General features: G+C 49.1%; 1 protein-coding gene across 1 annotated transcript; it reads right to left on the bottom strand.

Annotated features, from left to right (window-relative positions):
• Positions 1 to 34977: 34977 nt before the first annotated feature.
• On the bottom strand, positions 34978 to 60662 carry CYGB (cytoglobin). Its single transcript, XM_024218324.2, has 3 exons — positions 60231 to 60662; positions 37319 to 37550; positions 34978 to 35142 (listed from the first exon to the last, which is right to left on the bottom strand). The coding sequence occupies exons 1-3, from the start codon at positions 60371 to 60373 to the stop codon at positions 34978 to 34980; spliced, it is 540 nt and encodes a 179-aa protein (XP_024074092.1). The 5' UTR covers positions 60374 to 60662.
• Positions 60663 to 69916: the final 9254 nt, after the last annotated feature.

Raw genomic sequence — 69916 nt, forward strand, 5'->3', positions numbered from 1 at the left:
GTGAGCATTCATGGCGCACCATACAATTTCCATACCCAGATGTGGCCCTCGGGCCAAAAAGTTTGCCCACCCCTGTTTTAGGGCTTGTCTCCACTTATAATTATTCAGGAGTAGTTATTTTGGTAAATGTCCAGATGTAGACAAACCTTTAGAGTCAGACATTTGGCCAGGCCACTTAGAGTGGTTGCAGACCCTTTCAGATAAACACTTAATAAAAAAGAAGGGGGAAAACATAGACAAAAGGATTTTGAAATCATTTAAAATTGTGCAAGGAAGTGGGATAAACTGATTATCCCAGTTCCTTGCCCCAGATTCTGTTCGTCTTCTGTTTTCAAGTGAATTCAGTGTGGACAGAGTGCCCTGAAGACTGAAATCAGCTGATTGTCCACAGAGCAAGCACAGCCCTCGGGAGTGACAGAGCAAGTCCCCCCCCCCCCACTGTCCTATCATTTACCTACCCTGGTGGGGCAGGGGTCTTTTTGAGGGAGGACAGGGGAGTTCAGGCTCCATGGCCCCCTCAGTTCTTAGCTGCCATTTTGGGCCTATGAGTGCCAGCGTTAACAGTGAATCTCTTGGCTGCCCTTGTGTGTGTCACCACATTATTCCTGCTGCAATGTTCTCTCGTAGTTTCTGAACCAGGTCGACAGCTCAGGGCACACCCTGCCCACCTTACACTAGCAGTCTTACTGGGCCTGATTTTCAGGGGTTTGGAGCACCTTCATCTCCAGCTGAGGTCAGTGGGAGCTGTCAGTGCTCAGCACCTCTGAGAATCAGATCCATTGGCCTCATCCACCTACCCTGGGACACTAGGGTCCCAAATGGGATTTTCTGGTGTAACGCGCTGGTCAAATACCCCTTGATTTCCCACAAGAGGGAAAAGCCAATCCCAACTGATGACGCCTCCAGGCTGGAGAACAGGCCCATTGGCGTCAAAGGGGTGGCTGGGAGGAGGGAGCTGGGTAAGAACTGGTTGGGAGAAAACTGCCCATTTTTGGAGCATGAAGTTGCAGTTTTTTTGACCCCAGAAGGTCAGTGTGTGATCTCTGCCTAACATGCGGATCTGTATTGTATCGTCTAGGATTACTTGGTCCTGTCTCAGTGCAGGGGGCTGGATGTGAGCACCCCTTGAGCTCCCTTCCAACCCTACGTTTCTATGAGCCTTTCCTTGCACTCCCCTCCATCTGTTGCATTTCCCTGTTGTCTCTTGGCTTTTACTTAGATTGGAAGCTCTTTTGGGCAAACACCACCTTTCAGTTTTGTGTTTGTCCAGCACCTCGCCTGGGGTCCCGGAGCCAAGACTGGGAGCTGCCACCACAGCAACAGAAGAACTCAGGGGGCTTTTGCATCCAACCAGTATTTCAGCGGGAAAGTTGATCTTCAGCCCCACGTTTCCAGAGGGACGTTTTGGAACCGTGGTCAGAACCCCAGCTGGCGCTCTGGGCTCTCATCCCGGCTCGGCCACTGCCTTGGCCCAAGCTCCTCAGCTTCTCCGTGATTCATTTTCCCCACCCATGAAAAGGGGATAACAACACCGACCAAGCGCAGTGTTTATCTACTTGCGTTTCAACCCCATTCATCCCATACTACGGCGGTTCTCAAACCTTAGCCAGCCAAGGACCTCCATTTTGATTTAAAAATTTTCACGGACCCCCAAACCCCACCGCTCAGCCACAGGCCCCGCCCCCACTCCACCCCTTCCCCCAAGGCCCCCACACCCACCCCACCTCTTCCTGCCCCCGCTCCACCCCTGCCCCTCCTCTTCCCTGCCTCTTTCCCCAAATGCGCTCTGTTCCTGCTCCTCCCCCTCCCTCCCAGTGCCTCCTGCACGCCGCTGAACAGTTGAGGGAAGGAGTGGGAGGAGTTGATCAGCGCGGCCCACAGATCCCAGTTTGAGAGACGCTGCCATTGTATCTAAGGCCTCTCTACCGAACCAAGAAAAACGTGCTGCTCAAGGAAAGCACCTGCCGCTTTTACCCTTCCCTTCAGTCACTCGCTGTCCTCAACGAGCTGGTTTTGATGTCTGACTTCTAGGTGACAGCTGGATAGATCTAAGCCAATCCAATCGCATGTGAATGCACTTCTCACTGTAATGTCTGGATGCACTCTCTATAGCTCCGTAACAACTTTGCAAGGGGATGGGTCTTGCACCAGGCCCTAAAACTGGGAAGACTCCTGTTCATCCTGATCTCCTGGGGTGGGGAATTCCACACTTGGAGAGGTCCCCTGAGAAGCCTGAGAGCTTTGCTGTGGGGACCAGCAGCCCACGTCATCCCGGGTGACGGTCGAGATGCTCAGCAAGCGTTCCTTGGCTGGAAGGCCGGCCCAGCGCACTGTTAGACATTTCTACCCACAGGTCTCTCTGGGTAACTATTATTTGTATCCTCCCACTCATTCCATGGAAAGAAAGCATTAAAAATAAAGCGGGCTGGTGGGAGCTTTTTTTGTTTTATTGCTTTCCCAAAAGATAAACATTTGCAAGAGCTCTGGGAGTATTTAGTTAAACAGGAAAAGGCCAGGGGGTTGGGAGGCAGCACGCTACCTTCGGCACGTTTTGCCGGATGATAGTTTAGATTTGCTGGGTTTTATTCCCATATAAACGATTGCCCGGTGAGAGGCTGAAGCTATAAATAGACTCCCCCGGGCCTGTTCGTAGGAGACTGCCTTGCCCCCATAGGACTGGAATCCGAAAGGCACATTCGCAGGATCAGGGGGAGGCAGCAGATAGCGCTGGCGAGGTCAGGCAAAGGGGGCTGGTTGTCTGGGAGAGGGCCTGGCCAGACTCTCTCTGACTCAGGCTGGCTAGGGGTGTATGCTCTTGGGTTGTGAGCGTGAAAGCAAGAAACCTCAACTGCTTCCCGTCAGCTCGAATGGGGAAAGAGGGGAATGTGAATGTGGTCAGCGGGCCATGGGTGGAAGTCACCGGAAACCATTCGCAGCAACGTCTCCTCTTCCAACCACCAAAGGAGCCCTTTTCTGATGTGCAGGAGTGTGTGCCTGGGGAGGAGGGTTGTGTGGGTGGCCTGGGGGCAGACAGGGGACAGGGGCATCCTAGCTGAAGTCTCAAAGCCAGCCCCATGCTCTGGCGATACTAACGGCTAGGACAGCTGAGGAGGTGGCAAGGTGAGCCTCTTGACCAGAGCAGGATCCTCTCCTTTGTTGCTCTGTATCAACCCCTCTGGCCATCATGAAAGCAGCACTCATCAGTTCTGAAGGTCCCAGGTGGAGCTGTCAAGCAATGTCTGTTGGGGGGAGGGGGGTTGTATATGTGGAAAGGGGGGGAAAGTGAGTATGGGGCTGGAAAGAGCTCAGGGGACTTCCTCCATGGGTAAAAATACCATCCCAGTGGTTCTGGGGTAGCCCATTTGTAATAGGGTGATCCCATGTGCTCACAGGACTTCACTTTAGGGCCCTAGTCAAGAAGTGTCATTGTATTGCTAAGTTATACTGTGCCAGGGCAACATTTTGATGGGATGAGATGATGCTGCGTTGCATCATGAGAACTGTCTTTTTGTTCAGTGGTTGCACAGCACCTAGCACATGGGTTCCTGGTCTCTGATGAGGGCTCTCAGGCACTACAGTAAGACAAATAAATAATAATAAATAATGGGCCAGCAGAAGGCTACGTTGTGTCAAAGCATCACAATAAGCCAGAGCATTATAGCTATGTGACAAGCGAGCTCCACGGAGATCCAGGTCACCCTGCCCAACAAATTCACAGTGGCATGGAGGAGGCATGGAGGAGGCAAAGACGTTTGAGAGGCCTTCCTCCTCCCTCTTTGTTATTGACTTGCTGTTCCCAGTGACTAATTATGCAGTACCTGAGCTTATGTGCACAAGACAATGCAGCCATCTGGCTCCTCTTCCTGGTTCCCTGGGATACCTGGACCGGGGAGAACACACATGCGTGCGCTGAGGACAGGGGCCGGCAGTTCCAGCTGCTGCGGAATAATACAAGCGAGGGCAGTTCACACCATAGAACTGTCGCTGACTTTATGACATTGTTACAGCCAAGAGAGATCCCAGCGAATAACATCTCTTCGGCTTCAGCCCCGGAGATGTTTCCTGGGTCAAGCAACCTTATGGAGATTGGAGATGTTACCTCTGTCCTGTCCTGGTGCAGGGCCAGTCTCTCAGTTGATTTATGGCTTAAGAGTGCTCCAGTCTGTGGAGATTAAGCTAACATTTATTGTTAGCACAGTAGTTGACCAAGAGACCAAACCTTGCTGCCTCCAGCTGGAGAACCAGCTGCTCAGCCAGCTCCCGCAGAGAGGGCAACCTATCACAGGACTTACAGAGTACGGGGATTGCCTCACAGCTGGGATCAGTCACCCTGTCCCCTGAGATCCTGCACAGCAATCCAGAGCAGTGCTTGGAACTGACTTGCGCTCCATCTGCCTTTGGGGTCCATAGATCTTGAGCCATTCTTGGCCAGTAACATCTGACTCTGCACTTCCTTGCCCAGGAGGGCGAGGGGCCAGTCTTCACTGCTGGATAGGAGCCTTCCATGCGTTATGTGTAAAAAACAGAAATGGGCACAAACCAGAGCCCTGGAGCCAAACTCTCTCGAACTTTGAGGCCATTCAGATTGGACTGTCTTGTTGTCTCTGCTAATAAAGGACCCTTCCTGCTGTCCCATCCACCCAAGCCTTAAAAGCTGTTTTTCCACCTGCCCGGTGCTCTCTGCTGTCCTTTGTGGAGGTGTGATGGGGTGGATGCACGTCACTGGCAGAAAAGGGGTTAAAAGCAGCCCAAGAGAGGCTGCGCCGGAGGCAGTCAATTAGAAAGGGGCTGAGAGGAGTAGCCAATCATGGCCCGGTAGGCTCATATAAGAAGGGCTGCAGGGCAGAGCAGAGTTCAGTAGCTGCCTGGAGCCTGAGGAGGGAAGATCAGGCTCCTCGTAGGAGGAAGGAGTGCCAGCACCCTGGACAGAGCAGTACTGCCAGCAGGGACCAGGGAAGCGAGAGAGAGCTCCTGGATAGCTGCTGACTGGCAGGCTGAAGCCCTAAGGTAAGGGCAAAGAAGGTGCTGGGGGCTGCAGGGAAGTGGCCCAGGGAAAGGTATGGAGAGGTTGGAGGGGACACAGCACATGGCTGCCATCTACAGGGTCCCTGGGCCAGGACCTGGAGTAATGGGCGGGTCCTGGACTCCCCCTTCCTCACCACTGAGGAAGTAGCAGACAATCGGCTGTGGTTGCCACTGAAGGAAGTGGCTGGACCGTGGACTGCAGTTCCCCCAGAAGGGGTGAGAACTGAGTGTGACACAGCTGGAGGGCTGTGTCCTGAAGAGGACGCTGCGGTCCTTGGGGCAACACGGGTCCAGGAGCAGAGGTGATGGTGGGCGAGACACCACCAGAAGAAGGTGCAGAGCTAATTCCCAAGACAGCCAGTAGGAGGCGCCACAGTGGTGAGTCCCACCCCATCATAGGGGAATTTGGAAAAGCCCTACCCAATCTATGCAGACACTGCAAGGGATTAGTTCTGGCACCAGCCCTCCACGTCAATACCAAGGACTTTGCCATTGACTCACGTTGTGTCCTCGTGCCATTTCAGCTCTCCAAGCCTCCATTTCTGCCTCTGCAAAATGAGGCTAATATGACATGATGTCTGGGGCTAGCTCTGAGGGATTAATACCCACTGGGGTATCCATCAGCTAGTGTCTGCAAAGAGCGTAGAACAGGCAGCGTGCAGAGTGTGATGATGAAATTGGTGGAGCTCTGTTCTCTTCCACCCACTCTGAATCTGGCCTGCACTAGCGAACAAGGCAAGGCTGAGAAAACGGGAGAGAGAGAGAGGGTGATGGAAAGCCCTCTGGACTTGGAGAGGTGCCCTGTGTCAATAACGTGCACTGCCCCCAGACACTTCAGCGGTTCCTTTTCCTGCTGTCTTTCCTCAAATGAAAAATCTGATTTTTGCCTGACAGATGGCTGCAGGTAAACATTGTGATCAAGGTGCTAATGAGAATGCTTTGGGGCTCTCACAGCTCTTTAGACCTCAGAGGCAGACAAGCGTGCAGAGAAAGTGTCAGCGGCCTTTCTGGAATATATAAGCGTGCAGCCGATCTGCCAAGACAATGATCAGCATGACGCCAGTGACATGACAATGTGCCGAAATCCCCAGTCAAACGGAGATTGCCGTGTATCTGGGGTGGAAGCATGTAACGAAGGCTGGCGCCCCTTGTTATGTGCCTTCCACCTCGCTGCTACAGTCTGACACATTCCAAAGGGCCTCTCTCCACCCCCCTCATGTCTGGGCTGGGGGCTCTAGTGCCTTCAGTTTTCTTGCCTTTCCTTCCCCTCCCACTCTGCACGGATCTGGGGCTCCACCCATCTGCACAGGCTTTAGAATGACTATTCAGAGGGTTGCCGTGAATATCTGGACTGAGTGTTGAAAGAGGTGGATTCAAGCTAACAGGGTCAGAAAGGAAGGATGGGCCAGTGGTGAGGTGGCAGGCTAGAACCCAGGAGACATGGGCTCGTGTCCCTGCTCTTGCTGCTTTTGCAAGTCACTCAGGCCCGGATCCTCAAAGGATGAGGCACCCAACTCCCATTAATTTCAGTGGGGGTTAGGCACCTAGAACCTTAGAGGATCTGGCCTTAGTCCCTCAGTTCCCCATCTGTACAATGGGGGTAACAGCACTACTCTACCTCACAGGGCAGTTGTGGGCATACATACAGCAAAGGTTGTGCGGTGCTCAGTACTACAGTAATGGAGGTCCGATAAGAACCATAGGTTTTGCTCTCATTCACACTGGTATAATTCTATCAGATTCCATGGAAGCCGAGAGCTGGATCTTGGCCATGTTCTGAATGTAGACTGGTGACTAAACGTAGGCTTATTATCCTAGCTTCCAGCCACAGGATTACGCTAGGTCTGTATTTAGGCTGTGTGCATTGGGTTTTGAGGAGTCATCCCCTGGACTAGTTTGCCGAGAGCATTCTATGTAATTGCTCCAGGGCGGATGGCTAGACTGGGTTTGGGATGAACCTGAAAATCTACATTTAATTCAGAGTGAATGTCACAGTAGCCATGTCTACACTGGGAAATGTGCCATGTTGGAAAACGTGTTAGCTTACACATTTTAACTAACATGATGTTAACCATGATTTTGTCCTGGATGTAGTCTGGGACAGAAGTTATTAAAATGTGTTAGATGGTTAGGGTCACTGTAGTTTTGACCACCCCTTAGCAAACCCAACTCCAAGGTTAGCACTAGGTGCTAGGTGTAGTTAACATCATGTTAGTTAACATCTTCAAACATGACACATTGTGAGCATAACCTTGGACGGGGTCAGATTTATATTGAGCTTTATAACAGTTTTGCTTTGGATAGAAGATTGCACCCTGTGCCCTTGTCTACCTGTCATGCTCTGGACCCCAACCAGTCAAAGTGTAATGCTCAGGGGTCAGGCGGATCAAAGGGCAGTCTATATCAGTGGTCAGAGTTCATGCAAGAAGTTCTGATAGCCAGGAGATCCAATCCAAGGGGAAGGCACAGCAAAGCAGCTGGTGGGGTTGGGTGGGGCAGCAAGGCCAGGTCAAGCCAGGTCCGAGTAGCAGCCAGCAGGCAATGGCTTGTTGTTCAGACAAGGCCAGAAAGAAAGCAGGAATTTTATATATGGTCACCAGCCAATCAGGGTCAAGACCATGTGGCCAATCAGGAAGAAGTTGCAGAATGCAGGAAGATGGCCTACCCAAGTGTATGACTTCTCTGATCAGTTCGTGTGGTGTGATGTGATGGCCAAGACTGCTTCCTCAACCCAGGGAATCTAGGTTTGAGATTGGGGTTCAAGACCAAGGTCCTGACTACAATGTAGTTGGAGACTTATAGTTCATCTCACCATCCCCCTCCTGACATGGATTAAAGACCTGCCCTGTAGCATCCCAGTATTGGCCAGAAGGTGGGTTAAGGTTGTATAGTACCAAATAATGAAAAAAAAACATACCATTGTAATTCATGAGTGAAGGAGCGAGGTGAAGCTTGGGGTGGCAATCAGGGGTGTTGGAACAATTTGTATGGGGTGTGTGTGTGTGTGCTGAGAGACATTGAACCAAACTGTAAACCCTGTGTATGATGGAAACCACTTCAAGTCGGGGGTGCAGCAGCCCTATGTTCCAGCGCCTATGGTGACAACTGGAGGAGAGTATGTGTGGGGAAAGTTTCTAGACATGAATAATGGGGGAAAGTACTGAGATCTGGAGCCCCTTTTGAGGTGAGGGCAGAGTCTCTGGCCCATATCAAGAGACTTCATAAATAAAGGTTGGCTGGAAGCTCTGAAGGGGCAGAGTTAAGGTTAATTTAAATAATTAGGGCTAATCAAAAACCACAGGGCAGGGGGAAGGAATAGTGAACATTTTGTCTAAAAATAAATGCCTGGTTTTTGTTGAAATTTGAAATGTCTAAATTCAGAATGTTTCCCTTTGTTCTATGGCTGGTCAAAAACAGAGGAAATAGTTAACAAAAATGGGATTGGCATTTTCCTCCCTTTTTTGGGGTCAACATTTGAAGTTTTTTTTCATCAATATTTCAATACCAGAAAAATGGTGACCTCGCTCCAGGAATAACAGGCATGAGAACGTTCTGACACTGGGGGCTCTGAATTCTCACCATTGCTTTTGCTGTGGTGTGGACTAAACATGGCTGAAGGTGGGCAGGGGTCTTGTTAAATGAGCACAGCAGAACTCAGCTGGAGCTGGAATTAAGATCTAGATCGGTTCCTTTCCTTCACCACTTTCTAGCTTCCCCTTGGCTTTAGAAGCCAATGCCCTTGAGCCAGGCATGCCTGATGTGGGTAGGCGGCTAGAGACAGCCATGATTTCATTCAGCCACATCTTTCTGTTGTTTGGCTTTGATTCCCCTCTCTCTAATCAGTGCTGTGCCCTTCTGACAGCCGATTATCCCTGGCTGTCTCTCTGGGACCAGCATGAAGGTGATGGGAGAGGGGCAGCAGCAAAACGAGAAGCTGGGTCAACAGAGGATTAATTACGTTTCTTTGCAGTGGTGTCACCTCAGCACAGAAAAATCAAGGCATTTCCCCCTTCGCCCAGCACGTCAGGAATAGCAATTAGTATGGGCTGATTAGAAACAGCACAGAATTACCAGCTTCTACCCTTTGCAATGCTCGTTTACCTGGTCTAGGCTATGGCTTAGGTGCCGGCCTGTTGTAACAGGTGACATTTATCACCATCAGCTCTCACCCTCTTAAAGGTGACTTGCCAGTCATTTTCTCACTGATAGGCACAGCGGTCTCAGAGCAGCTGGCACATCACAAAAGACATTCCATCTCGAGTGTTCTGCTCCCCCACGGACTGCCTAATGTGTCCATGTGACACTGCCCTCTATGTGATGGTATCACAGCTGTGTGTCATAGATGCTGTACTGCTAAGAGCTAATGAGAATCCCTTTGGTTTTGAAGGGGCCCATGCTCAAATGACAGAGACCAGGCTGGATTCTTAATCTCAGTGAGGACAACAGAACAGGGCAGTTTGTAGCCCCAAATCAGGATCAATAGTGGGAGGATGTTTTTGCCTACCAATTGGGGGGTAGGCTGCTGGCCCTCTCCCTAGGCCAGACACCAGGCCGAGGCTCTTTCATTCCCTTTTCTCAGGGCCCAGGTTACTAATTAAATCAAAACCACACAAAGTAACACAAAACAAAGCTATTCACCAGACCGGTACAGGGGCCTTTCCCCTGCACCCATCCCTCTACTCCACATAACCTTCCCTTCTGCAGCTCCCATCCAACTGGGCTCTCTCAGCTTCTTTTCTAGATAACACCTGACTGACCCCTTCCCAGCTGGGTCTGATAATTGCACAGGGCAGTCAGAGCCCAACTCTCCCCCTCCCCTCAGCACTTTAAGAGGCAGAGCACCCTGTTAAAAGGTGTTTAATACAAAATGGGACCTAGATCTGCCAAATTTTAGCTTCTCCCCCTCCTGGATTCCTTGATCTCCCTCCTCATATGCTTCCAAAACGCATTGCTCCCCCTCACCCCAGCCCCTCAGTGGACTCCTGGACTTCGGTGGTTTTTGTGGGTGAAGGCCACAATCTGGCCTTTGGTTTCTTACCAACCCAGCAGTGCACTGGGTCCCCTCCGACTGCCAGGCCCGTAGTCGAAGGATCTGGCCTGAGTTAAGCCCTGCTTGCACGTTCCTCCCCTTCCCCCCTCCAGGTGATAGTGGTTCCTGGACATTCCAAGTGGTGTCAGCTCTTGTGATTCATTGTGAATCTTGTGAGATTTGGTGTTTTTTTGTAAAATCCCAGCTGCTGGAGTCATGTTGTTACGGGTTTTTATTTTTAAAAAAGTAACTTTCTAGCCCTCACGGCTGCAAAGAAATCTTGAAAGGGGGACCCCTAAAAGTTAAAAAACTTCAAACAAACCCAAAAACCAAAACCAAAATGAAATCCCATATGCCAGAATGCAAATAAAAAGAAGCAGCATTTATTATTTTTAAAATCTCATGACTTTTTGCCACTCTCGTGATTTTTTGGGGGGTCAGACTCCTGATTTTTAAATGCTTGGCATTGTCTATGCTGTACTGAGCGCCAACAAACACAAGGCCGCGACACTTTATAACAACGAACAAATGTATAAAGATGAAATAAAACCACAAGAGAGCGTACTGGGTGCAAACACTGATCATACAGGGAGGAAAAGTACAGTTGGGGTCACCAGTATGTAGGACCGTGAAGACGAGGGTGTTTTCATTAGGAGAATGATACCCAAAATGAAGCATCACACACATTCCAAAATCACCTTTGTAATGTAACAGTATACTTTATAACAATAATATTTATGGATTTATTATTTATACAATCCCATAGTTGTGCATGACACTTGACAGCCAAATCAAATGACAGACAAGTTGTGGATTTGGCAGGTTAGAACAGGGCTGGAAGGATTAGGTTTGGCTGAGTAGATGGTGTGGTGCTGGTAGCTATGGAACGATGGTGATGTCTACATTTAGAGCTGAGGGTGTGAGTCCCAGCACAAGCCGACACTTGCACTAGTTCTTACCGAGCTAGCATGCTTAAAATTGTAGTGAAGCCACAGGAGTGCAAGCAGCGGCGTGGGTTAGCTGCCCCCAGTACTTACCCATGTGTGTGGGTTTGTATTCAGGGTGACTAGCCCATGCTGCCACTGCCGCAGCCAGGGCTACTGCAGCTACACTGCTGAGAGCTAGTGCAAATGTGTGTATGTGAGCTGGGAATTACACCCCTAGTGTAGAAGTAGCCTATGTTTCGTTATTTTGTGTCCTGCATCTTACAATATCTAAGAACTCAGCCTGCAGGCAGAGACAACAGCCATTTCGTTCTCAGACTTTAGTACAGATTGTTATAGAGAAGTACTCACTGTGCTCTCTCAGGGAAACTTTACTTTTGTTTCTTCTTTTGTTTCCTTTAATCTAAAATAAAAGCAATTTAGCCTGAAAGTTTATGGCTGTTATTTGTGTAGAGTCAATCTTTCCTTCTACCAATAAATAAATAAATAGAAGAAGAGAGAGAGAATATGTATCGTTAGTAACTAAAATTTACAAAAAAAGGAAAGTTAATTACTTTTAAATAGTGCTTAAAGGCTAATAAGTGTTTGTGTTAATTAAAAAAATCACTATTCTACTCCGCTTAAAAATAAAATATAAGTACATTAATATCATGGAATATGATCATGATTTTATTTCTGAATCTGTTTTGAATCTCAGCTTCTAAGTCATTAATTTTTTGAATAACTAGTACATGTTTGCATTAGTGGGAAATAAAGAAAAAAACATTTTAGTCAATCATTTGAAAAAGCTTTAGAAATAAGCATCAATATTTCTTTTTGAGTTTCACCAGAGATAAAAGTCAAATCCTTCCAATCCTAATAATAAGGAAAAGAATTAAAACATGAAAATGATGTAAAATCTGGGTCTGACTCTGCTTCATGCTAATTCAGTATAAATAAAAGAAATTGACTTGGAAATTGATTAAGTAAGGTCAGAATTAGGTCCACCATTAAGAGTTGAGATCCAGGCCAGATTGGCTGTGATCAGCTATATCATGTGGATGTTGCTAGAATGGATCATGCATATACAGTCTTGATCCTGAAAACTCTGATGGTAATAAATAACTTTTTGTATGTGAGTATGTAGGGGTGTAAAGTTACTTATCTGTGTAAATATTTGTAGGATAGGAACTCTGTAATCTGAAGGTCTTTCCCATTCTTCAAGGCTGGAATTTCTTTTTAAAAGAACTCAGTGTTTATTCAACGTAATGCACGCTGCAGGGCATTCTCAGGAACTATAGAAGGTCTCATGACTCTCAGATGATCTCATTCTGCTAATGGTCATATCAGGAAATGGAAGCTATTTTTTCCCAGTCACAGCACAAGTGATTTGAAATTGACTGTCTGTAGTCAGGGAAATGCTGATGCATGCGTACAACATTGTTGGTCTGGTTACAGGAATCCCCTGAAGTTCTCCCACGTTCTAATATACATATACTGAATAATCACTTTAAATGAGACAGATGCAGTTCTCTTGGGCACTGTTGTGGTTCAATGCAAGATGCTCTTCATGGACAGCAGTGTTTCAGGTTGGCAGTGGAGGCTCTGTCACTTTGCTGCTGCCGCTGCCACCAGGGGGCTCCTGAAAAACCAGAGGATGCCTCTTGCTAGTTCATTTCCCCCTTAAATATTGTTAGTAATTCCCCTCCCTCCCCGTGTAAGGGCTAAATCTTCTGTCCTGAAGATCTGTCTCCATGGGGGAGCAGGAAAGCACTAACCAGCTCAACTTCTCTTCCGCTTGCAAGGACGATCCTGCTACTGGGGGACTGCTAGAGTGCACTGCTCCAACATATGGTCAGTGTCCATCCCGTAGCTAACCCTGTGCTTGGCAAGAGTTGGTTCAAGGTGGCTTATCCCAGCTCCCACTCTCTGGGTGGGATCTTAGGTAGAGATGGTCCTGAGCTGCACAGTTTAGATCTAGATTTTCCTCAGTTTTGGTTTGGCCCATTATAATAGCTGCAAAATTTGGACCTGGTTCTGGACTTCCCAAAGCCTGGGCATGTTCAGATCCGGGGCCTTTGGTAGCCTCCTGCTAGACAGAGCACAATACAGCCCCCTGGGACCAACATTTTCTGAAGTCCAACTTCGGCAGCCATACATGGAAGCACCCAAAGGCAGTGGCTGCTCTGGAAAATGTGGCCACAAAGGACTTGCCCGAGGTCCTGCAGTTAGTCAGTGGCAGAGTCAGGAATCCTGACTCTGGGTCCAGCCTGGATGAGCCAGTGTGCACTTTGTGTGCTTGCACAGGGCCCCCAATCTCAGGGGCCACCAACCAGGATTGGGCCTAGGATTGCCAACTGGGTGGTTTTAAACCAACTTGGCTGGTTTTTCTCCTGTTGCCGGTTGCAGTGTGCTGGGGTTTTCTTCACTTGGCACTAGTGAAAATACCCTGGCAAGCTGCAACTAGCAACAACTGCTGCGTGCATATACGGGGGCGCCAGTGGCTGCTTCCACTACAGCGCACAGGTCCCCAGGCACCTGGGAGAGCTGCTGGCATGGCACCCGGGTGCTGCTCCATGTGCTGGGCTCTCAGCATGCCAGTATGGGGGCTGAGGCTCCTGCTCCTCATGGCACTGGAAAGTAAGATGGACCCGAAGCTCACCAGAGGGGAGGGGTATGGAGTGGGGACTGGGGTTGGGGAAGGGATGGTGTAGGGGTTCAGCAGCCTGACTCCCCAGCTTATGGTGGGGGGCGCCTGGGAGCGGAAGAGGAGGGTCAGGCTGGTGGGGGGGTTGTGCCTGGGAGGGGAAGAGGAGGGTCAGGCTGGTGATAGGGGGGTGGGGGAGACAGTGGTTGTTTTTTTAGTCTCTCAGAGGTGGCAACTCTATCTGGATTCCCAATCGCTCAGAGTTGGAGGGTGCTCAGATATGGCGTTTGCGTTTTGGCCCAATTTGTACCCTAAATAAAGCCAGTAATCTCCCCTCTCTGTATCCCTCAAACCGGCCTCTGCGAAGGCCCAATGGAACCGTTCCCGGTTATGGACAGGGGGCTGGATTCTGCTTGGCGTTTTATCAATACAGATCTGAAGTAACTCCACTGACGGCAGCAGAGCTAGTCCAGATTTACACCAGTGAGAGAAACACTGAACTCTCAGGCTGCACAGAGCATTGTCTATTCAAAACGACAAGGCCAGGGGAGCCGGCCAATCGAGCCATTAGATGGACCATATGTTCCTTCGTGCTTTATAAATTCCTTTACTGGGGGCAAGTGGGCCTGATGGATTTATTACTAACCAGACGGTGCAATCTGAATATTTCTTTAAATTGGGGGTGGGGACTCCAATCCTTCAAACCAAGCTGAGAGCTCCAAGCTGGTGAATGTATTATACTGAGAGACTCCATGGCCCCTGTGGGACCATTGACAGGGTTTGTGCATAGGGGAGAAGTGGAATTTTCCACACTTCATCTCGCCTGTGAAACCAGCAGTCTGGTGCTGTGTAAGTTCTGGTCATTACCCTGCTTTCCCATTCCACTGGGGGGTACAACCAAAAGAGTCTTTCCCCTTCCCTGTCTTTCCTCCCCTCTCCTGTGTTAGCATTTGAAAGTGTGGGAGGAGAAGAGGAACCTGATTGTAAATTAGCCCTGAAGAATTTTTCAATTTCAGATGTGTATTCTCCCCCCCTTGTTGTTTAATCTCTTTGCTGCCAAACTCCAGAGAATTAATCTTGGTCTGGGCTGACAGAGTTTACATTAAGTGCTGCTCAGATAAACCATATCACCCAGCGCAGATGAAGAGGAGACAGGGAATGGGGAAGGAAGAGATGGACTCCTGGTTAGTATCATTGCTAGGAGGGTTTCTCTTTCTTTCCTTTTCTTTTTAGCAAAGCTCTGAGGGGGAAAACAGGACCAGATCCTCAGCTGGGGTGAGTTAGTGCAGCTCCAATGAAATCGATTGACCTGTCTCAGTTTACGCCAGCTTGGCATCTGAAATCAATGGGAGTTAGGCACCTAAATACCTTTGAGGATCAGGGCCTTGCTGTAAAGTGTAGTAGAACTTAATCAGCATCCAAAACACTGCACGATGCCGCTAAAGATGGGAGCTAGAGATCAGGCAAGTACACTCTTTGGGGCTGTCTTTTTGTTCTGTGTTTGTACAGCGCCTAGCACGATGGGGGGCCTGGCCCAATACAAAGAAAGGAGGAGATGGAAAAAAAGGGGATAGAGTTCCTTTGAGGTTGCAGGATTTATCTATCCATGTTGCATTAATAATGAAATATTGATTCTCTCCACATTTGTATTGGCTGGCATGTTAGCTGTTTCAAATGATCTTCTATTCACCTGGAGGGAGTGGAGGGAGAAGAAATTTGCAGTGATTCTTGCTCTTTGCTGGGATCCCAAATAAAGGACACTGCAGAGGGGGCTAGATTTGCCTGGACCAGCTCTGATTCGCAATGATGCACCAGGGTGCAGGACTGGATGTCGGGTGATCAGACAGCAAGTGTGAAAAATCAGGATGGGGGTGGGGGGTAATAGGAGCCTATATAAGAAAAAGACCCAAAAATCAGGACTGTCCCTATAAAATCGGGACATCTGGTCACCCTAAGATGGGCAGTAGCATGTTGCTTGCTGGATAACTATTCTGGCGCAATGGCAGACTGGTGTGAGGAATTTGCACTGGGACAGCTTTTCCATTCATGTTCTCCTTTGGGGCAGGAGGGAGTCAAAAGTTCTCCTTGGAGTTCTGGAAGTGAAAGCTGATCCGGGTGGGAGATGAAACGCTGAGTGTTTGAGCATGGAGTGATGTATTTATCCTGTCTCCAGAGCCTGCCTTGGGTCATATTACAGCCTCCTTTCAGGGCCGTGTGGCTGAGAGCCCTAAGAGCTAAAAAAAAATAAAGTCACCTTAATGATAACTTTAATAGGACAGGGAGGCCAGGCCAATCTGTGAGAGCTGGGTGAACGGTTTAGGCAGAAGTTTGGATCCACCTCATTCTAGCCACCCAGCTGCACCTGTTTGTGAGCTCAGGGTTAGCAGATACCAGGCTTCAGGCTGGGGGAACCCCACTGGTGTCAAACCCTGTGGAGCATCCTAGGTTTAAAGAATTGACTCTGGCTTTATTGAGCTTGTGGGAGTGAAGGAGAAAAAAATCTAGTGAAGGGGAATGTGATGGGGTGTACAAACCCCACCCTGGTCAGCCAGGGGTTAGCAGGAGCTAGAGCCCAATTAAGTCGGATGGCACCTGGTCCGGTGTTAAGCATAACTGGTGATCAAACCCAGCTGGGAAGGGGGTAGGCCTTCATAAAGGAAGGAGCAGGCGGTGAGAGAAGAACTTGATCCCTCAGTTGGAAGTCAAGGGCAGAGGAACAGGAAGGTGATATAAGAGATAGCATAGGGAAGGCTGTGGTAGAGCTAGCCAGGGCTGGCGTACCCTGCAGGGCAGATGGCTTGTGTGGGGCTGTGAGATAAAGGGGGAGAAGCGGCTCACCTAGGCAGCCAAGAGCAGGAGTGTGACCTTGGAGTGTGAGAGGGATGGGACTTGCAGGGGCCCAGGCAGTAGGCCTGCTTGCCTTGACATGAGGGTTGTGATGGATTGGGAACATGGCCCAGGGCAGGAACTGAGGAGAAGCCCTGGGAGGCATAGCTCACTAGAAGAGCCTGGAAAGGGGCTACAAAGAAGGCCTGAAAAAAGTGAATGGTGGGAAGAAGTCCAGGGAGGAAACTGCAAGGAGTCTGGTGAGCCCAGTATGGTGAAAGGACCTGGGTTCCCCACCAGCCACTGGGGAAGGTGGCATAAGGCCCCTGAGATGGGGAGGTGGAGGCATGAAAGCCCTGGACAAAGGGGTGTAGGGACCCAGGGGCCCAGAGTTGAGTGCTGAAGACCTGACATAAGGACGTTGGACTTTGTTACTTTGGAAAGAATGGGACTGGCATGTGACCTGGCTGGAGAGCCGGGCATACTGCTGCAGGGCCAGAGGTTGCTAGAAAGGAAAGAGCTGCTACACCATGCCCAGCCACGAGATGTGCCATGGTGATCTCACCCTTCTATAGGGGGATATGGTTTAAAAAAATGGACCAGCTGACAGGGAGGGTGAAAGACACTGGAGAAAAGAATTGTGTGTGTGGGGAGGGAGGGTGGGGGGGAATCAATAAGTATCACCATCAGACACTATTTCAACTTAGCATAATGTGTCCATCCCATGTTGGCACTCACTTATACTGGGCGGACTGCAAGGGAGTTGGGGGGAAGGGGTGTCCCTGCACCCTTAATACAGAGCGAGTCCCTCCCATGAAAAAAACATGGGGCACAGGCACAGATTCTCAGCAGGCTGTAAACTGTCACAGCTCTATTGCTGGATCTATGATAATTTATGCCAGTGAGGCTCTGCCCCATTGTGGTTATAGGGGGTGACTTGAATCAGCCTGGGAGAAAGCCTGGGTGTAAATTGGAGGAGGAAAAGAAGTTGGGAACTCTAACAGGTGAGATTTTCAAAAGTCTTTCAAGTCAGTAGGACTCATGTTCCTAAATGACTTAAGAGCATTTAAAAATCCCACCTCTTGCAAATATGTGATCCAATGGCTAACGGGTAGACTGGGAGTTAAGCCATTTGGATTCTATTCCTAGTTCTGCCACTGACTTGCTGGATGACCTTGGCCAAATCTCTACACCTCTCTGAGCCTCTTTCTCTTTTTGAATTGCAAGCTCTTTGGGGCAGAGACAGTCTCTCACTGTATCTGTGCAGCATCTAACATAATGGGCTGACAATTTCTGTTGAGACCTCCAGGGGCTACTGTAATATAATGGGGGGCTTGAAACTCCTGGCACTCATTGATTGGAAGATTTGCCCCAAGACCCCTGTTGCAGGCACATGATGAGAACTTCACATCAGGAGCTTTGGTCGGTTCCTTCCATTCTGCAATGTGCCAAGCACTCTTTTCCATGCTTAAATATTAGTCTAAAAGAATGGTCCAATTAGTGTCTGTCCCTGCTACGCTATCGGATGGTTGTTGCCAGCGTGCATAGCCCAAGGCTAAGATGTAGGCTCCAAGTTCATATGTTGGAAGCTAACATGTGGCTTGACTTTCAGAAGAACTCCTAGCATCTCCCCGCCCCTGCCCCCTCCTCCCCCGGCAGTCAATAGCATTGTTGAAAATTGGACATCTTATTTAAGCAATTCAATGTGGACTGTGGAGCCTGACTTTAGACACTTGGTTTTTAAAATCTTAGCCATAGTATTTTAAGGCACCGGATGGCCTGGCTGTGATCTCCCAGGTGCTGGTTTGACACTGGTGTAATTCCAGTGTTTTCAGAGCGACTCCTAACTTGCCCCAGTGTATGAGGGCTCGGAATCAGGCCTAGAAGGCTGAATGCAATAGCCATGCCTTGGAATCAGTCTGATAGCACTTCTTAAACCACAGCTCAGTTCCATGCTCCCTGAACCGCCGGCTTTCCTGAGTTGGGGCCTTAGATTGTAACCTCCTTTGGGCAGCATCTGTCTTTGTCTTGTGTGGGGCTCAGCACTAAATTAGTAGTAGTTGAGTGCATTGCCAGGGGTCCCAATGGAAGGACCAGATGTTACTGGTCCATCTGTCTGTCCTTGTGTACTGCTGGAAGGAAAAGGATAGAAGCAATGGTAGAAGGGAGATGGTGAAAAGACAATAGGAGGGGGGCCACGGCAGGAGCTCAGGTACTACAGTGATGGGTGGCAGTATAAAGATCTTAGAGGGAAATGATAGTGGAGAAGAGAGAGAGAGAGAGCGATGGAAAAATACAGAAATAAAAGGTCAGAGAAGAAGGAAACAGAAGCCAGGTAGAAGTCACTGAAATTTATGGATTCTAAGGCCGGAAGGGACCATCATGATCATCAAGTCTGATCTCCTGTATAACACAGGCCATAGAACTTCCCCCAAATAATTCCTAGAACAGGTGTTTTAGGAAAAAAACATCCAATCTTGCTTTTTAAATGGTCTGGGATGGAGAATCCACCATGACCCTTAGTAAATTGTTCTAATGGTTAATTACGCACTGTTTAAAAAAATGCCTTATTTCCATTCACTTATGGCAGCAGAATCCTTCCTCTTGGCATTGTCCTTCCCCATTAGAGCAGAGAAGACACTGGGTTCTAATTGAAGGGTCTGCAGGTAAGTCTAGACTGCAAAGAAAACCCCCTGGCAGTGCATTTCAGCACCTGGGTCAGTTGGCTCAGGCTGCGGGGCTAAAAATAGCAGTGTAGATGTTCCTGCTTGGGCTGGAGCCCAGGTTCTGATGCCCGATGAGAGAGGAGAGTCTCTGTGCCCGCAATCCAGCCCATATGAGAATGCCCACACTGTTCTCCTTAGCCCTCCAGCCCCAGCTCAAACCAGCTGACCCTGGCTCTGAGCCTCAGTACTGTGCATTTTTCTTTGCAGTATAGACATAGCCTCAGTGGGCTAACCACAAAGTATGGTGGGAATGAGAAAGGTGCAAGCTGTCCACAATGTTGGTCATAGCTCACTACAAACCCATGCCCATTCTTCCAGCTAGGTGAACTCTCTGAGCAATGATGCAGGGGGCCCATTTTCCAGTGACAACAGATCCGGAATAGTTCTCTATCTGAGCCACAGAGAGACTCCATGACTTGCCCAAGGAAGCGTGTAGTGGAGCAGGGAACTGACCCCAGGTCTAAAGTACCAGGCTAGCACTCTGCCCGGTAGGCCATCCTTCCCCCCACTCTTTGGAATAGGCCATTAAATCAGGAGCCGCCTTCACACACAGAACCCCAAGAAATCTCCTCTATATGATGTTATTTTGCAAGAAATAGGTGGTTGATTGTAACCATTAACTGTGGAAGTCAGGGGTAGGCCTGGAGAATGGCCCACCTGTTCATGAAAATTCACCCAAAATAAACAGGCGTTGCTGCACAGGACTAGGGGATGTGCAAACCCCCTGCTGATGAGCTGTGGTGAGGCAGCGCTGCCAGCCATTGGGCCCTAGTCTAAAAACTCAGCAGTGAGCACTTCTCTGCTGGAAGTGGAGAGCTCCACTCCAAGCTCTCACAAGTACTTTCAAGAAGATTGTTGCTTGCCTGTTCCAGTAATAATAATAATGCCTCTGTCGTGCTTTTCATCCCAAGTGCTTTCCAAATGAGGGGCTACACAGACTCTCTTTAGAACCATTTCTTCCTGCACGTTTGCACAGGGCCTGGCACACTAGGGCCTCCAGATGCTACTGTAATAAAACAATAATGAATGATATCATTCTCCCCATTTTAGTCGGGGAAAGGTCTCTCTGGTCCAAATCTTTTTCTGTCTTATTTCTCAGTCTTTTTTTTTTTTAAATCTCATTCCATTTGCAAATGTTTCCCTCTTGTATTCCCATTGTTGTTCTCCTCTCTGTATAGTTTCCTCCCATTCCCTTTTTCACAATAGTCTTTCTTGAATCCGTGAGGGGGGAGGCACTAGGACCCAGGCAGGGAGCTGAAGTTCACTGAGAGTCTGCAAGGTAGCCTGCCTCCATTTCTGCACTAAACTCTGAAGTGTTCAGAATTCATTGGAATTGGATTTTGGGGCTCACTGAGCTGTTTGCGCTATTAAGCATGAGCACTCCACATCTGCAGGGTTGAGCTGGGAGAGGACAATGTGGCTGCAGGTTGATCCTGTCCTAGCCACTGGGGAGATCTCATTAAGGAGAGCTCAGTGCGGCTCGCAAAGGAAGGGGAACCGATCTAGTTTCAGGGTATGATTGTAGAGTGCCTGGCTTGGGCCCTCTATCTCTGGCTGAAGATTTGGGGCCTGTGTGTAACTTGTGGGAGGGAGGCTGAGTGGTGGCAGGTGTTATTTGCAGGAGAGTGTTGGGGAAAGCCCTGTATGTTACCTCTAGACCTAGAAATGAACAAAAGGATGGCTGTAGCATGATACTATAAGGGGTCCTTAAGGAAAAAATAACTTCCCACTCAGCAGTTTCTAATGTCCCTAACACCCAAATGTCTCTCCCCACCCCACATTTCCTGTTATCCCTCTTCTTGTGGTGTAGTAGGTTAGTGACTTTGGGAACTGGGCCTGGTTCTCCACTCTTACAACAGCAAATGGGTGTAACTCCATTAAGTTACCTTAGTGTAAACCTGGTGTAGGGCAGTGGAGGGTTCTTTGCATGTCCTGCTTTGAGCAGGGGGTTGGACTAGATGACCTCTTGAGGTCCCTTCCAACCCTAGTATTCTATGTTAACTCCTCAGCTTTCCAGGCTGCTACTGATCCTGGTGCCTTTCATTTTGTTTCAAATTTCCCAACAGTTTCTTTTAGTGAATGTCCTGCTGGCGCCAGTCCATCAGCCCCCCAGACTGAATCGATCTTTGTCTTTGGAGCAGATGCAACCACCGTGCAAGCTTCCACCATGCTGCCACCCCACCATGGTGCCTCTAACCCTGTCTGGGAGGAAGCCCCTATAGGAATGAATAGGTTAGCCCAGTCTCCACACTCAGCCAAGGCTCATTTTTGGTCACTCTGCTAGACTATTGTTCAGGATGGGGCTTGTGTGCTTCAGACATTGGAAAGGCAGTGTGACCTAGCAGACTAAGGCCAGGCCTAAACTCAGAAGTTAAGCTGACCCAGCTGCATTGCTCAGGGGAGTGGAAAAGTCCAACCCTGCTTGAGTGATGTAGTTAAACTGACCTAAGCTCTGGTGTAGACAGGACTAGGTCGACAGAAGAATTCTTGCATCAACCTAGCTACCACCTCTTGGGGAGGTGGATTAAAGACAGTGGTGGGCGAACCCCCTCCCATCGCTGTAATGTGCGTCTACCTGCTGTAGTGTTTCAAGCATAGACAAGCCCTAAGATACTGGAGCTCTTGGGTTCTCATTCTTTCTCTGCCACTGATTTGCTGTGTGGCCTGGGCCTAGTCTTTCTCCTGGTAGCAATGAGGGTACACAGAGGTCTTCCAGGGGGTACCTCAACTCATCTAGCTATTTGCCTAGTTTTACAACAGGCTACATAAAAAGCACTAGCGAAGTCAGTACAAACTAAAATTTCATACAGACACTGACTTGTTTATACTGCTCTCTAGACTATACACTGAAATGTAAGTACAATATTTATATTCCCATTGATTTATTTTATAATGGTAAAAATGAGAAAATCAGTAACGTGGACACTCTTTTGTATTTTTTATATCTGATTTTTGTAAGCAAGTAGTTTTTAAGGGAGGAGATGCTTGATGTATGCAAGTGAAATCGGACTCCTGAAAAGGGGTACAGTAGTCCAAAAGGTTGAGAGCCACTGCTGTAAGGGACCAGTTCAGTTCCCATTGAAGTGAACTAAAGACTTCCATTTATTTCAATGGGAGTTGGACAAGGTGCCAAGGGATGAAGATACCTGAAGGAGTGGCAGAGCCTTGCAGTATTATATTCTGAACTAGCAGGGTTGAGGATTGGAGAGGAGCACAATAGAGCAGCTGTGCTAGGTAAATTTAAACCAGGACTTCTTAAATCTAGCAGCCACCTTCTATTTATCACCGGTATGAAAGAAACCAGGAAGAGACTGAGGATAATGGGTTTGACTGGTTTATCGATGGAAGGTACAAGTTCAGTTGAATTACACAATTTTGTCCTATTACAAACATACTAAAAACCTACAAAAAGAAAAATTACATCCATAGTACACTAAACGGCATGTAGAAAAAAAGCACATGAGCTTCGATAACACGTACATACATTATAGTATTCTTAACACTGAAGACACAGAATTACGTCTGACCAAATTGGTTCACAAGTGCGGGTCACTGTGGGACCGGATAAGGACATACTAACAGACAACTTTAGCTATGGAAAACAGTATTGTTACAGTTCGTTAAATATTTCAGACCCACGCTTATTTATCCCACGCTTTCTTTTTAAAGTTGGTTCAAGCTTTTTTTTTTTTTTGCACTCTCTCTTCTGAGCATCCAACCTTTTTCTGACGTCGCCTGTGTTGACCATGGCAATCCCTGCACTGATACCAACACAACAGCACAACTTCACTACAGCAATGAGTAGGGAGGACATGCTCTGGAGGGCAAATTCAGGTCCCATTTGAGTCAATGGGAATTCCGCCCTAGATTTAAATGAAACTAAGATCTCCTTTATCAAAAATAACAAAACCAAACTACAGCAGGATTCTACTGTAACAGTTTGAGTGCGGCCATATTGCTATTGTAAGCTGCAGGCTTTGGACCTTGAGTGTAGGGCTGAGATTTTTGTAAGTTCTCTAAGGGATTTGGTGTTCTGGTCTTAGCTGGCTCTGAAATATGTATTTTCAAAAGCAAATCTCATAGGGTGGGGAGACAGGGTAGATGGGACCTTTGCCTTGTCCACTTCCTATGCTGCATTTTTTTTGTTCCCCCGGCACCTAATTTCATTCATCCTGGGATAGGCCATAGGCTGCAAAACCTTTCATGTCCAGGTCCCCAGTTTGTACTGACGTGAGCTAGACTCACTCTGAAGGTTCTTTGGCAGCCTGTGCAAAAGGAATGGGTGGTATTGGCTCCATTCAGAGTGGACAGGACTTCCTATGTGAGATACCACCTTTACAGCGGGCACTGGTTGCTCCCTTGTTTGCACCCAAATTGTTTCGGCAGGTTTAAAAATGTCAGCCACAATGTTTGTGTTTATATTTCTGCTACATGGGTACTACATATTCCTATATCTCTGTTCTCTCCCACAAGCATGTGTAAATGCTGAAGTTAGCATGCAGGTATTCTATTTAGCTTTCATACAGAAACTCCTCTGTAGCTATAAAAATATATATATGTATATAGGCTACAACCAAATACATATGGCATCCATAGGCGGGCTATCTGTGTTTGATCATTGCTCTCACGCTGCAGAACCCATCCCTGTTAAGGATTCTCTGCTCCTCTAGCTTCTTTCCTCAATAGCCACATAATAAGGGATGAGGCTGGTAGCTAGTTTTCTGGCAACAACACTGATTCATGAAGGAGAAGAACTGAAGGCCATTGCCAGGGCTTGTACAGTGCAGCAGGAGGGGCGGAGGCAGTTTTGAGATGATAAAAGGGGCATGAACTGCCTATATTGAGTGAGGATATACAGGGGCATCACAGACACAGCCCTGCCTTGGAACAGGTGGGTGATGTGTGTACCTTGAGCAGTGCACATGGTGGGGAGTTCTCTTCAAGGCAGGGTAGCTGTTTCAAACCTGAGGGTTAGACTGCTCAGCCACCCTCTCTACTCACGTGTTGGGTTTTGTTAGTCCGAGCATGCTCACTCTATGGAGTCAAGGTTACATGCACGGCAGAGTCCTAAGGAAAAACTTTCAATGTGCCAAAGTCAGTTCAGAGGAGCCTGAACCTCATCCAGGGGGGAGGGATAGCTCAATGGTTTGAGCATTGGCCTGCTAAACCCAGAGTTGTGAGTTCAATCCTTGAAGGGGCCATTTAGGGAACTGGGGTAAAAATCTGTCTGGGGATTGGTCCTGCTTTGAGCAGGGGGTTGGACTAGATGATCTCCTGAGGTCCCTTCCAACCCTGATATTCTATGATTCACCCTAGAACAGTGTCCAAACCACCAGCCCCAAATCTCAAAACACTCCGCAGGAGCCACTGGGGAGAACGAGTTAAAAAGAGTAACAACCTACACTGCTGCACCCCCTCTACAGAGCCTTCATCCTGACAAACTCTACCCCCCTGCAGCAAAACATGCCAAACTGTGGTAGACTCTTACCAAATACAGAACCCGGGCTGTGCTAGAGGTGGGAACTGGAAGGTCCAAGGCAGAAGTGCAAGCACAGGGAGTAACAGCTGTGCAACCAACGTGAGATGAGACTATATAGGCCCTTCCTAGTCTGTCTGTGTAGGAAGGGAGATGAGGAAAACTGTTCAAAGAATTATTAAAGCCTTTCCACTGAAAAGTGGGGCAGTAAACTGTATCGCTGAGATGTAAGGGACAGCTGAGACGGCATTGCACTATGGAACAGCCCGCCATTGAACCAGAAATGGATAGATATGACAAATGGACACACGGGGGTATAACCCAAAACATAGTGTGAACGATGTGCTGGGCATGTGCTTGATACCCTGTGTTTTTCTTGCTTTTACCCTGGGCCACTGTGAGAAAGTGAGACAGCCACCTGGAAAGGGTTAAAAGTTCCCTACCTCCCCCAGCCGAGGGAAAAGCACACACACCCTTCCCCTCAGTTGCTTCTTCCCTATATGCCCAGCCAAGGCAGGGATCCTTTAATCCTTCCCAGGCAGCTGCTCCCCTTGTCACAGCAATGCTGGTATAGCTTGTCGTGCCAATCAGTGGTTTTAAAGTTGAACTAAAGAGCATTTCGTGAAGCGATATTAGTTGAGCAGAGAGGGTAGCGGTGAGGCTTTGATGGGAGGGGAAGGACTCCAGAGACCTGGTATACCAGAAGAACAGGTAGTGTCCTGGGTCTGGTAGATATGGCCCTGCTGTGAAGGGACAGGAAGACTCAGATGGGACAGCAGAGGAATGCAAAGTAGACCTGACTCCAAGTTCAATGGGATCTTTTCTGTTGACTTCTGTGGGGTTTGGAGCAGGCCATAAGATCCCGAATTGGCTACCCTTACAATGAATAGTACCTTACCAGGCAAGTAGCCTCCTGGATTTCTATGGACTAATCTGAGTGAGATACTCTTTGTCATAAGTAGGGGTAGCAGAATCCAGGCCTAGGTGGGCTTAGGCAACTTCATCATTAATTCAAACCAAAGTATATTCAGCAGGCATTTGCTTTGAAACTTGCCTCTATAACAGGCGGCTTGTAGACAAGCCAAGAGGCAATGTACCTCACAGCCACTGGGCAGGGGAAGATGGAGCCGGAGATAAATGAAGTCCAGTTTCCGAGAATCTCCATTTCAAAATTTTGGATGGTTGTGAGAAGAGACCATTTGGGATATGAAACAGAGCTGTCTGGAACATGCAGCAGCTGTGTGTGTGTGTATGTTTGTGCATGCAAGAGAAAACCATGCTCAGAGCCAAGACCAGTTCTTCCCTTCTGGTCTCCCTCACAGCATTTCTCATTCCTGTCTTGTTCAGGAATTATTTCCCTTCCAAGGTTCAACTTGGTTTTATCTCTTCTCTGCTGAGATTTTCCTGATCTAAGCAAGCCTTGTTCTGTTTTGGGGGTGGAGAGGGGGTGTTGACTTTATCTGTGTCTATTCTCTGGCACGGCCCCATTCATTCTACTTCCTACAGAGCTGGTAAAAATAAACATGTTTTTGTTTGCATGTATTTGAGTGGCCTGCGATTTGGCTTATTGGGTGGATCCTCCCGGGACAGCAGCTGTGCACAGCTGGATGGTATTTAGAAAAATATATCTTAAAAATACGCTAAGTTGTGCTGTGTCTTTCTAATGTGATTGCTGCTCTGAGTTCCAAACTCTATAGCCAATCCGCTTGGGACACAAAATACTAACATTTTCGAGTGTTCACTAATTCTGGGTGCCACAGTTTCCTGGTGGGGGGCAGCTCGAAACACACTAAGGCTTAACTTGACTTCAGCTGGAGTTGTGGGTGCTCAGCACCTTTGAAAATCAGCCCTGACTGTCTCCTGTTGGGCACCAAGAAACCGAGGCCCCCAACCTGAGTGGGCGCTTGAACCTTGTGGCCTTTGTCCGTCTCCCATGCCAGACTTTTGCAATGAATTCCAAACCTCCACACTCACAATCTTCCAGGCCTTTCGTAGCTAATCTCACTCCCACTGACCAGGCTTTCTGTTGATTTCAATGGCTGTTGTGTCAGGACCAAAGTGCTAGCTCCAAATCTAGCCTTGGAGTAAGTGACCCTGACTGCATTAAAGTCAATGGAGTTGCACTCAATTACACCAAGGGGGAATTTGGTCCATTATGTCTTATGGAGAGAAAAGGTCTGATAGGGGAAAGTAATTCCCTCATGGAGATAATGTGAGTAAATATGCATTTTCAATCAGACTGTAACAATGCCTAGCACATAATGGGCCACATAAATCCGCTTTGCTCCATAGAAGTATGTGAAGCAATGCTGATTTACATCACCTGAGGATCTGGTCCACTGTCTACACAGCACGTGGGTAACATGAACTAACTGACAGCGGTTTCTGCTTCTCGAACACCTTCCAGGCAAGGATTGCAAAGGGCTTTGCAAAAATTAATGAATTAACCCACACTACACTCCTGGGGGCTAGGTAGAAGACATCTGCAATCCCCTCTGTTAGATGCCTATCCTTGCCCTTGCCGGGGAATAAACTCAATGAATTAACAGCTCTTTTCCCATTTGTAATTAATATGGTCCTAGCTATGAAATGACCCAGCTACAAACTTAGTTGACAGGTGGGACACGTCCCTGAAGTTCATACAAATGGCTAGCAGCTGAATAGACATTCGGATGTTGGCTGTTGAGATGTTTGTGCACAATCTGATTGGCTGCACATACAGGGTACTGATTCTCTAAAACAAGCCCATTACGTTCCAAGTGACCCTGCATTGTCTGTAATTATAAATCCATGTTCCTGTGGGCTTTTTTTTTTTTTTTTAAACCCCTTTAATCTTATAACAGCCTCAGCACTGGGGATTTAGGACCATCTGGGGTTCAGATACTCCAGTGACAGAGATCAGACAAGTACCTGGAAAGACAGGTAGGCAGGTCAGATGGTCACTTCTATCCAACTGGTCATTTATCCCCAGGAAATATCCTCTGCTCGGGTCATTAATGGTTAGACACATCCTGTCTGGAAGGGTCTCTCTTAACATATCCGTTCTTCCTGTGTGCTGTGGAGGAAAGACCTGCAAAGCAGAGTGGTTGTAGCTCTGCACTGCCCATGACAGAGGCACCAAGCACCAAACGACTCACAGGACTGTGTTCATTCTAGGCATGGGTTTGAGTCACAAAGTTCAGCTCCAGAAGGGAATATGAATCCAGAGCATCCCACACCTGGGGCTTCCGACCCAATGACCTGACATGGTCCAGTATAGAGTTTGAGATCTGGCTCTAACTTCCCCAACACTCTGGGATGGATCAGATTGGGTGGCCTGGTGTGGACCTACTTCTAGCTATTTGATTGTAAAAGTATCCTTTGTTCCTTTCCTGGACGAATTTGTATTCGGTGTTCCTGGTTGTTAAATCGCTACCTTTCCTGAAAGGTCTGAAGAGCCCTGTGCTGGGTGTTCTCTATTGGTGCTGCAGCCAGTGAGCAGAGCCATATGTGGCAAAATGAGGCTAATCCAGGAGAGGGGGAATGATTGGGTGCTACAGTAATGGCTGGGTAAAGAGGCCAGGTGATTTATAATGTGTCACAAATGCTAGTTCACACCAGTCTGCAGAGTCCAGTCGGGGGCTGATGCAATGATCTATGGGCTATATAAGCCCAAACCCTGGCTAAAATCTAGCGGTCAAAAGGGGGGGGGGGAAGACATTTTTTCATAACGTTTCCATTTTTATCTTGTTTTAACTGGGCCCCAGCCCTGGGGCTGCTCTCTCTGTGTCTGGACGCTGTGTCAGCTCACGTTCCTTTCCTGGGCGATCCTAGGAGTCTTGTGGGGTTCTCAGTGTCTGAGGCAGCAGGGAGGGAGAAAGGTGATTGTAGGTGGAAGGAGAAAGCAACCAGCTCTGTTTAATAGAGTTCAGTGGGCAAGGCACTCAGCCCGGGCAGGATCCATTTCCTATCTGGTAGGCTCAGAGTCGGGTGACCTTGAATGGGCCTCGCACCCGGATAGTGAACAAGGTAGAGGATCCTATTTAAAATCTTTACCCCCATTATTTCCAAGAGAGAGAGGGGTGCCCATGAAGGTGCCTAATGAAAACCCTGTGGAGAGACTCATTCTCAGCCCTGCCCCTCTTACTCTCAAGGTCTCCTGAGTGTGCAAACGCAGAGCTGCTGATACTGGGCTTGGTTGGGAAGACTGCAATGTGTGCGTGGCTGTGTCTACACTGCACCTATGTCGGCAAAACTTGTGTCGCTCAGTGGTGTGAATATTCCACCCCCCTGAGCGACATACATGACACCAACACAAGCGTGCGTGTGTGCAGTGCTATGTTGGTGGGAGAGCTTCTCCTGCTGACGTAGCTTATGCCACTCGCGGAGGTGGGGCTTTTTAATGCCGACGAGAAAGCACTCTCCCATCAGCACAGAGCGTCTTCACCAGACATGCTGCAGCAGCGCAGCTGTATCGGTCCAGCTGCAGCGCTGTATCTACAGACATGACCTAACCTGGCCCCAGGGCAGCCACTAAAGAGAGGCCAGAGCATTTCATGCATGGAAAAAAAATCCTTCGAGCTATTTCAAAGAATAAATCAATCTGGCTGCTAGTGAGTGAAGTCAGGAATGTCTGGCTGCTGGCCACCGGGGGAGAAATCATTCCCGGGGAGAGTTAATGTATTTATCACAGGCTTGCCTCTCATTCAGTCTTGGAACAAACTCCCTCATTCTGCTTAATTCTCTTCAAACTGCTTGGATTTTTTTAGATATATAAAATATTGGCCTCTCGCTGCCCTTAAGTCATGTCATGTCTGAAGCTAGAAAGCTGTTCTCTCTCCCCTGTGCACGGCAAGCGAGCAGCGCAGATCCTAAGCAGGCTCAGACCCCTGCTCCTGAGTTTCTCTTCTGCCAGTTGGGGGTAAGATAGACCAGTGGTGGTTATTGTGACATCATGGACACCTGTCTGCGAGAGTCTGGGCTGAGACTGAGCTATTCCACAGAGGCCACTGTCTAACAATCAGAGGATAATAATTCTGGGGGAGATTTTCAAAGTCGACAATAGGAAATAGGTGCCTGGTTCCCACTGACTTTTAATGAGGATTGGGCACTGACATGCCCTTTGTGCCCTTAAAAAATTCTCTCTGTCTCCACCAAGCTGGTGGGGATTTCAACCATCGATTTCGAGGTAAAGGGCTCCATGCCCTAGAATACCCTGAGCCAACTTGGCTCCCAAGAGGAGTGGGGGATTTGCCAGCTCTTGATGTTTTCAGATTAACACTGGCTGCCTTTCTGGAAGAGATGCTTTAGCCAAACACAAGTTATTGGGTTCAGTCCAGGTGTAACTGGGAGAAATGTAGTGGCCTGTGATATACAGGAGGTCAGACTAGATGATCTAATGCTCTCTTTTGGCCTTAAACTCTTAAACTGATGTTCTCAGCAGAGAGACTAGGTCCTGAAAGCGGATGGAGACTGAACTTGCCTCTCTGCTCAGTAAGGTCCCTCCAAGTCAAGGTTGAGGCGGTGCACTGGTAGCACAGTGCAGGGAAGTTTGCATTGCCGCTGCCTATGCTGTCCTTTTGCAATAGATAAATACAGCAGAGGACTTCAGTCTCCAGGACTGTCTGTCCAGTACCTTCCACCAGCACTACATTTATATACATTTTAAAGGACTCTGGGTTAGTCTCAGGTTGGCACAAGGAGACAGTGCAGGTTCTTCGTGAGTGAGAGAGAAGGCTGAAAGAGGCCTGTCTGTGGGAGATTGTTTTTTTTTATTGGCAATTCTCCTCAAAATCTGGAATTGGAATTTTTTGCTACCATTCTTCCCATGCATAAGAAATTCCCCCTCTCCCTTAGACAAGGAAAGGAGATGAACTTGGGTTTGGGGGTAACTAAAAATCTGCAGAGACCCTCTTTCTGATCCTCACAATTTTCACTTGGACTCTTCAGAAACTGAACGTGATGAAAACACTGGCTCGAAATGCCAGGGGGAAACATTTAGCAAGTGGAGCCATGGATTTGATGTGTCAGTCCCAGGACATCTCTATAGGCTGCTACCAACTCTCAGCATAACCTGTGACTAAATCCAAGCCATAGTACCTAGAACTTTACGGCACCGGGATCACGCAGGTCTGACACTGCTGAGAGCCAGCAGCTGAACCAGCACTCTGGTCTCTGTATGCCCAATCAGTTTCCGCGGAGAAGGGCCTGCTTCAGGGAAGCTGGGGCTAGTTACGAGATCAGTCTGAGCTACAGGGTGCTAAAGAGCTAGTTCACCCATTAGCCGGAAGAGTAGAAAGACACATGGGGAGAAAGGGCAAAGGGGGGATGAGAGAGACGGGGAAAGGCTGGTAGGCCCAGGGTAAAGGGAGTGCTCTGCGCGTAGAGATCGCTTCCTTCTGGCAGAAGGGGATGGGGTTTGAATGTCACTTCTAGCAGAGCTGCTGCACAAGACTGTAAAGAGGTGGTGGTGGTTGGGGGTAACACAAATAAACGCCATGTTGGTGTTTATAAACCGGAGGTGTTAGAGCCATTGGTACAAGAAGACAGGAACGGAGGGCTGGGCCCTGCCCCAGAGCCTAAGAAGGATTTAGTGTCTGATCAGCTCAGCTGTGAATCTTATTGGAACGTTGCCCTTTCATAGCTGCGGGATGCTGAAAAAGAAGAGAGGCACCAAGGGCTCGATCCTGCAAGATGCTGAGCGCTCCAGGCCAGCTGACATCTGGATCAGGCCCACTCGTGCTTAAAGTGAATCAGGTGCTCAAGTGCTTTGCTGGATTGGGGCTGGAGGGCTCAGAACTTTGAAGGACCCAAGTCCAGCCGAGCAGTTCAGAGAACTGTGCGCGACAGGGAAGTGTGGCCACCTGCTTCCTCCATATGTGACACCCCCACCCCCCAGCCCTCTGTCTCCCAAGGAGTTCCAAACCTGTGGGGAAGGTTACAGAGAAACACAATAAACAACGACCCACCTACAAAACATCCTGCTCCTTTCCACCGCGCTCCTCCCTGTGAGAGACCAAGAGACCTGTGCTCGACCACCCACTCTCGCAGAAAGGGACCCGGCCACCGCCGAAGCGCACGGGGAAGGATTTAACTCACAGCAGAATTATTCTGTTCTTTGTCGGTAGAAAATGGTGAGAGAAAGATAAATGCCTGTTTGGTCAAACTTCTTCATTTAGTTTCATGGCCTATAACATGCACCAGCAGCTCTTTATTACTCCATATTGTGAATTAAGCCTCAACAGTGCTCAGTCCTGTACAGGACACAGGAGAAGACATAGTCCCTGCCCCAGAGAGCTTCCAGTCTAAATAGGACTCTTGCTATCTGACTCGCTTGTCTACTAGCTGGTCTGCACGGGACAAACAAGGCAGAATATTTATGGAGTAAGTATCATCCAAGGGCAGGGTAGTTACAATAGAAGTACTATGTAGCAGCAGGCTATTTACAAAGGCAGTACATCGTACTGTGCTAGGTGAGCACTGCGTAACTGGTAGGGCATTTTCAAGGAAAGTCCCATGTGGTAGCAGACTCTGTGGTACTTTGTATGCGGTATTGTTGTTGTAGCCATGTCAGGCCCAGGATATTAGAGAGACAAGGTGGGTGAGGTAATATCTCTTATTGGCCCAACTACGTTACTTATCCTGTAAGTCATACAAGGAGAGGAGAGGGAGAAAGAGGGAGGGGGCAAATGGAGGAGCTGGAGGAGTGACAAAATGAGGGGAGGTGGAAGGAGGAGAGAGGAAAGTTAATCCACAAACTGGGTGCAGTTTTGGGGAAGTGACATCTCTTTAGTTACTATTTAAAACTGTCATTTGGCTCCAGACTGGCTCAGTGCAGCCCCCTGGTATGGAGACTGCATGGGGCCAAATCCATCCCTGCTGGAACTATCGATTTAGCCCATGGTGAAAGCTCCTGGGCTCGCTGCCAGCACAGACCATATGACAGAGTTGCCCTAGTGAGAACAGCCACTTTCTTAGGACTGGCTGGAAAGAGGGAGCTACTGTGGGGGTGGTAGGAGGGACACTCATGGTACAAGGAGCACACTTAGCTCAACTCCACGCTTTTGGTCCTCTTGTGTACATGATCAGGGGAGACTCCCAGCCCCACCCCCAAGGAACTGACCATTGACGGCTCCTCGAGAATGTCTGGGAGGAATATAACTGGAGAGACACATGACGAGCAGGTCTCTTCCCGGGTGCAGACTACATCTGAGGTTTGTGGGTAGTCTGCCGCAGATGGGAGCCTCCGAGGAAAAGAGCCCTGCCCCTTGCTTTGAGCAGTAGCACTTACCACTCGATGTATCATGGAGAAGTCTACTTGTAAATAATTATTGGATGAAAAACATGCCAAGCTTCTGTGAGTTATTTGAGCAGCTTGGCTTTTCATCTCCAGAGTGCTTTACAGACATGCACTGATTAATCCCTGCGACACCCCCTGTGCTTTGGGGTGGGAGGGGGTATTACTATCCCTTTTGACAAGTGGGGAAACTGAGGCAGAGAAGGTAAGGGACTTGCCCAAGGCTGCAGAAGGAGCTCCTGCTGCTAGACCAGGGTTTCTCAAGCTGGGGTCGCTGGACCCCTGGGGGTCCGCAAGGGTACTCCAGGGGTTCCGTGAATCATGTCCAGATCAACTCCTCTCCCTCGCTCCCAGTGCCTCCTGCACGCTGTGGAACAGCTGTTCAGTGGTGTGCAGGAGGCTCTAGGAGGGAGGGGGAGGAGTGGGGAGGGGATGGGAAGAGGAGGGGCAGGGTTGGGTTGGGAAGAGGTGGGGTGGGGAGGTCTTGGGGGAAGGGGTGGAGTGGGGGCAGGGCCTTGGGCTGAGCAGGGAGCTTGGGGTCCATGAAAATTTTAAAATCAAAATGGGGGTCCTCAGGTTGCTAAAGTTTGAGAACCACTGTGCTAAACTGTGCATCTCTCCCAGAGGGGGATGCTGGAGAGAGTCATTTGTTATAAATTAACATGGGGATTTATCAGGTGCTCATGATACTGACGGGGACGGAATCAGTGTCTTACATGCAGTGATTTTTATCAGGCACTTTATACGGAGGAACCCAGTTTCACTCTGAGGGCAGATGTATGCTCTAAGGAGCAACGCTTTTTTTGCAGTGAGTAGAGACTTTTCATCACACTCAGGAATTGACCCTTAATATGTTCAGTTCATCTTTCCACCCCTTTCCTGCTCATTGCATAATTCCTCTTCTTCCAGCCAGAGGGCGCTAAGAGTAGCCAGGGCTTGGGTGCACTAAACCTCCCATTCTTCCAGCAGACACACACACGCTAATTGCGAGCTCTCTGGGTCATGGCCACTGTGAGTAGCACCTGCTGGCTGAGTCAATTCAGATGCCTGTCCCGGCTTCCCATGTGTCCTATGACATGACTGAAGGAGTTAAAGGGAGACAGCCTGGTTCCTCAGTGCCTCTCCTTTTCTCTGGAGCCTGCATTTCCCTGGCCAGCAGCAATCCGCGGCCGACTGCCCATTGTCTTGCAGCTGCCACTTCTCTGAGTGCAGGGCCCAGATCCTGTGCTAATCTCCTCCCCACCCCCTTGCCGCAGGAGTTGTACTCTCTACCCACAAGGCCGTGCTACGAGCCCTGTAAATGGCATCCCATGACATGCTCGATGGCGCTGGAACTGCTTCTGAAAATGCAGCAGCACGCCTTGCAGGTGGGCCGAGCCTCCAGTACTACGGGCAACAGATGGCCATGGAGAAGGGTTTCTGTGCCCGTGAAATACTGCTGCCTCAGGATGGGGTGAGGATGGGCGACTGGTTGGGCTGCTCCTGTACCAGGGATGTATAGTTTAGTGGGAGGTTCTCTGCATCCCACGCTAATTCCGGGCTGGATTCTTACCAGCTGGGTTCTTTTTCTTTTAAAAATGCAACAGTTACGTGTTTCCTTTGCAAACCAGACAGGAGAGCAGGACATGACCCTGATAAATCACAAACCCCATGCGTATGGAGCCCATGATGGCTGGGGGCACTGCAGACTGTAGGGGGTTAGGATGGGCTTTTAATTCTTCAGTAAATTCGGGCTGTATGTCTCTGGCTCACCGCAGAATTTGAGCCAATGCAGTTCTCAGGGATCAAATCAATGCCAGGCTCTGGGTTTGGGGAGGTCGATAATTTACTGGCCTCTGGAACAAGCCGGGGCCACCAAGCGAAATGATTGCCCATTCCCACCCCCTGCAACTCCCCACCCTCTTTTTTTGCCACGGGGAGATAAAATTTGTACTCTGCTGTTACAGAGCTAACCCTACCAGGCTGCTGAGCTCAGTGAGGCTCTGGAGGGAAGACCATGGTGAAGTCTTGTTGCCCGTCCTCCCCGCCCCTCCCCTGCCCCTGTGTCCGTTCACATGGTGGAGTTTGGATACTGCACCCAGCCCACCTCCTTGTACGCGGCAGTCACGTGGGTGTAGATGAGGCTCTTCACCTTGGTCCAGGCTCTCTGCACCTCTGGGGTGAAGTCGTTGGCATATTCTTCGGCGATGACCTCCAGCATGACGCCGGTGAAGAACTGGGGGAGAGGGAGACAGGAAAGGGTTGCTAGATTCTCCAGGAAACAAGGGGAGAGGGGAGGTGGTCAGGGGCCACTGGGGCAGCCCCTTTTCCAAAGCAACCCTGCTGCTGAGTTCGGGGGGCTTCTGCCATCTTGCTGAGCCGGTCCATAGGGATACTTTACCCTGCTTTGCACTACCCCCAGCCATTGCTCTGAGAGACTGACAGATGCTCATTGGGCTCCAGGAGATGTAAAGCCGTGTTATTAGCCCTGCTGTGCCAAGGGAGAAACTGAACCCCAGGCAGGTTGAGAGCTACGTTGTCTTGAGCCAGCTCATTTTAGGGGCCCCACTTTTTGGGTTCCCAACTAGAGACATACAAGGGCCGATTTTTTCCAAAGAGTTCTGCACGGCAGGTATTGAGCTGGTTGGAAAATCAGGTCACAAGCGTCACCGTGGGAGTTGCTGGGTACTAGGCACTTTGAAATCTGTCCTGTAGTGTCTGCTTTGCAGAGGTGTTAACCGCCCTCAGCTCCCACTGCCTTCCTGAGTCAGTGCTACTGAAAATCAGTACTGAGGTCCCAGGTATCTCACGCTGCCTGCCCACAGGTGCCCAGAAGGAGGGGCCGCATTTGAAAAGTTTGGCCTAAGTGTCTTGCCTGAGGCCACAAGTCGTTGAGGGACAGAACCCTGGCGTCCTGCCGCCCACGCCTCTGCTCTAACGGCACAGCTGCTGAGCTCTGGACAGGTGCCCTCTCTAGGTGCTCGGCAACTTCCTCTCCTTTCTGCTTCTCCAGGTGTGGCAGAGGAGAACGCTGGCCGGCTGCCCACGGACATAGTGTCCTAGAGGTAGGAGTTGCCTGCCCTGAGTCACCTCATCCTCTTTGCTCTGCAGTGCTGCTTTCTGACGCGCTTGGCCGTGCGGGGGCAGAGGGGCTTTCCCCTACTTTCCAGGGTCTTTATCCCGTTCCCCCAGTGGAGCGCTAGCTATTGGTAGGGGGAGAAAACCCTTTACCTCCACCAGAAGCTGTGGGAGAAGGAGTTCCCTGCATCTTCCTTGTGGGGGGAAAGGCAGGTTTCCGTGGGCTGGGACAGCTTGGTACCCCACTGTCATGGCCAATAAAACAGCTGTAGGTGACCCGGTCCAGAGCTAGGCCCTCGTCTGCTTTCTCTCTCCCACAATCTACCCCTCCTAGTTTCACGATGAAAACCCAATCTCTGATCCACTGATGGGTTCTGATGCCCGTGGCCGGGGAAGGTGGCCCATGGCGGCGAGTCTCCCAGGGCTGTAGGCCACAGCCCATTTCAATTCGACCTCATGGACTCAGAGGTGGGGTTTTTCCTCCTGAGGTTCATCTTTAAAACCATCACCAACATGTGAGAGCAGTACTGTGTCTTGGCGCCGTGTGGCACAGAGGTTGTGGTGGCCCCTGGAGGAAGCTGGAAAGGAATTCCCTTCCCCCCCCCCCCCCCCATCATGGCAGGAGCGTGGCCGTTGCCTGCGAGCTGCATTTCATGGGAGGACGCGGAGGCTGCACTGACATTAACCAGCTGATTGCCCCGTTTGCTAACCCATTGGCCATTTCCATCCCAAGGCAGGTCAACGCCCAGCAAAGGAGAGAACCCTCAAAGCAGGATCCCAGCTCTTTTCCCCTCTTCTTCGTCTCATTGGCTTGCAGCCCCATTGCCCCTTCCACTCATTTGACACACTTCCTTGCACTGTAACAGCCCTCCCCTGCACTCCCCCCCCCAGAAGCACCAAAATAGGCCCCTACTGTTGGCAAGCCCCTGCCTTACTATACTTCTTCTGGGGTGCAGCCTGTGAAGTCCTCATCCCTCCCCTCGCTCTCTTGCTGCCTGTCGGTGCCACCTGCCCCTTGGCTGCTAAGGGGAGCGAGAGAAAACTCCCAGCTGAGCGAGTAAGGAGAGGAGGTGAGCGGGGAGGGAACTTGCTGACTTGTAGCACCGACTCCAGCAGGGCCAGCAGACCCTATCTGGTACAGCACCCCCTTCAGGATACCCAGGAAACTGACTACTCCTGATGTAAAAATCCATAGGATTGACCAGCATCCTGGGGGCTAGAATAAACCACCGTATTCCCACCGTCTCTTGCCAGCACCCATTTATCAGTGTGGGCCTTATCCCCTCCCTCCCTTTCCCTCTAACGTCACAGAGACTTTCGTTCTGGTCCTTTACCTTGAAGTAGACAGGCTCCACTTTGTGCTTGAGGGCATGGGCCTTGCCCACCAGGGCCAGAACAGATGAGACCTTTTCGGAGTCGTTGATGTTCTCCACTACGGTGTTAACAGCGCCCATGACCCGCCGGGCATGCTTGCGCAGCTGTGGGGTCCTCTCCATCTCCAGGGGGTCCTCCATGTGCTTGAATTGACTGAAGTACTGCTTGGCAGACGGGAATTTGACAAAAAACCTGCACAGTGCAGTTGGGAGAGAAGGAGAGGGAAAGAGAGAGAAGCCACGTGAATTTCAGTGAGAGGTGAAGTGGCTTAGGGCAATGGTTCTCAACCGGGGGTGCACATACCCCTGGGGTATGCAGAGGTCTTCCGGGGGTACATCAGCTCATCTAGATATTTGCCTAGTTTTACAACAGGTACATAAAAAGCACTAGTGAAGTCAGTACAAACTAAAATTCCATACAGACCATGACTTGTTTATACTGCTCTATAGACCATACACTGAAATGTAAGTACGCTATTTATATTCCAATTGATTTATTTGATAATTACATGGTAAAAATGAGAAAGTGAGCAATTTATCAGTAATAGTGGGCTGTGACACTTTTGTATTTTTATGTCTGATTTTGTAAGCAAGTAGTTTTTAAGTGAGGTGAAACTTGAGTGTACGCAAGACAAATCAGACTCCTGAAAGGGGTACAGTAGTCTGGAAAGATTGAGAGCCCCTGGCCAGGGGGCTAGAGCAAAGCCAGTGAGGCAAGAGAACTTGGATCTATTCCCAGTTGTGCCACATACTCACTGTGTGACCTCATGGCTTGCAGTGGGGTGGGGTTTCGTTAGTCCTGAGCATCTGCATCTCCCGGTAATTCAGTGGGGGCAGTGGTGCGTGGCCCATCTGCAAACCATGTTCTGGGAGCTTTCCCAACTATAACAGGGGCCTGTCAGTAAATACTCACCTGCCTAGCAGAGTGTCGGGGGTGGCAGTGCTGAATTTGTGATTGTCATTATTATTGCTGTGGCTAATGGCCCCCTTGTGCTGGGCACCGGCTGCACACAGCGCGAAAGATTTTTCCTGCCCCACACAGCTTGCAATCTGATATTTGCAAAGCCCTTCTCCCGTCTGTGCAGAGCCCCCGGCAGACAGGTTTCAGAGCGGTAGCTGGGTTAGTCTGTATCAGCAAAAAGAACAAGGAGTCCTTGCCCCTGCACGTCCACACAAATTGAATAATTCTGCCCTTGGCCACCCCCGTGATTCCCCTGAGTTTTCACAGGGGGAACCAAGGGCAGCACTTGGCCCAGAGAATCCAGCCGGGGTTCACAATGGGAAGTCAAATCAGTGCTCAGAACGTTCCTGCTGGGGGCAGTGCTGAGCCCTGGGGCATCCAAGGGCTGTTGGGTCTCCAATGTGCCGATCCTAGGTTACTGCACCCTACAGGGATGTCTTCTTCATCCCATGTTGGAGAGTGGAGTGGTCCTGGGGCCAACCCTCTTTCCCCGACCCCAGGAAAGGGGTACAGGAGACGCTCAAATCTGATGGGATTAAAGCCACGGGACAAATTAATCACAACTGAAATGAAAGGAGTTGTGGTTGAATTGGCCACGTGGAGCTAAAACCTCGACTCCCTCTCCATTCCCCAATAGGAAAAGAGCTGGGGAGGGGGAGTCGGTGTGTCTTTGCTGTGGTTATTTAAGAGTCTCACACACTCCCCCAGTTTGCTGGGGCTGCCCCAGCCCCTCATAGAAAGGGCAGCTCTGCTCTGTGCTGCTAACAGGTGCCAGTTTGCCTGGGGCAGGACCCCCAGGGCACAGATCTGAAATGCTGCGAGTGAAAGGGAAGCTTTTGCTGAGCTCTGAGTCCACTTGCCGTGTGCACAGGGGGTCCCGCTCCAAGCTGAGGAGAGGTGAAGGCTCTGTTATGCTAGGCTAGTGAACCGATACACCGCTTGGTAACAGAGGCAGAAGCACAGGGCGGGAGGAGAGAGAGAGAGAGTGTGTGTGTGTGTGTGTGTGTGTGTGTGTGTAGGAGCCTACATCCTAAAAATCTCTGCTGAGTTACTTCATCCCTGCATGAGAGGTGAGATTCTGCTGTCACGTGCAGCGGGGCACCTCCATCAGGCTGTAACTCCATTGATTTCAGTGAAATTGCTCCAGATTTACACCAGGGGGAGCGAGATCAGGATTCAGTCCATCCTCTCCACTCCGAACATCCGAAGGTTTGAGCAGCTGGGCTCTCTCTGCGTCCTTATGTGTGTACATTAGACTGGCTGGGAGCCAGCGTAGGCTGCTCAGGAGCTGGTAGACTCAGCTCCCAGGGCTGTCCCCTGATGTCTTCTTTGTCCACAGTTCCAGAAAAACACCTCCCTCCTGCCATCTGCCTCCTCCCTTCTTCCAAGCTGGTGCAACCCCTCTCCCCCCTCACATGCTCTGCACCGCCCCAGGCCAATGCACACACCACCTCCAGGGCCAGGTGGGGTCATCTTCTGTGCGCGCCAGCCCATGGGCAATTGCAATACGAGGAGCAGGCTCTCGTTTGCCACCTCATTGTCCTCTCCCCACCCCCCTCCACTGGCTCCCGGAGGATCCGGGGGGCTGCCAAGTCAGCAGCGAATGGAACGTACATCGCTTCTGTTGCTTCCCTCAGGCATCTGGGATTCATCAGCGGGCCCAAAATAGGTTTCGATGTGTGAAGAGTGAGCAGCAGGGGGGAGGAGGGAAGGTGTGGGGGGGAGGCGTCGGTTTGAAAATCAGAGAGGGAGCCGTGAACAAGCTCCTCGGATTCTTTTTTAACCTCTGCCGGCAGAAGCTTGAAGCGGCTCCTCCTGGCGCGTCTGCTCCCTGCCAGAGGAAATCAGTTTTCCGAACCCCAGGTCTCACCATCCCACCTCTCTTAGCCAATCTCCGTACGTTCACAGCTGTCCAGGAGAGACTGGGCCTGAGAAAGGGCTTTGGAGTGGAATACGCAGGTGCCAGGGCCTGGGAACTACGCCTTGTGGTCCCCTGCCTCCTTCTGACCGAGCATTAGTGAGATCTCTGAATCTCATTAGGCCAGGGCGGCTCTGGCTGGGGAGAAGCAGCAGGCTGGGTTATTGTTATATTGGTATATATACATGGAAGCATCACTATTAATGTTCCCCTTTTCCCCGAGTTCCCAGGATTCAGCCTAGAATATCTTCCAGCAGAAGGACAGACATTCCCCCTCCATAGCAATAGGATTTCTTTTGTTATCCTTGACAGGTTTCAGAGGGGTAGCCGTGTTAGTCCGGATCAAGAAAAACGAGGCATCCTTGTGGCACCTTAGAGACTAACTTCACCCCGAGCCCTGGTCTCTAAGCCTGGATACCTGCTGGCTGTATTATTCTGAAGTTCTTTCTCTCCCCCCAATCGCTCTTCCTTCCCCTGATCGCGCTGTCACAGGCGATAAGAAAGGCTACAACACTCAGCATAAAAAACGGAGCCAACAGGAAAGGATCATTCCCAATATCAATATCAAGAGGTCCTTCCCATTGACAGCGCTGGTCTTCTCTGTGCCCATATAAGCAGATCTCTCCTCCTCGTGGGCTGTGGGGCAAGAGGAACTTTGGCCTGTGTGAGTGCTAATGGCACCATCCTCTCTAGGATCCCGAGGGTTAGAGTCTCACCCATTGTGGCAAGCTGTAATATCGGAGGATCTGCCCTTCTCAACACTGCTGTCATGCTGCCCAGCTAACAAGGAGATCTGGTCCCCTCAGCGGTGACCACCTCTGTTCAGGGCTGAATGAGGGGAATTCAGACTCGGAGAAGGGGTAGAGGGGAGCAGCAACCAGAAGAATAGGTGACCTGGCATGTTGGATGAAAACCATCTATCCTAAAATGTGTGTCCCACTCAAAGCACATAAGGTCTGATTCTCCTCTCACTCGCGCCAATATAAATCAAGATGACCCCCCCGGAAATTGGTGAAGTCACACCGGTGTAACACAGATTAAGTGAGAGGAGAACCAGGCGCGTGAAGTCCAATAGAGAGCTTGTAGGAAATCTAGTAGACTAGTAGGGCTGGATTCCTGTCTGGTATAAATCCATTGAATCCAGAGATCAATTTGCCTTGTAGAGCTTTTGCCGACTGTGGGGAAGCTGGTGGGACTTAGCTAAGGGCTGGTTTACAGCTCTAGAGAATTCCATATGTTCTGGGTGGGGTGGGAATAAGCCTGTGATAAGAGGCTGGAGGCATTTATGTTTGAGATGAGGCAGGCAGCTCCAACTGGGGGTGCTGCCGCAGAGCACATGCCAGATGTCCTGCATTTGGCTTCTGCTCTTAGGTACTTGGGAAGCATTACTTGCTCTGAATGCAAAAATGGTATCTGGGAAAGAGGTAAGGGAGTAGAAAGGAACCGCCACTATGTGTATCATGACTAGGAAATCAGAACTTCCCCTCCGGCAAAGTGAAGGATAGAAAAAGATCAACCTAACCCCCACTGTAGATGCAGCTAAGTGGATGGAAGAATTTTTCCGTTGACCTAGCTACTGCCTCTCAGAAAGGTGGATTAACGACATCAATGGGAAAACCCCTTCCGTCAATGTAGGACGCATCTACACTACAGTGCCACAGTTGTGCTAATGTAGCATAGACATGGCCTACGTGACTCACACAGGAAGTCTGTGACAAGACAAGGAACTGAAGTCAGGTCTCCTGAATTGCAAGCTAGTACCCTAAGCACTGGACCATCCTTGTTTCTGGGTGAATAAAGCTGGGCATTCAAAATTGAAACTTTTGGCCTATATCCAGAAGAAAAACACTAGTGTTAAATTCAAGAAAGGCATATTAAATAAAAGTTCACTTGACTCTCAAGAAACTTTTTTAAAAAGCAGTTCATCTGTAGTTGTTAATTAACTTAGAAGTTTAATTTATCATTTTGATAAAGGACAAACAAAAGCAGAGAGTGGAGGAAGAGAAAAAAATAACACATTCTGATGAATAGGGAATTTTTTTCTATCTGTTGCATCTTTGTCTGTAGTTCAAACCTCTTAGTATCTGGAATATTGTTTTCTGATTCATCCAAGATCATTACAAATCTAATATTTACTGTTGCATATGCAAAATGACGATTGATACAAAACAGATGCCTGAATACCGATTTCATTAAATTCCTTGTAAGTGATTCGATTCCGCGCCCCCTAATTTGTATTGCATGAGCTACATCTGGACAAAATGGACAGGATGTCCTAAGTGTCATTTTTTTCCTTCTTCCCCTTTAACCATTTTAGGTACACGACCTTTATCAGCAGCAGAACCAAAGGAAATAATTAAAGCGCAAGATGGCTACAGGCATTGGGAATCTGCTCTTTGTTCTCATTTGTTTGGAATCTGAAATATGTTGGAGGAGGAGTGAATTTTCGATATAATATTTGATTGAGTAAAGTATTTAGAAGGCGTTTCCCCTTCCAGTAATTACAATACTCACTAGTTTACCAGTGGGAGAGCTGTTTTCTGAAGTTTCAGTTCTTCTAGGGAAAAGCGTATTTTCTTGAATCCATGAATTTGTTACAGCTCTGAGCTACGTTCTGATATCCCTACTCACACCGAGTAGAATGTACTCAACAAGTAGCCCTGCTGTAATCAGTGGGGCAACTTGCAGTGGAAGGTAGTGGAGAAAGGAAGGTCCAGTAATTGGGGCGATAGCCTGGGACTTTGGCGAGCCCGGTTCAAGTCCCTTGCTTTGTCACAGCCCTTGGGCAGGGGCTGGATTTACTAAGGTATTTAGGAACCTAGTGGGGCTTACAAAAATGCCTATGTAAGTCAACAGGAGTTAGTTGTAAATCCCCACTTGGCTTCCTTAGCGAGGTGCCTAAATGCTTTGTAAATCTGGCTCTCTGTGCCTCAGGTTCCCAACTGTTTACTAGGCACAATGTTGCTGTCCCTCCCAGGGGTGCTGCAAGGATGAATACATGAAAGACTGTGCGGTGGTCAAACACTACGGTGATGAGCGCCTGCCTCCCCTGCTACTCAACAGGAGCAGTTATCAGAGCTTGGCCCTTTAGGACTACCTAGTTGAGGTTGGACAATGTTGTGGTCTTTAGTTCATATCTATCATTGACCTTAAAAAATGACCTACAAATGCCTGACTGTGAATTTGAATGAGTATCTGATTTATCCACATTCATTTCAACAGCACCGAAGACGCAGCACATGTCATTTTACTGCTCTGAGGTCCCAATGCAGCAAGGCACATACGTGTGGGAGAGGGCTCAGGGCGGGGGAAAAGGGTTGGACTGCAGGGGGGTGAGGGCTCTGAGTGGGGATGTGGACTCTGGGGTGGGGCCTGGGATGAGTGGTTTGGTGTGCAGGCTGCCCTGGGGCCGCGGCGGGGAGAGAGGACTCCCCCAGCCCTCTCGCCCCGCAGCAGGCTGGGGTAGGGCACCTCCCCCCGCCATGACAGGTCTGTCCGGGGCTGGGGCTGGGAAGAGGCTCCTCTCCCTGGCCGCAGCAGCTCCCAGGCTGGGGGAGAGCATCTCTCCTCACCTCTCCCGGCTGTGGCAGGTTTGGGGCTGGGGGAGAGGCACCTCTCCCCGCCACAGCCCTGAGTGCCTGCATGGCCCTTGATAGGCTGCCGCGTGGCCGCACAGCTTAGAGGGAACTTAGGATCCTGCCCCCCACCCTCGCACCCGCCCATCCCCCTCAAGGCCCTGTCCCTGCGCCGCCTTTTCCCCTGACGCCCTGCTCCCACGCCACCCCTTCCCCTCAAGACCCCGCTCCCTGCTCGTTCCTCTCCACTCCTCCCCCATTGCTGGCCCTTATCGCCAGTAAAAAGCGGGAGGATCATGGCCCCTGCCCCACCTTCCCCATTCCCGGGCTCCTGCTTCAATTTCCCTATTTATAAAATGGGGATAATAGTGATCCCCTCCTCTGTAAAGTGTGTTGAGATTTACAGATGAAAAGAGCCCCATAAGCACTGAGCATTAGAAGCCATTTGTTAAAGTTTCCTATGGGCCCCTGGGTGTTTTCTTCCTTGCTGCCCCAAGCAACCACATCAGGCACACCAAAAAATCTGTTATCTACAGCCAGGCATTCATACCACAGAATGTGCTCCAAAGAGAAAATGTGGGATACCCACCTAAACACACTTAAAACTGCCTTCACTAAACGAGGACGCTCCACCAGAGAAGTAGATTGCATCATGGAAAGGACCACCCAGATATCCCAGGAGAACCTGCTATAATACAGAAAAAAAAAGCCCACTGACCACACACTCTTAGTTGTCACCTACCATCCCACACTGGAACCTATGTGGGGTATCATCAAACAATTACAACCCCAATTTGATGGGGTCCACATCCTGAAAGAAAGCTTTCCTGAACCCCCTCTTCTGGCCTTCAGACAACCCCCCAACCTCACCAGGCTCTCATCAGACCAGGATCCACCAACTCAAAGCAGCACCAGACCCTGCCAGAACAACAGATGCAAAACCTGCAGACATCTCACTGCTACAATGATCAACACCCCCCACAATACACCTTTCAAGATTCAGGGGTCCTACATATGCCTATCGCAACACGTGACATACCTCATCCAGTGCATCAAATGTCCCAGTAACAACTGTGTGGGTGAAACCAGACAATCCCTACACTCAGAAAATTCACACAGAAAAATGATAAAAAACAAAAACACTCTGTCTCCCGTGGGCAAACCCTTTTCACAAAGGGATCATTCCATGTGACCTTGCAATACTCGTCCGCAAAGGAAGCCTTCACCACACCTTCAAAATATGAGCCAGGGGCTTAAATTCATAATGCTGCTAGCCACTAAAAATCATGGCGTGAACAGGGACACTGGTTCCATGGCTCATTACAATGATCCGTAACACATGCCTTGCCTGCTAACCCTTAATGGTCCACTTCAGACCTCTTTTGCATAACATTCTAACCCTTATTGCTCACCTCATTTCAAGTGACTTCCGACAACGTGTCACCCTCGTTATGCTCAACTATCTGTCCCAACTTCTATTTAGCTCGGACACTGATTTCTTTCCCCACATCTGAAGAACTCTCTGTAGTTTGAAAGCTTGTACCTTCCACTGAGGGAAGTTGCTCCAATAAAAGATATTACCTTAGCTTCCTTGTCTCTTTCATATCCTGGGACCAACACAACTACAACAACACTGCAAACAACTAATTGTCTCACTGTTTATCTGGTGCTCTCCCCTGTTGTCTTATTCTTAGACTGTAATCTGTTTGGGGCAGGGACTTGCTTTTTGTTGCATGTGTGGACAGTGCCTTACACAAGGAGGGTGGGATCCCAGGCATTACAATAATTCATTAGTAGTGGGAATACATAATAAAATACAACAGATTTCCTTCAGCTGTGCCCTTTGTGAAGATATGCACAGGCTAGCTTGTTTGGCGGTGAAAATATTTTTAATTGCTCTTCCCTAGACGTCACGCCCAACAAAACCCAGGCTGGATGAGTCGTAACACCACGAGTGGTGACAGCTGTGGGAAAGGGACATGCTACGGGGCTCACAGAGTTGCTCCAAGGAGAAAGCGGCTGCAAAAGTTGAAGCTAACAGCTAACTTACTGTTAGTATGCAGCTCACTGTGAGGTACCAACACTTCTCCCTCTGCCTTGCCAGTCTCAGGACCCAGGAGCAGCACTGGTATCAAAGTGGCCCTATCTTGTGGGGTGCTGAGAACCCTCTACTCCCATTGCAGAGGACTCTCATCAGCACTGGGGATCAGGCCCAGCAAGGGGACAATTTTAAAGACCTCCTCTCCCCTCCTGGTCCATTCTGATTGCAGGGGCCAGAAAAGGCCACTCTCAAGGTCCAGGAGCAGCCACAAACATGGAGTCTCCCTTGAATGCAGGTGCAAAGGTGTATCTGCACCAGGAGCACTCATATGGCCATCTTGAAAGCGCTTTGTGGGTCATCCGATCAAGGAGCGGAACCAATACCATGTGACTTTGGAGACGGCACATAGAGTAAATTACGGAACAGTTCCTGTTCAAAGCAATAGTTCGCCGTCCTCAATGCTTCACCTTTATACATGGCAGCAAATTAGTATGGCCTGGTCAGAAGCTGCTGCTGTTGTGAGTCTCAGAGTAAGATGCTTCTTTGGAGACTGACTTCACCCCACTAAACATGCGTGCACAGAGATCTCAGCAAAGGGCCTCATCTTGCTGGCTGCTACCATGAGGCGCTGAGAACCCTTCACCCATTCCAGTCTTTGCAGAAACGCACCGTATGAGAAGAGGGACGCATAACTGAACACGAGAAAGGACAAATCCTCAGAGGGAAGGCGAGGACGTTGTCACAGAAAGTGACCCAAAGTGATAATACTCAAAGTAAGATCCACTGGATGGTCTCAGATGCCAAAGTGGAGCTTGCCGGAGCTCCCAGCAATACTTCACGAAGCAAGCCTGGGACTAGTCTCCCAAGGGAAGAAGTTGGGTATTTAAAAATGGACCAAGAAAAGCCTGATAAAATATCCTGCCTTGGCTGGAGAGGGGAAGGGAGTAGCTGGGATGACCTCATAAGTCTTCCTTGTTTCAAACGTCTCCGATGCTGTGAAAAGCAAAATCCAGTGGGGTGGATTGTCCCTCTCCCTCCCGCTTTGTCTTTTCATGGTCTCTGCCATCCCCCCAAGGGCAGCAAAATAAGGAACACCTAGCAACTGACGAGCCGCTTCCATCCCTTCCTCAGCATTACACCGCACTGTTGACCTTCTGCAGACAGCCGCCTGTCCTTAGTAATGTTGTTGTCTAGATTTCAGCAGCTCTGGCTTTGATTGATCAGAGGCTTTCTAAGAGGCGCGCCTCAAAGAGCAGAGGCCACCGCTGTGCTCTGAAGTAATTACCAGCCTCACAATGTGAAACCTGGTCATGTATAGTCATTTCGCCACCACAGGCAGCACATCCTGCTACACTGCATAATGGGCCTCAGCTTCACTCTGTCTTCATTAAAGCTGTGGGTATTGCCAGAGACCCAAACATCCCCTTGATGCATAAATCTAACTTTCCACTCAGTGCTCTGCAAGCTCTTAATTCTGACAGTATCTATTTTGGTTTTCTTGGAGGCACATGGCTCCTGCAGTGTCTTCTTGCAAAAGCCATTATAGCAATTACTTCAGTTCCGGGCATAAGTGATCTGGCCTCACGCTAAGAAACCCATATTCCTGTTTCCAAAAGTCTCACTGGAGCTATGGTTTCAGCTGGCACAGTTTAATATTATTACTTGTACATTTCCAGTTGTTCAGTCTTCTCTCTCTCTGTGAACAGGGCTTGTCTGTGCTCGTTTTCACAAGCCATCAACATGCACCGCCATGCTGCCAGTGACACGGAGCTACAGCAACACAGCTCTGCAAATCATCCGGCCAAAGGATGCCTCTTACTGCCTTTCCTGGGCTTGTCTCTTCCTCTTCTCAGCTCCCAGCCACGCAGCTGGCCTGCAGAGGTGCTCCCTGCCCTGGGAGGGGGCAAGCGAGACTGTGCAGGCAGCTTCTAGCCCTGTCTCCCCAGCCCAGCTCCAGTGAGAAGCTCCCCAACCCAGAGGAGCAGGTGTCACCCGCAGAAGGCCTGAACCAAAGCCCATTGGCAGCAATGAAAAGACTCCCATTCATGCTAATGGCCTTTGGATCAGGCCCTGAGAGATTTCTGGGAGGAAGAGCAGTGGGTGAGGATGCACCTAAGGTCAGACCTTTGGCACTGATTCCCCACAACTCTCGGACAGCCATAGGTGGGAATTGTGGGCGAAGGGTGATCACGCAGGAGAGTGGGGGCAGTGAGCTCTGGGCCCCAGCTGAGATGGGGCAAGGCAAGGATGCCAGGGTTTAGACAGAAAGGGGGGAGACGTTTGAGAAAGGCTAATAATGGGATAACAAATCAGGGGGGAGGGCTCCGGAAGGGAATCGAAATGAATGAAAGTTTCACGAGAAAGCCAGCAAGGGCAGCCATGACATTAACGTAGTTAATACTGTTACAAAGCAGAAAAATCGAGATTATGTTTTATGACAGAGGCCCCCACCAAACTCAGGATTCTGTTGTGCTAGGCGCTGTACAAAACAGCCCCTGCCCCAAGAGCTTACACTCTAAATAGACAAGGTAGAAGTAGTATTCTTCCTATTGTAAGAGGGATTAAGGGACTTGTCCACAATAGTAAGGGAATCTGTTGCAGAGCCAGTTTTTGACCGCAGATCTCTTCAGGCTTAGTCTAGGGCCTGATCCACAAGGCTCTCCTGTTTCCCTAAAGAAAAGGTAAATGAAAAAGAGACAATGGTTTTAAAATATAAAATGAAAAAAAGAATTGACTTGAACAAAAGAAAAATAGAAATAGTGTAGATAAGAGTTAATTATAAAATAAAATGATTAGTAATGATTAGCTGCAAAGATTAAATAAAGAAATAACTAGGGTTCTTATCCTACAATTGAAATCCATTGGGGCTGCATGTAAGATAGAGCCCTGCATACATATCTGCCATCACTTCATGTAGCTCAGTGGTTTGAGCATTGGCCTGCTAAACCCAGGGTTGTGAGTTCAATCCTTGAAGGGCCATTTAGGGATCTGGGGCAAAAATCTGTCTAGGGATTGGTCCTGCTTTGGACAAGGGGTTGTGTTAGACTAGATGACCTCCGGAGGTTCCTTCCAACCCTGGTATTCTATGATTATAACTGCCAGCACTGCCAACTCAGTCTGAGAGGCTGGCTTGCACTTAATCAACAAGAAAATATCTGAATATGAAATTTTGCTTGTTTGCTATCTCTTAATTACTGTTTGTCTGCTTGGTCTATTTAAATTGTAAGATTTTGGAGGTAGGGATAGTCTCCTACCATGTGCCCCTCCTAACACAGGGTCAGACCCTGATCCTGAATGGAGCCTTGGGCAGTACTGCAGTATAATATTAAATAATTCATAGAATATCTGGGTTGGAAGGGACCTTAGGAGGTCATCTAGTCTAACCCCATGCTCAAAGAGGGCCAATCTGACAGATTTTTACCCCAGATCCCTAAATGGCCCTCTCAAGGATTAAACTCACAACCCTAGGTTTAGCAGGCCAATGCTCAAACTACTGAGCTATCCCTCTCCCCCAATTATCCTAAACAGAAAGTAGTCTCCATGCTTCAGAGTGTAAGCTGTTCATTGCAGTGGTCAGGAAGGAATCTTGCCCTCTGTGACAATTTAGGGAGTTTGTCTCTACAACTTATGAATTCTGGCTGATACTGGGAAGTTGTTCTTATGAAAACTGCTGTATCATGGACTGCCTCTATGTCTGTGTTTATCCGCTCTGGGCTGACAGGGCCTGTAGCATGAACATCCCAGACTAGATACAATGGACAATAGTTAACCGTAACCACTGTACTCTGACCCGTGAATAGATATGCTAAGAAGGTTTACTGGAGCAGGGAGGAGCCACTCCTCCTGTTTGTCAGTAGGGGGCTGGGGTTTGAAAAGTCAAAATTCTCAGCAGCAAGCCAAAGGAACCAGGTGTTGGTGGTGGGACGTATAAACTTGAAGGAAAGACTCACAGGAAGCTTTTGGGCAGAAGAGGGGAGAAGAGACTGGCAGGCTTTTGTAGTGGGGACCCAGTTTAGCTGCAAGACTGAGCAAAGTCAAAGCAGGCTGAGGGGGTGGGGCAGAGGGCTCCATGGTTGAGAAGCCAGGCACTGCAGCAGAAGGGCGCTGGCCACCCCCGGAAGACTCTGACCCCCGCCCAAAGAATGCTCTGGGGCGGTGAGAAAAGTGAGGCAGGGACATGTGTGTAGGTTTTTTGATTTTTGTTTAGATCTGTGCATTTCGCGGAAAGAGCTCTGGTGCCTTAGATTCCTGCACGGAGTCTGTCTGCGGGTTACGTGCGACACCTCTCATGTGCCCCTTGCAGAGCTAACCGTGGACTCAGGACACCCGCCCAGGTGGACTTCTGGGAGACGGTGTGTTTAAGCTACGGGAGGAAGAGTGGGGAGTGGGTGTGGGCCCGGGGCAGTGCCTGGACTCTCTTCAGGCTCTGGAGGTTTAAAGCATGTGGGATGCAGCAGCTGATTCCCCCACACTTGTCTGGTGAGTGCCCAAAGGGGGGCCTTTGACTAGTTCTGTGACAGCCCCTCGCCAGCATCGCATCGCACAGCTGGCTAGGTGCAGTGGGCAGGCAGGCAGGCAGCTGGCCTTTCTCTGAAGCATGCTGGAAGTCGCTGAGCAGCATGGGGAGTGTTGCCGATACAGCCCCTTTGCAGTGCAGCAGACATACATCATGCCTGTCACTCGCTCTGTGTTAATGTTGGTGGCATGCGTGCGAGGCTCCCTGTATAACTCTTCTCTCGCGTGCTGCTAGGCGTTTCTAGACCTGAGGCAATTGCTCATGAGGTTGATCTTACATCCTGCTAGTGCCTCTTAATAGTGCACACGCTGTAGTTGCCAGATGATGGTAACGCATGTGGCATGCATCCTTGCTCAGACTTGCATTTCTCAAGAGGCACACAACCGCCTGCCTGGGACTGAGGTTTGCCCTTTGACGGTCGCAATTTTCTCTGAATTCTTGACATCCTCAAACCACATCTGCTGCAATAAATGCTCAATGGGACCCTCACACTTGGCATCAGGTCCCAGATCATCAGGAGCACACAAGTACTAGAGATCCTCCAGGACTTTTCAAACCCTCACGGATGGGCAACATACCATAGACAGCTCCACAGCTCAGAAGTCCTGTCTGATACCTTGGTGCCCAAGGACCCTGGACAGTTACCCACATTCCAAGGCTGCATGTTTAACCCTAAAACATCAGCCAAGGTAGATGATTTGGCCTAGGAAGAGTGTCTTTTTCAGGCAGCCCGTACTTTGAAGGTTGAGAGATGTATGCTGTTTAATCAACATTGCCCGTTGCTACCAATTGTATGAAACTCTTAGCTTCTGCCAAATCCACAAGGGATGTCCTTACCTTTCAGTGATTTTAACGAGCATTGTAGCTCAACAGACAGGAGCACTTTGTAGCCCACAGCAAAGATGTTACTTGAATTTATAGACTCCGAGAGCCACATTCTGCTCTTCGCAGCGACAGCCCAGCACCCCCATTAAACGGAGCAGTTTAACGGAGCAGAGAAGGTGGCCCACGTACCCTGTTCTAAATGAGGGATTCTCGTGGGCTGGTACAGATCAGTTCAGCTAAGGACGAGTCACATGCTGATCAATCGTTATCTTTAACATTTCATTTCTTAACTCTGCTGCTGCTGAATTGTCCTTTTGTGGCAAACGTGTGAGTGTGAGAAATAGTCCCTGCGGGGTTCTCACAATTGTTCTGGTTCATCAGAATGTCTCTTAAAGAAGGAGCTTTGCAGCAGGGGAAACTTTCATGGACAGTAGATCAGAGTTAAAAGTAAATCATTATATCAAAGGTCTCAAAGGGGATGGGGAAGGAAGAAGAGAAGCATGCCACTTTAAAACAGCCTGTGTTCTTCTCCCCCAGTGGGCACTTGTTTTGCAATGAAGCTGATTGGTTGACAGTTAAATGGAATATGAATTATTTGGATGCGTAATCTTGGGGTGGCAGCTTAAAACAGAAATGTTACATGTGACTGTGAGGATAGGGGGTCGACCGGATAGGACACTGGGCTGGGAGTCAGGTGACCTGTGCTCTGCTCCCTGCTGGGCCACTGCCCTGTTCTGTGATACTGGGCACATGACTACACCTCTCTGTGACTTTGTTTCCTCTCCCAACCTTATGTCTTGTCTACTTAGCTAGTAAACTCATGAGGCAGGAAATGTCTCTTATTCTGGGTGTGTCCAGCACCTAACACAATGGGGACCAGATCTCAATTGCAGTCCCTGTCTAGGTACTGCTGTAATACAGATAAATAAACCAGATTGATAATAAAAGTGGGGTCACACAACTTAATGGAAAGAGTGTCTCATGGAGGCCTCCCCCCAGTCACCTTCTCACAAACCACTTCTTCTCCCATTGGCCATCATTGAGACCCTCCTCCCTTATCATTCCACCATCATGCAGATCACCTGCCCTCCCATTGGCCATTACCGACACCCAATCCCCTCCCATTGGCCATCACTGACACCCACTTCCCTCCCATTGTCCATCACGTTGACCCCCACTCCTGTTTGCCACCGTATAACATCCCCGAGGCAGTCGTACACAAGGAAAAATGACAGCTAAAAACACACTTAAGTATCTTCCAGTGCCGGTCAGCAGAGGAGAAGGAGGCCACTGGTAGCATGAGGCCAGCAGGTGTTCCACAAGCCACACTGTGCAAAGCGCTGGCCTAGTGAGACTCCCTGCTGCTGACTAAGATCCACAGCAGTCGTTGCTGGGTGGACTGGGGCATTCGAGGTAAAACCGTACCGTGATTGTGTTTTGCTGTTTTCTGGCCTTTCCTGTTTTTAAGGGCCTTTCCCAAAGCTCACACAAAAGATCCACTTCCCGTACACACTTGTTAAACCAGGAGAAAACAACAACCATTTAATCTTTCTCATGTTTTCATAAGCCTCCTGACCACGTCCGCTCATTACTAAAGCTGCTTGGTATTTAAACCCCAGACGCCTAATAATGCTAACAAGCCTAACGCTCAGTGAGTGCTTTTCATGCTCAATGCCCTTTACAAGTTGGGGGGGGGGGCGGGAAATCTGATGAACTGGCTCAGACAGAACGCCTGTTGAAAACAATGGGGCCTGATTCTCCATGTGTACTAATTCCTCTTTACACTGCTCTGGTTTGTGTGACAGAGCGGGCGTAGGAGAGAGAAGGGTGTAGAAACCACGGGGAGGAAGCTGTTCTGAGGTTGAGAAGTTAAACCCAGAGCTGTGAAAATTTGGGAGATGTCTCCCTGCAAGGTCAGAGACGGGGCGTGGAACTATGGAAAGTTAGTGAAGAAATGCCAGGGCCTTACACACACAACTACTACCTGGTTCAGTAGGAGACGGTACATCTTGCAATGGTTTTGACAGCTCTGTTGCTCGGTGCAACTTTCAAATTGGATGCCATCTTTGATTTGCTCTTTTGCTGCACGGAGCTAATGAAAGACTCTGAGTTTTTCACCAAAGCGTTTGAAGGGGCATCCAGCGGGCTCCAGCCTTTGAGTCTTAGCCCCACGAGCATGGAGCGCCTGTGTGTGTATCTTCTACATGGATGGTGAGGGCACATATGAACTGTGCCACTGCATGTGGCATAGTTTTGTGTGTGTGTGTTCTATGTGAACTGAGTACATGTGTTTGCATTCACGGTGTGTGTTATATGCACTGAGTGCGTGTGTTTGCATTCATGGTGTGTGTTTCTCTGAGAAGTGCGTTTGCGTGTAGGATTTCCAAGGTCCCCAAGGGACTTAGGCCTCCAGCCGCATTGACTTGCAATGGAAACTGGCACCTTATTCTCTTTGGTATCTTTAAAACTCCCAGCCTATCTGCACTGTAGTGGGTACTGCCTGTGTGCGTGTATTGTGAGGATGTGTGTAAGGTGTATGTGTTTCACTTTGCAAGGTTTCAGTTTGTGTTAGTTAATAACCCTTAACAATATAGACCAGTGCTTTACAGAAATAAGAATAAATTGTGACCTACAAATACACCATCAATGGAAACATCTACTACACAGAGCAAAATCTGTTGTAGTTACATTGAGAGCTGTTGAATACCGTTCTGTCACCCTTTCTCATGCACCTAGGTATTACATAGGGCTTTTCATCTACAGCTCTCAGAGTGCTTTATAAAGAAAGGATATCAGCAGCAGACCTATTTTACAGATGGGAAGACTGAGGCAGAGAGCTGGGAAGTGATCGATCCACTGGGCCACCCTACTTCCCCATACAGCTGTGAGTAATCCCACTGAAGTTCAGGTACTGGGATCTGTGGAACTGCTTGCCTCAGTAAGGTGCTATTCAGTGTTGTCCCCAGGGGCGCTGGAACAATTTTTATAGTGGGGGGTGCTGAAAGCCATTGAACCAAACTGTAAACCCTGTCTATGATGGAAACCACTTCAAGCCAGGAGGTGTGGCAGCACCCCCAGCAACCCTAGTTCCAGCACCTATGGTTGTCCAAGGCACAGCTGGGTCCTAAGTGAGATTCAGCTCGTGCTCTGTTAAGAGTTAAGCACATAGTTAGATAATAATAATGTTAAATGCAGAGACCTCTGGTTTCTCAGGGGAGGATGATGCGTGAGATGAAGATCTTGTGTTTCCTTAGGTGGGAGGTTCCCCAGCAAAGGAAACCGTCAATTATTTAAATACTTTTAACCACACAACTTTTATTCCCACAGTCTAGGGATAACTTAGCCAAATGGCGTTATTATTGTTATATTCCAGTAGCGCCTGGGGACCCCAGCCAAGACTGGAACCTTCCTGTCCTGAAAGAAGGATCAGAGAGGAAGGATGGTCCAGTGGTTAGGCCACCAGCCTAGGACACGAGAGTCCCATTCCTTGCTCTGCCACAGACTTCTTGTGTGACTAGGGGCAAGTCACTTACCCTCTCTCTGCCTCGGTTCAAGCAGGATAACTGCCCTGCCCTACCTTGCAGGGATGTTGGGAGGATAAATTCACTAAAGATTGTGAGGCGCTCAGCTACTCCGGCGTTTGGACTAGTTGAGTACCAGATGTGCGGTTAGGCACTGCACATGTGCACAGTAAGAGAGAGCCCCTGCTCTGAAGAACTTACAGTCTAAAGAGACAAGACACACAATGGGTGGGAGGGGAAACTGAGGCACAGGGGGTGACTTGCTCATGGCCACACAGCAGGCCAGCGCAGAGCCACAAACAGATACCCAAATCCCTTGAGTTGCCACTGACCCACTGTCTCTTACCAGGGTGCTCTGTTCCATCCTCTCCCAATACCTGAACAGACCTGTGTACCAGCCCCTGCACCAGGCAGTTATGATCCAGGGAAAGTTTCTTTCATTTAAAGACGAGTAGGGTTTATGCCCTGAAGCATGAGGTTTTTGTTTAAGTCTGACCATTATAAAATACAGGTCACAGCCAGGCGAGAGGAGCAGACAGCGTGTGCTGGAATCAAAGGGACATAGACCAAGGAGGAGAGAGAGGAGGGAACTGTTCCTTGCAACAGGACTGGATTCAGTGGTGCCTTAGCTGGGATTTTGGCCCCTCTCTTCCAGGTAAGCAGGACTTTTGTGCATATGCAGTGCTCCAGAAAATACCCTGGCTCCGAGTAACCTCGTCCTCTTTCAATGGGAAACTAACCCACCCACAATCTGCTACCGCATGGCAAAGGGGCAGCTGTCTGGTGGTGCATTGTGACTGATCAGAATGCCTGCCCGGTGGCATGCACTGTGCATTTCCCTGTGGGCTGTTCGAGTCTGTTTGCTGATACAGCATGCAGTTTCGCTGCACAATGCAGCTGTACATATCCCCGTTGCCATGTGTTTGTGTATCTTGCCTCTCTTTGTGTATGATACGTGCTTATCCTTGCTGTGTGATCATGGATTTCCTGTCCTGTAGGCCTGCTCCTGCTCATGTTGAAATCAGCAGCAAAGCTCCCATTGACTTCAATGGGCACAGGATCAGGCCCTATATTGATCAGTATTATTTATTTCCAAGGGTGCAATGTGCTAAGCTCTTGCTAAATGGAAAAAATAAGGCACCAGCCCTGCCCTGCCCAGCTCACAATCTAAAGGCAGAGAATTGAATGGAAAGGGTACAACCTATACACAGGCATGCTAAGAAATGCATAAATACATACGGATAAACTTTAAATAGGCCATGAAGACGATTCCTGAGTTACTTCTCAAACCTGACAATGACAGTCAACAAGTAGAGTTGCTTATTTTTGCAGGTTTGCTCTGGCCTAGTGGTTCAAGCATATGGCTTGTGGTTAAAAGACCTGAGTCAGCCTCTTTTCTTTACTTCTGCCACTGACTCGCTGGATGACCTTGTGCAAGTCACTTTGCGCCTCAGTTTCATGATGACACTACCCCTCCTTTGCCACTCCCTTTGAGACCTGTAGGTGAAAGGGGCTATCCCACTGCAAAGCATATGATGCCTATGGTATATCGGTGGATTGTGGCTGCGTGTGTCGGGCAGACGTGATTGTTTTCCCACGCACACCTAGCGATAAGCGTGTCTGCAGGCGGTCAGCAAACCGAACGAGAAGGTGACCTTTGTCGTTGCTGAGCTGCTAAATCATTTATAAGAAAGTAAAAGCAGCGTGTGATTCCATCTCCTTTTCCCTTCCTGTGCCTCCCCACAGCCTCCGCTCATGACCTAGTTCTCCTGGAGGGAGCTATTGCTGATGCCAGCTGTGAAATGTAAAGGCATGCAGGAGCCAGCTGGGCAAGAGCTGTTCTCACAGGTACTGACAATTCAAACCAGGGCTGGCCTGTTTCTGCACTGCCCGCGTTTCCCCAGAGAGCTCTGGAGTGAACTCAGGGAGGATGGTGGGGAGCGATGCAGAGTGAATCCCTTCCCAGCAAAGGCGGGTTTACATGTGGTTTCAGAGCTTCTTGATCCGGCCTCACTATTCAGAGGCAAGCCTGTGCTCTGCTGTTCCCCTGCGACCGGGGCTGCCTCTCTTCCTGCTCACTTCTTGGCATTCACGGGGCAAGTGGCTTACGGCTGTGCTTCAGCACCCCTCCCTCCGTGGTCTCAGTGGCAGTGGAGCAGCGAGTCACCTGCAGCGTGTCATGTCACTGTGACAACATGAGCTGCTGCTTTTGCCCCAGGGGAAAGGATGGGTCACTTGTCTACTGCCTCATCCTTTTCTAAATGCCTCTTGCCTTCTCCTCCACCCGCAGGACTCCTGGCAAGAAATGCAATGATCTCAGCTGGAGTTTAAGAACATACCAATGGTCCATCTAGCCCAGCAGCCTGTACTTGGGTAAATCCCAGGTGCTAAGTGTTAGCTAACAAATTCTCCCATCTCCACGGGAGTCCTCACTCCTGCCCGGCACTGGCGCTGGTTTTGCGAGGTGGCGCTTTCCCCTTGGCACAATGACAGGGAAATCGCAGAATGCAGTGGTCTTTAGAAACAAGCCTGGAACAGAAACCACCCCGAGCTTTGGGGAAGTTCAGCTCCAGGTCGGAACTTTGCAGCCAGGGCCCCTTTGCCAGCTGTGCTTCACACCCTCTCCTGTTCCCGGTTCTGTCTGGTTTTCGGTCTGTTGTGTAACACCCCAGACCACACATGCCAGCTGGCCATTGCTTTTCCCGCTGGAATTGCTGCATCTACTTGGAAAATAACTTTGTTTTAGCACCTCTACTCCAAGAGAGATGAGCTTGGCTCCCCAGTGCATTGGTCTGCTATTGGCTTCACCTTGCACCCTCTTCCACCATCCTGTTACGTAGGCTACAGCCCCTTCCTGCCCCCTCAACATGTACATGACACGCATTGTGCACACATGCTTCCCGGCATCGATACTAGCCATTCTCTGCTGTGTTCTGGCTCATCCCCATCCCATGCATCACTTACACCCTCCCTGCAATTACTGATGGACTGGATCTATTCTGTCTTCGTGCAGTTCATGTCAGACAGGAATCCAGGGTGTTTACCATGCTAATCTGCCCAGGATAGGCTGTGGGGTACCACTTCCACCACTCGTCCATAGCTGCTCCCCTCCCCCTGTACCAAAGAACTGACACACACACACCCCCATCCCGCATGCACACAACACCACCCAGCAGGTTTCCTAGAGGCAGGGGCAGATGTCCAAGGAGACAGCCCTAAGTCAGGAACATGGCAAGAGCCTGCTTTCAGCAGAGATGTGCTCAAGCAACCGGGCTCTGATTACCCCAACTCCATCTCTAACGATCAGAAAAGTCGCACTAAATATCCAGTCTGGTTCCCCCTGTGACTGGCACAGCTGGAAGGGCTGTGCACTTGTAAGCAAGCAGGTCGCTGCAGCCAGTCATGTCGGGCACTAGCGTAGGCCAGCGGAGCACTCTTCCAGTGCTTCATTTCACATTGGGAGGAAGAATGATCAGCCCCAAGAAAGCCCCAGGGAAATTCCCAGCTTCAGGTCTGAGGCCCCTCTTCACAGACCAGATCCTCAGCAATTCCACTTGCCCCTACTCGTGGCTCAGAAGACTAATAAAAGATGGACCTATTAGTGTCCAGATCTCAGGTCCTGTTTGGATTCGAGTGGGGCCTAAGCCAAACTCTGACCCAGCGTTTTGGGGGGCTGGGGCTTGGCCCATTTTAGAAAGGGGAAGGGAGAAGCAGCTGCATGGTTTAGATCTGGAGGTGATCTTCCCCAGGGAGAGGGAACAGGGAGGGTTTGGTTTAGACTGACAGTTGGAAGTCCTGGAGTGAAATTCTGGCCCCATTGAAGACAATGGCAAAACTCCAACTGACTTCAATGGAGCCAAGATCTCACCCCTGATGTTTACCTAAACTCGCTAAACCTCTTGAGTTTATGAACTCGGGCAGGAGATCTCCCAGGAATGGGCTTTCTGAGCAGTGACTAAACCTAAATATTTCCGTCTCAAACCATGTCCAGCTCTAAGAGTAGGGAGAGGTTCAGGGAAGGCTGTGGGATGGGGCCGTCTTTGTATTTTATCCAAACCGGTTCCCTGCAGAGGAATGCTGTGAGCAAATCCTATAGTAATTCCTATAAATCAAACAAGGGGAAAGCCAAAAAGGGTCGTCTGCACATCGGAGGCGGTTTCTGCTACCTCTGCAGCTCCCTTAAGCTCAAAGGAAACTTTGCAATTATTACTAGTGAGAAATGCATCAGTCCAAGTGTTTCTCATAACACAGGTCAGTCCCATGGCCACGACCTGCTAATCTCAAGGAACAACGTTTGCAGCCAGATTTCAAACACCCAGCTTTCTCCGTCTGGGGTTTTGTCCTGGACCATTATAAGGGAAGGAGAGCATTGGCCAAATATGCATCTGGATTCAGCTTTCTCCCAGCAGTCATGGGGGGTTGGAGCTGGAGGCTGAGGTTCAGGTCCATCCTTAAACATTTTTGCTCAAATCAAGTGGCAACTGGTCATTGCTTCTATCTGCAGGGCGTTAGTTTAGATCACCTTGAGGTCCCATCTAACCCTATGATTCTACAGCCCCATCTTCCCCTCCCCAGCTCCTTCTATGGTTCTTCTGCACGCCCCTTTAAACCTAAGGCCTGATTCCCCTCCCACCTACACCAAAGGTGCACTTGGGTAACTCCACTGACTTCAGCAGCACTATTTCTGATTTACATTGGTGTGAGCGAGATGAGACTCGGTCCTGGAGTCTGTGCTGCCCATCCGGGCGTACCCAGAGGGTTCAGAAGCACAAAACAAGATAAACATTCAATAACAGTTAAAGGTTCTTTGAAAGAAAACAAATCCTTCTATTTTAGAATGAGAAACCCCAGTAGCAACCTGCCCCTTTCCTACCCCTGGACAGACACACGTCATTCCCTTTACCTACAGGTCTGTGCAACACACAATACGGTGCTGTAAGGTAGTTTCCATATCCTAATCCCAATGCAATAATGCCTCATTCCTCCCATGCTCATTACCAATTGCCACATGCCCCCCTCCCTCCTGCTTATGACCTTCGTACCAGCCTTAGCAGGCAACTTCAGCATTATCCTTTATACCGACGCTGTCGTCCGACAAACAGATGGTGCCGTCAGAGACCGATCTGTTTTGGTTTCATCCTGGCTTGTAAGTTGCATTATTTCACCCACAAACCTAGTACATATAATTCCATCAGCAGGGATGTGAGTAGAAACCACTGAGCCGAAAACGGTACAGCAATCCCCTCCTTCTACACCCTCCCCACCCCCGCCAACACTGCACACAGGGTATAAGGTGACCTTTCCCATTGAAATACCGATTCCCACAAACTACATTATAGGGGTCTCCCCCCCCCCCCAACATGTTGAAATCAGAGAAGTGCTGTGAAATTGTCCATGATCAGAGCCAATAGGGACTGAGAATGGTTCCTGTCTATCTGTCACTCATTTCATTTCATTTTCTTTCTTTCTTTCTTTCTTTCTTTCTTTTTTTTGTTTGTCTCTTTTTTTGAAAATACCTGATCAGTATGGAGACCCCAACATCCTCGCAGTTCGTGTACACTCTGCTCCAGGTCTCTTGAATCACCTTTTTCTCGGCATCTGACAGCTCTTCGCTCCTTTCCCATCTCTCAATCTCCATTTCTCCCTGGACTTTCTCCATGAAAAACAGCCGGCACAATCCTCCAGGAAGCCAGGAGGAGATAAAGAGAGATGTGTGTGTATGTGTATCCTCTGAGAAAAGAAAAAGGTGTTTGTTTGGAGGTGGTGTGGATGATATTGTCTCTGTCTATATCTGTGTCTATATATATATATGTATGTAGAAGTGTGTCTATATGTGTATGTGTGTGTGTGTGTGTGTGTGATTAAAAATATATCCAAGAGGTATAATGCATGTGATTAGATTTCAAATCTTCTAGTGCTGTCCATTGCTGTAGTTTGCATCAGCTCAGTGTGTGCATGTATGACTCCGACTCTGATGGGAAACTGACTAAAAGTAAAATATTCAAAGGCATTGCAAGACCAGCCTCTTTACCAATGTGTGAACGTGAGCTCACTTTCTCTCCCTCTCTCTCTCCTCCTCTCTCTCTCTCTCCTTGAACAGGGAGAGATGAAAAAGAGGTTCTGTGGAACATCAGGAGCGTCTGCTTAGGGGATTTTATGACTACAGGTCTTTTTTCAACCCTTGTAAACAACTCTGAGGAAATGCAGCATCCAAAGTGAGCAGTTAAACTTATCCCAACAGCTGGCTTAGCCTTTTCTATTGCTTCTCTCTCTTGCATTATCTAATGTTGCAGGAGATTGTGTTTTGAAGGGAAAATCCCTGCTTGCTTCTGATTTCTAGTCTGTGTGTTTGAAGCGGCGGGTGGAAGGCAAAGGAGAGAAATACCTATTAAATCATTGCTTAATTTCAACATGAACTAAATTATTTTCTGTCCCAAGGGGATGTTTTTAATGATAAGAATTTGCTTTGTCTTCCTTTCTCCAAACACAGTGGTAGAGGAATGTGGGCTTAGGGCACTCCTGGAGAAAGCATACTGGTGTATTATTATTAATTAGTGTTAATAATTTTGTAATGGAGATTGCATTGGTCAGATATTCCCATCCCACCTTGGCAGGCAGGGAAGGAGACTGAATTAGAGGAAAAGAGAAACACTTGTGTTGTGGGTTTGGTTGGTTTTTTTTTTACCCAAGTGACATTTCAAACTAATTGAAAATCAGGAATACTGTACCTGCAGCACAGACATTTGCATAGATAGAGAGAAAATCCTACAGGGACCTGTAATAACAGACAATACCCAGATGGGGATTGGAGACAGAGAAATAGCCAGACTGAAAAAGTGTGTAAATATATCAGTGTCTCTCTCTCTTCTCCTTCATCTGTTTGCCTGTCTGTGTGTACTCTTGCAGGGAGAGAGATCGATCAGACAGACTGACGGACAGGTCAGTGCTATAGCTGGAGAGGCAGATGCAGCAGACAGGCAGACAGACAGACTGAATCAGTGTGAAAGACTGGCCCACCGGTGCTACAGGAGGGTAGCCACACAGTGCGGTCTGATTTGTTTTCTGAAGCCAGGTCCATGCTGAGCACAGCAGGCTGCTGGAGCACATGTTGTACAGTTCAAGATGACACTGTCTCTTTAAAATCGTGGAGCTTGGTCATGCTACTATCCAATCAGCATTTTAATTTAATTGTCACATGTCATTGCAATATTGTTTTGCAAAGTAGGTACAGTTAGTATTCTGTGTGAAATATACGTACAGCACAGGTCAGTACTTTCAGGGCCTGATTCATCCCCTTATGAGCCCAATCCAGCTCCCAGTGTAGCCAATGGGAGTCTTTCCATTCACTTAATTAGGAGTTAGATCAGCTCATGTGGTGTCATATATATACCTATACATATAGATAGATATAGAGATAGATAGATAGATATATGTGCAAAGTAGGTACCAAATGAGGGGAAGGGTGGTCCACCGGTTACCATGCTAGCTGGAGACCTGTCTTCAGTTCCTGTCTCTGCCACTGACTCTTTGTGTGACCTTGGGAGAGTCACTTGGCCACTCTGTGCCTCAGTTTCCCATCTGCAAAATGGGGAGAAGAGCACTGCCCTCCCTAATAGGCCTGAAGGGCCTATGGTCTAAACCAGGCAGAGTAGACAGTGCACGACAGGAAGCCCAGAGGAGGGAATGGCCAGTCATTTGTGGACTCTTTTCTTGTGGGCATTGCATGAGAAGTGAGTCCTTTGGAGGGGACTGAGAGAGGGAGTGGTGACTCGGTGGGCTGGGCTAGGGAAGGGGCTCTTTGGGTTGGGAAAAGGGCAGCCTGGAGAAAGACATGAGAATGACCTGGAATGAAACAAACAGGTGAGGCCTCCAGGCTGGCACCACTGGCAGAGCAAAGAAAGTGGAGGTGATATGATGACAGGTGAGGCCAGAGAGGGGCCAGTCGGATGGGAGAGTTGTTCCAAATATGCGTGCTTGTATTTGTGTGAGGGTTTGAAACTACTTGTGAGGGAGGGGTTCCCTTGGTTTTCTTTGCAGCCATTTCACTTCCCTTCTTTGCTTTTCCTTGTTCCATTTAGGTTTGGTCACTTTCCCTCCTGCATCATTTATCTTCCTATTCCCTTGTCTCATTCACTCTCTCCTCTGCATTTTTTAGGGAGGCCCCCTGTCTCTCTGTCCGCCCTGCCATTCTCCATTTCAGTCACTCTAGTCCCCTCTCCTTGGCAGTCCCTCTTTTCTGCCTCTCTGCTCTGTCTCCCATCATCACATCCGGCCCCCCTCTGAACCAGAGCACGCTCTGCCAACCATTCCGCCACGCCTGCCTCTGTAGTGGCCTGGAGATGACAGGATGCTGACCTGCCAGCAGTCAGAGAGCAAAGAGAGCAGAGTCTTGTCAGTTTCAAGCTGCTTTGCTTCATTTCAGCACAGCCGTACAAGATCAAGTGCGTTCTAGGACATTCTCCATGTTCCCCGCCGCAGGAGGTGCTGAAGCGATGCTGCCATGCATCATCCATTGCTCCTCCCCAGCCCATATTCCCTCTCCAATTCCCCAGCTTTAATGTTCTAGCCTCTCTCTCTTCCCTTTTCTGCACCAGCTCCATTGCCTCTTCCACTGCCTTTGCTCTCCTATGTTGCCTCCTCTGTTCCATAGATATGCTGGGAGCAGTGTGAAATTTACTCGGCTCCTGGTCTCAGAGGGGGAAGTAAGCTCAAGGCTTCCTCCAACTCCCAACAGCTTTGAGTCTGCCCATTAGATATTCCTGTGCATTGCTGCCCAGTTTGATTTAACTCTAGTTCTCAGTTTAACCTTCTAGTTTAACCTTTAATTCTAGTTCTCAGGATGAAACACTTCTCTTGTGGATGCTGCAGTCCTGACTGCAGTGCCATCCCTTGCTCTTCCCTTGTAACTTCTTGCAGCTGGCTGTCATGTCCCAGGTCCCTGTATGGAGGTGTAGGGCTATTCTCCTGACTCACCCTGACAGCCAGAACAGGGGAGTCTCATTAGCGCCATTAAAGATAGAGAGTCTCTTTGAGGTGAGAGAGAATTCAAGGGGTGGGGGACAATTGGTTGCGCAGGGATAAATCCTACCAGCCCTCTCTGGAAAGAGTTTTGGAGCTCGTGTCTGTATGTATAACCCTGTCTTAGGCCTGCGTTACTGTAATTCAGAATCAAGGCAATCCTCAGGAAAGGGGGTGGGGGGTGTTTGAGGACTCTCCACTGTGTGCATGGTGTGTTAGGCATGCTGTGTGAATGCAATCCCCTATCGGAATCAGCGTGCCCGAAGAGTGTTTCGGGAGGAGGGGGCAGCCTTTTGTGTGTGGAGGGGGGTAGGCTTCCCAATCCCAGGGCCCATCTCGGTCCTACTTCCCACCCTAGATGGTGCTTGTGTTCTCTGGATGGAAAAAATGCTGCTCAGTGTCGCTGCTCTTCTTGCTCTGGGATCTTTCAGCTTGTCTCCTCTAATGCTGCTGAGACTAAGCCCTCTGGCTCCTAGAACGGATTGCACGCATTACCCACGGTGCTTTGCAGTGCAATTTCGCTCTCTCTTGAATATACCCCTGCTGTTGATTGGGAAGGCCTGGGGTGAAAAGAAATTAACAAGACTTTAGGAAATGAGAGAGGCTTTAAGGAGCTCTCGCCACAGCCAGGCACCCTGCAAGGGAGAGATTTTGCCTAAAGCCCATTTAAATGCTATGGACTTGTTGTCGGTTTCTTACCGCCGTCATTGCTGAGCCGCAAGAGATTTGTGTGTAAACTGTAGCTTAAGTTGTGCCCTCGCTAACACTGAGCTCTGTGGGGATGCGAGGGTATAACCAAAGGCAGAATGCGCCTGTGTGTATGTGTGTTGTCTCTAACACCGCAGCACAAGCTTGAGCTTCAAGGAAAAGGTTAAAGCAACATGCAAAAGCCAATGCAAGCCCTGCAGAGCTTCCCAAATGCTGTGACATTAGCTGCTTCGCTCTCCCTTTCTTTGCAGAGATAACCTTGCTCTGCAGCAGCATTCTGATATCTTTCTGTGCTGGCTTCCTCCCCTGCTCATGCCCACACTGTTTTCTCTTCCTGCAGCTTCCGAGCTTCTGGCCCAGCTCTGCAGAGCCCTGTATGTGCTACACATGCAGAGCAGGGAGCAGAACCCCCGTCAGAGGTTGTCCTGCAGGAGGCAGCCCTGTGCCATGGAGCAGCGTGAAGCGTACAGGAGGGTGTGGAACATACACAGGTTATGCTGTGGCTTGGACAGGCTCCTCAGTCTGGCTAAGAAGTAGGTGCTAGGTGGGTATACATGCAGAAGGAAGCCCAGAAATACTTCCCCAGCCCAGCCCACCAAACCACCCTCCTCAGCTCATTGAGGTCCCACCTGAAGACTCGCTCCTTCTGCAAGGCCCGCAAAAAGTTAATCATTTTAACTGGAAACAAACATCCTACTCACCCCCCTCCTGGGGGCTTCCCAAAGCAGCCTCCGTCTTCTGTGCCTGTCTTGGGTAGCATGTGAGCAGGCAGACAGGGCCAATCTGGTGCAGCGCCAAGCACGCTGTCTGCCTAGCAGTTAGAAGAAGAAACTTCCTTCGGGGTGTGATTAGTGCAGGAGGATGGGGAAATCACACACCCCAACATCAGAGAGAAGCTCGAAGCCTTCAGGTATCTGAATCCATTCAGCAACCTTGGGCGGGTTTCACCTTTCGTCCTCCCCCCGCAACTGCCTGCACATGAAAGAGCCTGGCACAACAGAGAAGCCAGAAGGCCTTGTCTACGTGACATTGCAGCCCTGGTTTAACCTAAGGGATGGATTTAAACGGATGTAATTAGAGGAGTACAACTCTCTGGGTGAACACTCTTACTGTGGTTTAAACCAGGCCTTTTGAAGTCTGACTGTAGTCGACTGGGAACAGGTTTAAACAAAAGCCTCTGTTAAACTGAAATAGAAGTGTCCACCCAGGGCTTTGCACCAGTTTAACTAAACTGCTTTAAAAACCAATGTGACTTTCCCATGTAGACAAGGCTTGTGGCACTGTTGGATCAACTGGGGCAGGAAATTCCAGAGCCAGCGCCCCTCCGGTGAGAACACCCAGCTCCCGGGCCCAAATGTTTAAGTCAAGTGCCGTTGGTAAGAGCGACCAGCCTTTCCCACAGCTCTGGGGAGAGCGCTGATCTCACAGACAGCAGGGATCTCGACCACGTAGGGTTCTAGAAATCCATAGCGAAATCCTGAATGGGAAGCCAGTGCCTCTTCAGAGAATACCCCCTAGAGGCGGCAGTCACATCCTGAGTTAGCTGCAGCTTCTGGTCTTCAGAGGCAGGTCCTTGTAAGGATACAGCTGGGAGGTGACAAAGGCCGTACATCTGCATCACAGAGAAACAGGGTGCAGAGACGGGGGAGTAGTGCCGGGGAGGTGAGGAGAGTAGCTCGAGGGCCCTGGGAAGTCGGTAATGTACTGTCACACCCAGCGCCAGACCTGAGCGTCAAAACCACCCCAGCAGCATAGGTACAGCTGGGAAGGATGGAAGAGAGTGACCAGGGAAGTGCAGTATCCTGCTGACCTCTTTAAGTGTGAGCATCTGGGGAGCTGGTGGCTCTTAAATAAAAAAAATCCCCCCTGGAATGAGCTGCCATCCGATATTACGGAGACAAACAGCTTAGCCAGCTTGTAAAAAAAGAGGATTAGAGCCTCTATGGAAAGTCTTGTGGAGAAAAGGAAACGGCTGGGGGCCTCAGGCCCTGCCGCAGTCTGGGTTGAAGCAGGCATGGTGGGCTGATCCCTGGGTGATGGAGAGCCAGGGTAAGTGGTTGCTTGCACTCCCTTTGGCGGGAAGAGCCCTGGATACTTCTGGATTTGTGGCAGGTTGAATTTGCATGGACAGGGCAGAGGAGGGGAGAGGGGAGCAGGGTGTGTGAGTTATTGTGACTGGTACAAAACTCACCCGTTCGGAGAACTGAAGTGAAACCACTGGCTTCCCACATGGAGATCTGGAGAACTGAAACTTTGTGGTTAAGCCCAGCGGGTGAGAGTAGGGGGTAATAGAGGGGGTGCTTTAAAAACACCTCCCATTAGATAGATAGATTAGATAAGGCTATGTGGGACAGGATTGCGACCCCAGGCTTTGCTGCTAACCCTCCTTGGGCCCTGATCAGCCTCCAATTTCCCCTCCCTCACCTCAGGCTCCAGGCTGCCATGCAAAGCCTTTCCCTCAAATGTCCTTCCACAGTTATTACCGCCCTGCTGCCTTCGCTCAGGTCTAGGCACCGTGTTGGCAGGGCACCCCTTACTCTGTGAGGCCAGGTAATCTGCCCCCTCCTGGAATCCTAGTGGAACAATGAAGGGAAGGTCCTGAGCTGATCCAAGCACCAATGTTCAAGAGCCTGTTCTAATTGTTACTGCCTGAGCCCACCCCGAGTCCAGAGCAGTCATAAATGCAGCCCGTGTCAGGGACCGGCAGCTCAGCAGCAGCGACAGGGCTATTGGGAAACAAGCCAACGCTTTCAACAGAATTCTCTTTGTTGAAACTTTACTTTGTGAAGCTGGTCTGCTCGTGGCAGGGGGAGCGCCGGAAAGCCAGCCTGCTCAGAGAGTCGTGTCAGCTTGCATTTGGCGCCAGCGCATGAAGCAAACACTGTCACGGAACCTAGCTCAGGTTCAACGACAAGCCCCATTTCTTATTCAGATCACATTACCCAGGCTCCCCAGAAAGATTCATTGATTCATATCTTAAAAGGAAAAGCCTTCAGAACCCATTAAGTCTGCCTTTCCCTTCCATCGCTGCTCTCAAGGTCTAGGGCAGGAAGCATTAACTAGGCTGCTCACATCACCTTGCTTTTGAACTGGGTCTCTCGCCATGTCAGTCAAGCTTGTTTGGAACGGATAGGCTACATCCCAGGGCAGGACGTGTCCTAAAGTGAGTTCATTGAGCTCTCTGGGCTGACTCCAGCTGTGGAAAAGTGGCATTTCTTCATTCCAAAGAATGGCCAGAAATAATTTCTGTTCAATTAGCACAGAGCTTCAGCTGGTGGAAACTGGCGCAAATCCATGAGCTACGACAATTTATACCAGCCGAAGATCAAGACCCGGTAAGTGGAGAAGCTATTCCAGCCACAGTTCAGATCCTGCACTGGATTCTTTGGGAGGTGCGACTTCTTGCTCGGGACACTCAGAACTGTGAGCCCCTGTGTGACCCCTCTCATCCTCAGCAAGTGAGCGCTTTGCTGCCGCTAAGCTACGTGTCAGCTCCCTGACACACCTGTTCATCAGCCTTGCCAGCAAACTCTTCAGCACTCTGCCCGGCTAACCTTTGCCTGCAAGTAACAAGCAGTGCACCCCAATCCCTGAGTTCCCCAGAGACGTCTCTCTGCCATGCCCAGTCCCTCTCTGGACACTTGCAGAAGTTACTGGGTTCACTGCCTCCAAAGAGACAGACACACACCAGTCTCTTTGGCTAGCTGAGCACTCACTCTCCAGTTTAATACACAGCACTCAGATGGTTGTGTAATAAAACGAGGATACGTTTATTAACAAACAACAGAGCTTTAAGTGATACTAACCAAGAATAAAAGAGACAGATATGGTTATAAACTCAACAAAACCCGCTCTCTGGTGAGTAAAACTTAATTTCAGCCAGTTAAAGTCTGAGTCTAAGCAGGTTTTTCACTTGTGTTAAATTTCCAGCAACTCTTGCCTCCCAGGCCCAGAGGATCCAGTTTTCATAGGGGCAATGGTGTTGTGCCCTGTTGTCCCCCCAGTGAAGGATAACTAAAATGTCTCTGCCCCCCTTATATTACTCAAAGTCTTTGGTCTCTGTTTCAAAAGCCAGGAAGGTTTCCTGAGGTGCAGACTGTCTGCCGGTGTGATCACTAAGTGGTCCCCCTGCTTGTATAGCTTGATGGCTTCGTTAACTTTATAGAATCATAGACTCATATAGTCATAGGATTGGAAGGGACCTCGAGAGGTCATCTAGTCCAGTCCCCTGCACTCATGGCAGGACCAAGCATTATCTAGACCATCCCTGACAGGGGTTTGTCTAATCTGCTCTTAAAAATCTCCCATGATGGAGATTCCACAACCTCCCTAGGCAATTTATTCCGCCTTGACAGTTAGGAAGTTTTTCCTAATGTCCAACCTAAACTGCCCTGGCTGTAATTTAAGCCCATTGCTTCTTGTCCTATCCTCAGCGGTTAAGGAGAATAATTTTTTCCCCTCTTCCTTGTAACAATCTTTTATGTACTTGAAAACTGTTATCATGTCCCCTCTCAGTCTTCTCTTCCCCAGACTAAACAAACCCAGTTTTTTCAATCTTCCCTCTTAGGTCGTGTTTTCTGGCTCTTTAATCATTTTTGTTGCTCTCCTCCGGACTTTCTCCAATTTGTCCACATTTTTCCTGAAGTGTGGCACCCAGAACTGGACACAATACTAATCAGTACAGAATAGAGCAGAAAAATTACTTCTCATGTCTTGCTTACAACACTCCTGCCAATACATCCCAGAATTATGTTTGCTTTTTTTGCAACCGTGTTCACTCATATTGACCTTGTGATCTACTATTTCCCCTAGATCCCTTTCTGCAGTACTCCTTCCTAGGCAGTCATTTCCCATTTTGTATGTGTGCAAGTGAGATTGTTCCTTCTGAAGTGGAGTACTTTGCATTTGTCCTTACTGAATTTCATCCTATTTTCTTCAGACCATTTCTCCAGTTTGTTCAGATCATTTTGAATTTTAACCCTGTCCTCCAGAGCACTTGCAACCCCTCCCAGCTTGGTATCATTCGCAAATTTTTTGTAAGTGTACTCTCTATGCCATTATCTAAATCACTGATAAAGATATTGAACAGAACAGGACCCAGAACCAATCCCTACAGGACCCCACTCAATATGCCCTTCCAGCTTGACTGTAACCACTGATAACTACTCTCTGGGAACATTTTTTGAACCAGTTATGTACCCACCTTATAGTAGTTCCAGCTAGGCTGTATTTCCCTAGTGTGTTTATGAGAAGGTCATGTGAGACAGTATCAAAAGCCTTACTAAAGTCAAGATATACCACATCAACCACTTCCCTCTATCCAAAAGGCTTGTTATCCTGTCAAAGAAAGCGATTAGGTTGGTTTGACACGATTTGTTCTTAACAAATCCATGCTGACTGTTACTTATCACCTTATTATCTTCTAGGTGTTTGCAAATTGATTGCTTGATTATTTGCTCCATTAGCTTTCCAGGAA

Source organism: Terrapene carolina, unplaced genomic scaffold (assembly GCF_002925995.2).
Source record: "Terrapene carolina triunguis isolate 2854851 unplaced genomic scaffold, T_m_triunguis-2.0 Scaffold192, whole genome shotgun sequence".
Taxonomy (NCBI): domain Eukaryota; kingdom Metazoa; phylum Chordata; order Testudines; family Emydidae; genus Terrapene; species Terrapene triunguis.

Excerpts from the sequence above, each read along its gene's own strand:
- CYGB (XM_024218324.2), bottom strand. The coding sequence starts at position 60,373 with ATGGAGAAAGTCCAGGGAGAAATGGAGATTGAGAGATGGGAAAGGAGC. Across the intron at positions 37,551-60,230 it reads GGGGTCTCCATACTGATCAG|GTTTTTTGTCAAATTCCCGT; the intron begins GTATTTTCAAAA and ends TGCACTGTGCAG. Across the intron at positions 35,143-37,318 it reads TGGAGCCTGTCTACTTCAAG|TTCTTCACCGGCGTCATGCT; the intron begins GTAAAGGACCAG and ends CCTCTCCCCCAG.